Source organism: Salvia hispanica, chromosome 4 (genome assembly GCF_029641045.1).
Source record: "Salvia hispanica isolate PSC_SH4W2 chromosome 4, Shi_PSC_v1, whole genome shotgun sequence".
NCBI classification, from domain to species: Eukaryota; Viridiplantae; Streptophyta; class Magnoliopsida; order Lamiales; family Lamiaceae; genus Salvia; species Salvia hispanica.
Genome location: NC_142695.1, coordinates 41,084,207 through 41,146,929, shown reverse-complemented (window position 1 = coordinate 41,146,929; position 62,723 = coordinate 41,084,207). Strand labels below are relative to the sequence as shown.

The window sequence follows — 62,723 nt, the reverse complement described above, 5'->3', positions numbered from 1 at the left end:
CGAAAAACCATCAAACTTGCTATCCAGAGTGACATTATTAAAAATGGAGGTTGTTATATAATTGAGAACATATTTTAGTTTCTAAGAATTTTTAACATTTAAAAAAATGCATCATATTTTCTATATAAGGTAAAAATATGAGCATAATTGAAAACCATAAATAGTAAAAATTATATTCAACTTAACATACTTTTATTGTGTAAAAAACAAATGAGAAAATAAATAACAAAATTATTATATAATCATACATTAGTTAAATACTATCACTAATCGGGGAGTGATCAATTCCTAACTAATTAGCAATCCCAAACTAAGACTAAATCTTAACCATTAGATTAGAAGATCTAGTGGTTGAAATAATGCCACACGGATTATATTTTTAATTAAGAAAATTAATAAATAAAATTAGAGGGTATTAATCTCAATTCCATCTCATTAAAATCATCTTAAAACTTTAAATTTACGTAACTCTCTCGATTTAAATTATTTTTTCACAAAAAATATATCAAATTAAAGATAATTTTATAAGGATTCCAACAAGATCTCAATTGCATATGTTCCGACGACGTTCGGATGATGAAATTTGATATTTTTTATTTTAGTTTTCATAAATGTTGATAACCAGATTTTTATCAACAAATACATCAATAAATCTCAATAAAACCCTGTAAAAATCTCAATAAAACCATGTAAAAATCTCAATAAATATGTGTTGATATTTTCTTGTACTAGTGTTGATATTCTTATGTCATATTGTTGATATTTGTAATACACTATGTTGATATAAAAAAACATTCACGAAAATTATTACTCCCTCTGTCCCATTAAAAATGCAACGTTTTCCTTTTTTGGTTGTCCCATTAAAAATGAAACGTTTCCTTAAATAGAAACAACTCTATCTCTACTTTTTCATTTCTCTTACTTTACTCTCTCTTCATTAACTCACAAAATAATACTACATAAAATCCCGTGCCGATTCTCAAATGTTGCATTTTAAGTGGGACGGAGGGAGTATATGATAACATAATGACAATATTACCCTTTTGTTGATATTTTGTCTATTATTTATTGAGATTCGTAAGATTTAATCTCATCCACTCATTTTAAAATCTAATGGTGAAAATTTGGTCTTAATCGCCATTAATTCAGCTTCGTTGCGGCCGCTCTTAGCAGTGCAGAGGTTGTTCTTGTATATGCCCGCGAATGCCTTGACGGCTATCGCAATCCTCCCCCACTTTTTGCGGATCTAATCCGGTTTACGCGGAGGGGTGTGCCTTGTCTTTAAGCCGTCATATGTTGCCAGGACACGGCGCCAGAAGCCTTAAACTGTCTAATCCGTGCCAACCACGACATCCGATGTGATGGCGCCCCAGGCCTTTTGCAATAGCAACAGACTCCGCCGTCGAGTAGTACCCGGACGGCCCTCCACTACCGTCGGCCTCGCTGCCGCCCTCGCCGCCGCCGCCCCCACTGTCGCTGCTGCCCCCGTCTCCCCACCACGGCTGTCGCTGCTGCCTCCTCTCCCACCGCCAACTCCACAGCCGGTTCCCACCGCCAGTCTCGTGGGAACTGGCACCTCCATGCGTCCCTGTATTGGGATGGGTGATGGGGTCTCCGGTGGGCCCGGACTCATACCCATGAGCTGCTCCCATGTGAATTTATCAAACTCCGATAGGGGAGATTGGGTGGTTTGGAGGTTGTTAGAAGGGGTATCAGGACGCGGATAATAGATCGCGTCTATGTTGGGTCGGTAATCCCCGAACGCCGATTGGGGACGACCTACGTTCCTCTGCGAGGAGGACCCACCCCGAAACTGGGGTGTATGTTGCCACGGCGAGGATGCCGGCGACCACGAATGGGATGGAGGAGGAGTGAGACTCGATCTCCACGGCTGGGTAAGAGGATAGTTTCCATATCCCGAGTTGGCACTGCCGGGAATCACTATCTCCACCTTGCATATTGAGACTAAAATAATATAGATAGTGAAAAAAGGGTGTAGATGTGTGTGAGGTGAATGAGAGTGAAATATTAAGTATATATAAAACATTTATAAAAAACACAAAAATTCCAAAAAAAAAAAAAAATACTCGGCGGCCGCTGCGGCTCGCCGGGCCTGCAATAGGCAGCCGAGGCCAGCGCCGCCTGCACCCCCTCCTCGTCCACCCCCACTCGCCCTCGTGCGCCCCGCACTGCCCCCGCGGTGGCTGCCTATTGTGGACACTCTTAAGGGGCATGAGGGTTCCATATGGGATCCCCAACATTTCATGTTTAAATTAAATAAAAAAATATTTAATATTTATTTAGGGCTATCAAAGATCCATAAGCAGAATCACAAATAAAAAATATACTGCTCTTTCTCCAATTTCTCTGCACAACGCCGAAATCCAACCTCTCTTCCTTTCTCCAATTCTCCTTGTTTGAAATATTTCTTTCTTAAGCAAGATATTCTTCAATTACAATATATTATTTTGACATTGCTTGCTTTTAATATACAAAATTGATCTATATAGAATTAAAAGTGAGAAATTCTGAAATTGTGACCTACCGCAAGAAAACGTGAGAGGAAATATGTGAGAAAAGTGAGGGAAATTGCTCCTTTTGAAGTTTGAGGCCATTCAAAAAATATTAAATATTAAAAAAATTTACAAATTATTTTTGGACCTCCCATCAATAAAATTCATGCATCCGCCACTACTGTGAGGTTGTATAAATTAATTTCATAATAAAATGGTACATACATGGCCCCATACTCGCAACATACATACATAAGAACATACACAAATGGAGGGCATCATCTTATTTTAGGGACTTAACGAGAGCAAAGTACTCAATCGCTAGTCCTTAATTATTCACATAGCAAACTTCACACATACTGGCTAATGTTGGCAGTTGGCTTTGGTATGGACAAGAGTTGGAGTGAAATACCAAGCTATGACGTCGAAGACGGCGCCACTGGATCCGGTGGAGGCGGAAAGTCTGACTTAAACCTGTTGAAGAAGAAGGGTGCTCAAGTCGTATACATAGCTCACCTCAAAAGTTTCCAAGCCTGCCGTCACGTGAACGCTGATCAATTTGGAAGCTTGCCCGTAGTTGACGCGGGTCTTAAAGATGGTAATCGAGAGAGTCGAGTTTCATAGGGCAATGCATATTGGAAAAGCTTTGAGAGTAGAAGATGGTTTATTGGATTTCTTGTATGTTTTACATTGTAAATCAACACCTCATTATATAGATGTGAGAATAGGCTATTTATGGAAAAACAATCAATTGTAATCAATCTATTTTGGGACATTAATATAATCAATTATTCTCCAATTATTCTCCAATCTTCTCTCCATTTGATATGCTTTGACACTCCCCTTCAAGTTGAGCAATGGTATCTCCAATGCTTAACTTGCCCAATATATCTTTGAAAACCTTTGGATGAACTGCTTTTGTCAATATGTCTGTAAGTTGTTCTTACGAACGGACAAAAGGGAATTCAATAATTCCTCCTTTTAGTTTTTCTTTGATAAAGTGCCGATCAACTTCCACATGCTTCGTTCTGTCGTGTTGTACTGGATTTTCTAATATACTAATGGCCGCCTTGTTGTCACAGAACAGTTGGCTCTTTCGGATAGGTGGGAAGCCAATTTCCGTGAGCAATCCTCTTAGCCATAGGATTTCCATGAGTCCACTTTTCACTCCTCGGAACTCAGCCTCGGCGCTAGATAGAGCAACAACTTTCTGTTTCTTACTCCTCCAAGTAACCAAGTTGCCCCCGATGAAAGTAAAGTATCCTCCTGTTGATTTTCTATCCACTGGATTGCTTGCCCAGTCAGCATCGGTGTATCCATAACTCTTCTCTCTTTGCTAGGAATACTCCATAACTTACAGTACCTTCCAAATATCGCACGATCCTCAATGCAGCCTCCATGTGATTAGCTCGAGGTCGGTGCATGAACTGACTCACAATGCCGACGGCATATGTGATGTCGGGTCTGGTATGTGAGAGTGATGCACTATTTTTTAGCACTAAATAAACCTGTAAGTATACAGAGTATATATAGTATAGCAAAAGGTCTGTACCGGATATCGAACATAGGGAAGACAAACACAAAGTGTCAATCTTCTACTAAGACTCAATTACTATCTGGAAGAACAAGAGAATTTTGGAAACTTTTGAAAACTAAAAACAATAGAAAGTAAATAACAACTAGATGCAATTAAAACACAGAGATAAACGATAGAGATAAGGGAATTCCAGGGATGTGCGTTCACAGTTATGGTTATACAAATTCCAAACTACAATACCCTAGCATAGTTATTACTTTGATAGGACGAGTCACCTAGCTTATGCTCATGCGATGCAAACATTGATTACAAAATTAGAGTTGTCAATCTTAACACGCAACTCCATAAAGCTCTTAAGACCCTTGAAAAGTCACCACTCTCAATTAACAGTGCCGTTGTGACGCCCCGAATTTTCGTGCGCTTATTTTGGATAGGAAAACTCAAGTTTAAGTGCTAATGTTATATAAGTGAAACAATATATGAAATTTACGTACACATAAATGTGTATTTGGGAATACACGCCTATGTGGTACATATCAAGACTTTTTACATCACATTGCAGAAAGAAAGTGCTACAGTTAATACTTTCTAAAGAGCTCAAGTATCAAGCATTTGCTTGCAATTATAAATGGAAATGAGGGATTCTCCTTTACAAAAGTTGTTTCACACTAGAGAACTAAAATGAGGAAAGCAACAAGTGAGTTGAACTCCAAATCCTCAAGGATCTTCTCCAGCTCGATTCTTGCTCCCCACTCCATAAAACACCAAGGTTTAGCCTAGCAATAATAGCTCTCTCTCACACCAAGGATCCTCCCTAGTTGTCCTTCACCTGCAATTGGATTTACAAAGATAAAGTGAGAAATACAATTTCTAAGGCAAATGGATAAGAGTGACTAAGCTGCCAGCTCGTATTTCATAAATTTGGAATAGAAACAAAGAGAGAGAGAGACTAAAGGAGCTCATCTCCTAAACCTAAAGAGTGAAAAGTCCTTTCTCATCACATGATCAATTAAGGAACTTGATCACCAAGTATAACACCTTCCAAGATTTTCACAAATTAGGCAAGGAAGCCTTTTTCAAGATTCAAAAAGAGAGATGAACAATTAGCTAAAAAGGGAATTTGGTGTCTTCCCCAACAAGCCAAGAGAATAGGCTATATAAACAACCATACCACACTCTACCCCTTCCTTCCTCCACACCCATCGATACTTAGAAAATCACAAATTTTGGAAGCACAACAAGGAGTGGAAGGGAGAGCAAGGAGTGGTGGGAAGAGAGCAGCCCAAGGATTCACCCAAGCTAAGGTAATCTCCACAACACCGCCTGTGCATCACTAGAACAAGTTAATAGATATCATGAGAACTTAGAACTTCAATAGGATTCTCACATCAATATCAAGAACAGTAGCAAACTCATCAAAATCTTTCCACAGTAAACATGCTATAAGAGTGAGGACTCTTTCCAGTAGGCATAATTATCACAAGATTAAAGCTTGATCCCAACATTAGTCGATGCCTTTAAATCACCTAGTTGTTGCCGGAAACTCAAACGTAGTAAGAGTCAAAGGAGAGAAACTTAGCTTGAGAGGAAGGAGCGCCGATTCGACAGAGGCGGCACCGGCAGCGGCTCTGCCCGCCGAAGCTGGTGGCGTGGGTGCGACGGCGGACCTCGAAGCTTCCACGCGCAAGGAAGAGAGCCGGAGAGAGTACGCAACGCTAGAAGCTCCCCGACACTTGTTCGGCGGCGGCGCTGCGGTCTCCAGAGGAAGAATCCCGGCGGAGAAAAGAAAACAGAGAGGGAGACGGAGAGAGAAAGGCGACGCCTTCGTCGGGCGAGAGGACTCGACGGAGAAAGTGGCGGAGGTGCTGCTGTTAAGATTTCCCCGATTCTCAGATTTGGGATTTAAGAGTTAAATTGGATGAGAAAAATTAAAGAAAAAGAAAGAGGAGGTGAGATATGGAACGGTGAAGAAGGGAGTATATGCCGGCGGAGTCCGCTGGAGAGGTGGAGACGGCGGTGCTGAGGCGAGCGGAGAGAGATGTAGCTGCTGCTGCTTCTTCTCTAAAGTAGGGATTTTGGTTTGGAAGTTAGAAGTTAGGAAAGGAATTGGGAGTATAGCCGATGGAGTAAAAGAGTATAAATGGATTGGGCCAAGAAACCTTATTTAAAGAAGGAAATATAATGGATCAATTGTACGATTTGGGCCAGAAGAGAAATGAAAGGGAATGGAGAGTGGGCCGATTTTAATTGGCAGTTGGGCCATTTAATTAGTGGAGGATTTGGACTGAAATTTAATTGAAGGGGCGTTCTGTACCAAGATTAGTAATTGGGCCCAGAATTATTTATGTTGGATTGGAATTTAATTTAAGGACTTGAGTTGGAGCTCAATCAATTAATGTCCGAATAATTTGCTAAGCTTCTGAAGATGGAAAATATTGAAGTTGGAGGAGCCAATGGGAGGCCTTAAGAAAATTCAAGAAAGGATTTAGAAAGGGATTTTTCATGAATTCGTACCCTTACTTACCTAAGTGATTATCTTCGAGAAAATAGAGTTTTCCCTGAAATTAGTAAAGTGAATAATCAAACCTTATGAAGTAGTGAAGCCCGAAGTAGGATTAAGAAAATCCTATAAGCCGAGACAAAGATATAGGTGCTATCCAATAGGATGCATGCATTGTTTTCTCAAGTGAAATGTTTCAAATACTAATTAGCGTGCTACGCTATTTATTTTCAAAGGATATTTCGCTCGAGAGCAAAGTGAGGCCAACACGAGAGTTGTTATTTGGAGATAAGCGTATCAGGTGGGCTTTCTTTTAATATCCAGCACTATAGTGTGGATATAAAGTAAATATTTGTGAAATTATGAAAAATCATCTTTTCTCAAAATGAAGCAGTGATTGTTTTAAAGTTGTTGTCATGCCATAAAATGTTTGTTTTGAGGCCTATCTGTTGGGGTAATAGCCCGCGGGTTTTGGCGATGCCAGCCCGAGTTTAACGAATTCGGTTCCCAATAGGACAGCAAATCCTGTTTGGAATAACATGCACGCGAGCCGTGAGCCATCAGCGATTGGCCGGCGATGTGTCCGCTGAAGGTGGCCACCTTCACGGTACACGATTCTCAGATAAGGCGAGGATCCAAAAGAACTTAGATTGATCAATCGAACTTTTAGCTTACAAAAAGAATTTAGTATGCTCGGGCCTTTTAAGAAAAACCCTCGTGTGATACTGTAGATGGATGACAACTATATATCGTATGTTTTGTTTTCGGCATGTGTCCACTGAGTACTCCTGTACTCAGCCCTGCATGTATTTATAAATGTGCAGATTAAGAAATGGGGCGGAGGCGTGATGATCAGAGTCGATGCTACTTAAGAAAATAAGTGTGGATCTCTCGACGCTTCGTGTCTTCATACGCGAAGTCGTTCTCTGGACTTTTTCCGCTGCAGTTTGTTAAGAGAGAATAGTAAACTCTCAACATCGTAACTCTGATTCATTTTGATGAAATGCTATTGTCATTTAAATCCTTGTATTTGAATACTTGGATCCTATCTTACGATATTGTTTGACTTTTCAATGTGCAAGTTCCATTTCCATTTCTTCCTAATTCCTTTAAATCCTTTTATTAGTCGCGATTTACCCGCTTTCGCTATCCTTAGCAAAATGCGGTCGTGACAGCCGTTTTAAGGGAAGCTAACTGTAGCGTCTACTAAGTGGACCTAACTCGCCAGAACTCTCTCACAGTTATGAAGCATGCTATATTAAATCATACACGATTGTGTCACTCAATCATGAAGCATCAAGATTAACTTAGGAAAGAAACAAAGTAAAAACAAAACGGATATTAAATAGACAAAAGAATTGTATAACCAAAGTCGTTACTAACACATCCCTAGAATCCTATGAGTTTAGTTACACATAATGGAATAAGCTAAACACATAGATTGAAGGGAAAATAATTTGAACATAAAACTAAAGCAAATAAAATCCGTAGGTTGAATCCTTGTCGTTCTTGATGTTCTTGAAATCCTTCTCCAACTCCTTGCACAATTGAAGTACTCTAGCTTTTGATCTTTGTGAATTATTTTGCAAGTAGAAGCTCTATAATGTGATGAAGCTTGAGGTCTTATTTATAGGGGAAAGCCAATCCTCATTGTAGAAGGAAAATATCTTCAAAATATGGTAAATCTTGGGGCAGATCTAGGGCAATTCGGATTCTCCGCCTTTCTCCGGCAGGCCACCGCACCTTGGCCGGCGGTCGTCGCGTTGGAGTCCAGAGTCTCTTTTCCTTCGGCGGCGGACCGCTGCACGACTTCCGGCGGTCACCGGGCGAGACTCTCTTCCAAGTGTAATTTTTCGAGGCGGACCGCTGCACTGCTCTGACCGCCAGGCGCCGGCGGTCGCCGTACAACTTCGCGGCGGTCGCCGGTCGCTGTCTGACTCCAGATTTTCAGACTTTGCGTTTTGGCTCCCTTTTTCGGCTCAATTATGCACATTTCTCACAAAACACGTCAAAATACCAAAATAGATAAAATATGCAAATAATGGACATGTAATGTGATTTTGACATAAAAACGGACCAAATAATGGCCTTAAAATAGTGCAAAATCCGAACGTATCAGAGAGATAGATTAGTTTTCCGACAAGCCGTTGGTACCTTTCCTTGTCTGCAAGATCGACTCCTTCTATTTTCAAGCCATGGTTGGGAATCATTGGAGTGTCTGCGGGCTTGCATTCGAGGAGACCTGTTTCTACCAATAAGTCTAGAACGTACTTCTTTTGCCTTAGGAATATCCCGTGTTTGGATCTCAACACTTCTATCGCCAAGAAGTATATCAGTGCTCCGAGGTCTTTCATCTCAAATTCTCTAAACAAGTTTTACTTCAAACTCTGGATTTCTTCCACATCATCTCCAGTAATGATCATGTCATCAACGTAAATGATCAGACACGTTACCTTGTTGCCTCTCCTTTTTGTGAAGAGTGTGTGATCGGAATGGCTTTGCTGAAATCCATGTTTGAACATTGCCTGGCAGAATCTTCCGAACCAGATCCGTGGAGACTGCTTCAAACCATACAAGGTCTTTCGAAGTCGGCAGACTTCTCCTCCTCCAAACTCTTCGGAGAACCCCGATGGAACTTCCATATACACTTCCTTGTTCTTTTCTAACTCTCTATGGAGGAAGGAGTTGGTCACATCGAACTAGTGTAGTTGTCAGTCTTTGCACACTGCTACAGATAGTAGGGCTCGAACAGTATCCATCTTCGCAACTGGGGAGAATGTTTCTTCATAATCTACTCCATACACTTGAGTGTACCCTTTTGCCACGAGTCTCGCCTAATATCTGTCGATTGAACCATCTGCTCTTCTTTTTATGGTGAATATCAATTGACATCCAACTGGCTTCTTTACTTTTGGCAGCATGCATTTCTCCCATGTGCCATTTTTTACTAGGGAAACTATCTCATTCTTCATGGCTTCTCTCCAATGTTTATGTTTGCTAGCCTCTTCAAATGACCGTGGAATGTCTTCCTCCTCATATAAGACAACTTCGAAGGCCTGGGCTATTTCTGAAAGGTGACTTTGAGCTATATTGGATATTGCGTACTTTGTCTTTCTCCCTTTCCAGTCTGGTGAGTATCGTTGAGGAGGGATTCCCCTTGTAATCCTTTGGGGCAACTGTATGGTTCTCCTGTATCTCCACTCCCTTCACTGGCTCCACATTCCTCATTATTGCCCCTATCAAGATTAGTGCATTCTGAAGATATACTATCAAAATCTGAACTGTTTACCTCAGGAATCGAAGGCGGGGTTGATGGTTGAACAATGTCACTTTGTTCTTCGTTTTGTATTACATGACTTGACGGCCCGACGATGCCACTAACTTTTTTAGGTGGACCAACGTCTGTGACAGGGCTTGGCTGTGGCTCTCTCTCTATCTAGTGTTCCCCTGGATGTGGCTCTCCCCCTAAGTGGTGGTTTTCAATATTTGGTAGCCAATCTAGGAGGTCGTTGTTCGGACTATTGTCTGAAGGTCGTGTTTCTCCATGACTACTAGATTGGCTGTAGAAGTATTCCCCATCCACAAAATTACAATTCATGGTGGTGTGCATCCAACGGGTTGTTGGGTCATAGCACCTGTAACCTTTTTGATTTTTTCAATAGCCAAGAGACACATTTGAGGGCGTAGGGATCAAATTTGGAACGTTCGTGTGTGGACGAAGACCGAACATCCGAATACTCTAGGCTCAAGAGATAAGGATGAAGGAATTTTGAAGTGGTATGAAAAGGTATCCAAGGGAGTTTTAAAGCTAAGTATTCCGGTGGGTAAGCGATTTATGAGATATACTGCGGTAGTTATGGCTTCGGGCCAAAAGGATTTTGGTATTTTGGATTCAACTAGGAGGGCTCGGGTTATTTCAAGGATGTATCGGTTTTTCTGTTCGGCTATCCCATTTTGCTCCGGAGTGTATGCACACGAGGTTTGGTGGACTAATCCATTTATCTTAAAAAAGTCCTGCATCTTTTTATTGACAAATTTCCCCACCATTGTCGGATCTAAGGATTGGATTTTGTGATTATACTGAGTTTGAATAAGGTTAGAGAACTCTACGAACTTATCAAACACTTCATGTTTATTTTTCAAAAAATAGATCCAAGTCAAGCGGGAGTAGTCATCAATAAAAAGTACAAAGTAACGAAAACCCTGCCCCCAGTCAGGGGTGGAGGGAGGGTGGGGCCGGGGGGGCCCATGGTCCCCCCACTAATTTTTAAAAAAACCTAGGGGTATTTTAGTAATTTCATATTAATTATAATTTATAATATGTATCTAATATTAAAGATAGATTTCAGTAAAATTATACTCCATAAATCGTTTCCTCTTAGTTAGATTTCTCCTTCTGCCGCGGTTCTACTCCTTCTGCAGCGTAATCTGAAATCTGATTATCTAAAACTAGGTACTCCCTCCGTCCCACAAAAGATGTCACACTTGTGGGACGACACGGGATTTTAGGAGGTTTTATTTTGTGTGTTAAATGAAGATAGAATATATAATTTTTATATTCATGTGAGAGAGAACTTTTTCCAAAAAGTGAAATGTGACATCTTTTGTGGGACAAACTAAAAAGGAAAGTGTGACATCTCTTGTGGGACGGATGAAGTATATTTTAAAACTCAAATAAAATTCAATTGATTTTTCTATATATGTTATTTTTTTGTTTGGCTGCAATAGTTATGTGAATTGAGACCTAAATAATCATATTCAAGCTCTAAATTGGTACACATAAAATTCAAATGTGGAGAAAGAAGATAGCTTATGTAATTCCATGGCTATGGCGATTCTGTGTTGGAATTCTTTAACTCCTATTCCTAATTTGATGTGTATGTATTAATAGTTTTACACTATATTTGATGTGTATGTATTAATAGTTTTACACTATTTGATTTGTGACAGCAACATTTTAGATTTGAGCATATTGTATATTTTGTTTACTCTTTATTCTTTTAGCTGTGAAGCATAAGATGAACTTTATCCTTTTTTGTGTATGATTTATATTTTGCAAACTTAGTCAGTGTTGACTATTTTTGTATGTATATGGATCGTTTTTTCAAGAAACATTCTTCCGTTGATTCTTCATCAGTTGAATGATTGCTTAGTTCCTTATATGGAAAAGGATGTGTTTGTTAAAGTTACCAATGAAACCATTATGCAGCGATTTCATAAGATGAAGAATAGAAGACAAATGTTATGATGTGATTGCATTTAACTTTTACATTTTGAACCTTATAATTTAATTTATATAATTTTTTTAAAGTTTAAATTTGGACCCCCCATGATGAAATTTCTGGCTCCGCCACTGCCCCCAGTGATAGGAGCAGGACCCCAAACATCAGAATGTACCAAAGCAAACGGAGTTTTCATTCTCGTATCACAATGAAAAGAGTTCATAGAAGTAACTAATTCCGGAAAAAGTAGGCGAAAATATCCTAAAAATGGGTGCCTTAACCGACGATGCCAAAGCCAAGCCTGTCTGTCTGTTGGTCTGGGAGTCAGCATCATTGCAACACTCTGTTGGGTTATCTCGTCCACATAGTACAATCCGCATCGCTCAGTGCCACGCCCAACTATCGTCCCCGTCTTGATATCATGCAGCATGCAAAATTGAGGCTGCATTAGTAATTTACAGTTCAACTCTTTAGTCACATGAGTAATGGATAGGAGCTTGTGTGATAATGACAGGACATAAAGACAATTAGAACGACATAGAGTAGGCGAAATATTTATTGTGCCTGCGCCCATGACTTTTAATAGGTCCCCACGGGCAGTTTGGACATAGGATTTTTTGGAAGTGGAGATAGATACAAAATCTGAGGCTTCAAACGAAATTGTATCGGTCGCCCCACAATTAAAGATCCAGTGAGGGTCTTTCGGGCCTGATGTGGATGTAGAGGAACATGCTAGGGCATCGAAGGAGTTTTGACAGGGTATAGAGGGCTGGTATTTGTTATTTCCGGAAGGCTGGGGCGTAATTTGCAATATTTTTGCAAAGTGGGATTCGTTCTGGTATATTATAGGAGTGTGGGGTGGGTTTTGGGAGTTTAGTATCAGGCGGGGGTTAGATTCGAATTTAGGGGAATTTAGGGGTGGAATATGGGAAGGGATTTGCTGGTGGGGTGGTTTTTGAGATTTGGGAATAAGTGTGGGGTGGGTTTGGTGTTTCGTATATTTGGGAGTATTTAGGGGTTTTTTTCGTAGAACCCTAGCCACCATTGCTTCAACCCTTCCGCCTGTGGTGCATCCGACGCTGCTTAGCCGCTGCCACGTGTGTTGCTGCTTCTGCCGTTGACACCGATGCCGACGCCTACGTTGCTGTATGTGACGCCGACGCTGCTGTCTGCAGACTGATCGCCAATTACAGCAGACATCCACCCTCCTTGTTTTCTCCGGCGTCGGTGACAGGTGCTACTGCCACCAGTGGCGCTAAACCACCGCATACCCCTTCTCTGCCGTCGACGAGGGCATTTGCATATGTCTTCTTCGTTGAGGATATCTCTCCTTGTTCTCTGGCAGCGGTGCGTGGCCATTCTCCGGCCAAATCTTTTCGCTGCATAGATATGGCGATTCGCCAGATCCGTCTGATACGTTACTTCTTTGGTTGTTTGCCTGTGTCGTTGTTGCAGCAGTGCACTTGGAGCCTATGCCGAGGTTCTTCGTCAGTAAGGAATTTTGGCTTTGGTTTGTGTTGAATATGTACAAATCAATTAGACTTGAGATTGTCTCGATCAATAGGTCGAGAGTGTGTATTTGGCTGACCTCCAATAGAGGCTTTTTGTTGATTTCCTGCTCTGATACTATCTTAAAGATGGTAATCGAGAGAGCCTAGTTTCATAGGGCAATGCATATTGGAAAAGCTTTGAGAGTAGAAGATGGATTATTGTATTTCTTTTATGTTTTACAATGTAAATCAACACCTCATTATATAGGTGTGAGAATATGCTATCTATGGAAAAACAATCAATTGTAATCAATCTATTTTGGAATATTAATACAATCAATTATTCTCCAATCTTCTCTCCATTTGATATGCTTTGACAGCAGTCACCTCCTGCCCCAAAATTGCGTTGCCAACGTCGGTTGTGTTTTTGGAAACTTGTGATCCAATGTCTATCCCAACATGACGATAACTCGGATCCACTCTACCGTTAACAAAGATGTCGAATTCCACCGCAAAGACGGACGCATTTTTACCAAAATCATCGAAGATTCCAAAGCTGCCACCGGCGGGCTCCGACTGGGGAGCCAACAGGCTGGATAAAGAAAGTGATGCCATCGCCTGGGTTTGAGTCGCCGCTTTTGGGATTGATAATGAATTTAACGGTTGTTTTGAGGTCGACCTGCGCTCCGGCTTCCCAAAATTGGATTGGATTGGAATACACGGCTCGGCCAACCCGGGACCCTAATGGATTGCCAGAATTGTCGGTTTTGGTGAGACGGAGGAAGGTGGAGTCGGATGAGAAGCGGGCGTCGCCTTGGTAGATTAGGTCAGTTGGCTTCGGGCCGCCGTAGAAACCATAGGTGAAGGAGGTCGTCTGTCGACCATGCCGTGTTGGCGGTGGCAAGGAGCAAGGCTATGGGGGAAAGGACTGGAATTAAGGTTCGGAGAAGCTTTGCCATGGTTTACTTCGGTTGCTGTTTTGGGTTTTGTGTTGGATGTGGTGGATGCTTGGAGAACCGATATATTTCAAAAATATTAAAATTCATACCCTTGAAAATATCTTTCAAACATTTGTTAAAATTCATACCAATGAAAATAACACCAAATATTCTTTCCACCACCATTTAATAATTTAAGTATGTATTTTTCATTTTGATTTGTTAACAAAAATTAGTCATTTTTCATTTTTTCATTAATAATTTTGCAAACAATAACTTTAAAGTCATATTATTTCGATGATCAAAACCGACTTTACAAATATGAAAAGAATTCATCACCATATAGCAACAATACATTTTGATGTTACTATATCATTAGGATAACAAAGTCCTTGGCCAAAACTATACGAGAGAATCATTTTTGGAAAGCAATACAATACAAAAAGTTGTCCTCGGCTAAATTTTAAAAACAAAATTAAAATCTCCTTTTTTTTTTTTACCATCAGTACTATTTGGGAAATCATGGCCCTTGCTATTCAAGTATGTGCATATCTTACCTATATTACGAGAGAAAAACTTTCGAACCCTTGCTATTCAAGTATGTGCATATCTTTTTCTCTCTACTTACTCCACCTAATAACTTCTCCTAAAATCTTGTGCTATTCAAGTACGTGCATATCTTAAGTCGGATGGAAGGAATACTATTTGTGTTTAAAAGCAATTGAACTTACCGATATTATGAGAGAAAAATTTTCATACTACCTCCGCCCATCAATATTTGTCCCACTTTGACCCGGCACGGATTTTAAGAAATGTAATGGAAAGTGAGTTGAAAAAGTTAGTGGATTGTGAGTCCTACTTTTATATATTATTTTTATAATAAAATGTGAGTAGGAATGAGTTAGTGGAATATGAGGTCCACTACAGAAAATGGTAAAAGTGAAATGGGATAAATTTAGGGGGACAGACGGAAATGAAAAAATGATACAAATTTTGGTGAACGAAGGTAGTATTAGAAAATCATGGCCTGCCCAATGTCTGGTTCACATACAGTGGCAAAAATGTTGGGTTAAAAGTTAGTAGTAGCACATATATAATCAACTGACACCAACACAGTTTGAATATCTACAGGGACCATATCTAAAGGAACGAAAGGTAATCCACCCATATTGACATATATTAGAGCCAAGGACCACATAATTTGAGGTTATATACTCCCTCCATCCGATAATTAATGTCACACTTTCCTTTTTAGTTTATTCCATAAAAGATGTCTCATTTCTATTTTTAGAAAAAGTTCATTCTCACATTAATATAAAAATGATATTTTATTTTTCTATTTAACAAACAAAACAAAACCTCCTAAAATCACATACTGTCTCACAAGTTTGACATTTTTTATGGGACGGAGGGAGTATTTGGGTTTGGAAAAGCTTGGCCATGGAGTGGTTCGATACGTATACCGTACTTTGAGTGTCATACCGTATACCATACCGAAAGTTACGGTATGACAAAACACCATACCGATACCGTACTGAATTTTCCGGTATACCGGAAATTCGGTATGGTAGTTTTTGATACCGTTACCATACCGTATTTTCGGTATACCGTACCACATTCCGGTATACCATAATTTTGCGGTATACCAAACTTCGGTACGACTTACCGTTATACCGGAAAAATAATATATTATGCCTAAAATATTTAAAAAACAATTCTATTGTTCAACTACTTCAAAAATATAAAACGATTAAACTCCATATAGTCATTCTAATATTCAAATTTATAAAACTTTGACAACCAAATCAAAAATAAATTATAAAATCATGAGCAACATTATCTTCATTTCTTGGAACCTTGTTGGTGAATTTGACAAAAGAAATTACTTGTAGATGAAACTGAAAATGGAGGATCCAACCTGCTATAAATACAAGGGTTTTATATATATAATAATAGTCCTACAAAAATAACATAAATATTATGTGTATATATATTTAATAATCAACGGTATATCGAAGCGTCGGTATATACCGAAGATTCGGTATACTACGGTATACTGCGGTATACGAAATCTAATACCGTTACCGTACCGAAAGATTCGGTACGGTATCATACCGTACCGTAAACTACGGTATACCGAAAAATATGATATTTTCGGTATTTTTTTGGTACGATAAGTCCGGTATTATGGTATTTCGGTATAATTACCCACCCCTAGCCATGGTTTACTTCAGTGGTTGTATTTGGGTTTTGCTTTAGATGAGGTGGATCAGTGGATGCTTGAACATTTGGACCAGTGAGTATGATTAAAATTTTTGGCCTAGGGAATTTGTTTAGCTGGGCCAGATTAAATAGAAGCTTGAATTAGTAGCCTAATTCGTATTATATAAATTAGAGTGCATGTTGAAATGATTAATTTTGAATAGATTAATTAATAAAGTACATAAAATATGAATTTTTTGTGTATAATTAATATAAGAAATATAAAAAACATAAAAAAATAGGTAAAAAAAACAATTGAAAATGGTAAAAAGAGAAATGAGCTTGATGAAATTCGAACTAGGGTTGGGGAGATGCTAGGCAAGGGAACTTACACCTAAGCTAAGCTATCATATTATACCTACGAATATAAAACACATACTAATATTGTAATTATTGGGGGTTCCAAGGGACCCCCAAACCTCTATGTAGGTCGGCTATTGGATTGAGCAGTGATGACAATATGCAGTGTTGAGCATAGACGATGAAGATCCTTTGACTTAATAGTACTTGGATGCGTTGTGTCTCCATACACGATGTCATTCGCTCTTGATCATTCCGCTGTAATGTAAAAGTCGAGCTTATAATCTCTTGTATCATGCACTCTGATTTATATCATACGAATTATTTCAGTTCATATTCAATTTTGCCACAACTTTTCCTTTTCTTATTCCCCGCTTCTTTCATCATCTCCTAGTCGCGATTAATCACACTTTCTATCCTTAGAAAATGCGATTGTGATGTGTGTGGCTCATACACAGTGGCAAACACCGTAATGTAAAAAGTTAGTAGCACATATATAATCAACCGACACCATACAAAGGTAACACATTTTGAATAGTTTTTTATAGCTATGCTTGTAGTGTAACTATCTATCTACAGGACCATACAATTGTAATCAATAGTACAATTTTGCATTTATCACAAAAGTTGCACGTTTCGAATTCTTGTTGCTAGTTGTGCATTTAGCAATCAGTTCATATTGGATCCACGGACCACATAATCTGAGGCTATATATTTGGTCCGTTCGAGCTAAATCTTATCGTATTTTGATTTTTCTTTTGAGGTGATATTTTGAAGTTATCGCAGAAACTTTATTATTTCAATAGGGTAGTAATAAAATGCAAACTTATATACTGTACAAACTCAAAACTTCTCAACACAGTTTCAATACAATATCAACACAGTGTAAAATTTCAAAATTTTAATGTCAACATAGTATCAACACAACATCAATCATTGACTACCGTTGAAATTCTGTTGACATTTTTTTTTTTATGTTTTTTTTGTGATTTGTTGACATTTCTTTTGATTACGTCCCTATTTCAATAATTCTCTCAGAATATGAGATTAATTAAATATTGAATCTATTATCATTTTCTAAAAGCTACAAGATAAAATTTCAATTTTTAAGGAAATAATTAATTACTATAAATGGAGATTTAATTTTTTCTTCCGCTAACAGTTCTCACGTAAAAAACTCAATAAAGATAAACTCTATTGACTTAAGAAAATGGTGAGCTGATCCATCGGTACCACCTCTATATTTTTCATCCAATAAATATACTTTGTGCACTTGTTGGAATTCAACTTAATTAAACTGAGAATCAATAAAATATATGTCCATCAAAGCATTTATTTTTGTCATTATTGGAATTATATGCTTTTGATTATAAATAAATAAATAATTGCATATTGCATATTCTTCAACTTATACTAAAAAGCAAGTCTAGTTGAACGTCGCGCCATAAGGATTCTTAGTGAAATGATTTTTTTAAAAATGTTTTCCTGTAATACAATCTTGGCCACCTCTACATATGTTTGTATTATCTATTGGACGATACTGTTATGCCATGTAAAATAATATATTACGGCATTAAGCAGAAAAGTAACATGTTTTGAATTCTTGTTAATTGCCAGTTGTGCATATAGCAATCAATTCATATTGGGTTCAAAACTATCCATGGGCCACTGAATTTGTGGTTATATACTGTATTAATTTGGACTGTACATTGCTTTCATATTAAAAGCATAGTAGCTATACCTAGTATTTTGATTTTTTTTTTGAGGTAGTATGCGGAGCCACTAGCTTAATTATCACTAAGTGGGGCGCAAATGCCTCGTCAATTATCTTGATATAGTATACTACTTTAATTTTTTATTTTGCAAAATTTTGCAAAATTTTCTTATATTTGCACTCTCTCAAATTCCAAAATTTCCTCACATACTCCCTATATCTCATTAAAATATAGACAATTAAAATGACATGAGAATTAGTATTCGATTGGTAAAGTAGATAGCGAGACTAGTATCAGTAGATGGTGAGACTTACATTATTATTATTAGTGTTTAATTAGTTAGTAATGTGACATAGTGGTATAATTAAGTTGTAAATAAATCAATGTATATGAGTAATGAGTTAGGAAAAACTTTCCTAAATTGAATGCCCATATTTTTATTTTATGTGATGGACGGAAAAATAAAAAGTGTACATATTTTTATAGATAACGATATAATTTTATCCCCCCCTTCATTTATATTTCTAGCTTCATGGTAATTTAAAATTGTCGCAGAAACTTAATTATTTTAATAAATATCTCAGAAAATGATGTACACCAAATATTGAATATATTAGTATCATTTTCTAAAGCATCTAGAACATAGTATTTTAATTTTTTTAATGGTAAAAGCTAGAATAATAATAAATTGAGATTTACTCTCTTTGTTTGGACTTGTATTTTATTTTGGTTTATCCCATATTTATATCATTTTTTTTCTAACACAATATCTAATCTCTCTTACTTTATTATTTCTTCTTTCTTTTATAATTATTCTATCTCATACTCTATTCGCCCAATCATAAGTGATCAATTTTTCATTTTGGATTGTCCCACTATAAGTGATTAAATTTTTTTAAGCAAAAAACAAAATATATACCTCCTCTTACTTTATTTCATCTATACCTGTTTTTCCATCTCTTTTACATTATTCTTTCTTATCTCTCATACTTTTTCTCTCTTGTACTTTATTCATTCCACTCTAATTTAACTCAGTACGTATCATTTCTTTTTCTGTGCCCAAAAATGGTGAAACAGATGGATTATTATATTTTATCTACATTTAATTCAATAAATATAATTTTCTTAAATCTTATTATTTTGAAAAAAAATGTCTTAAATAATATGAGATTGAAGTAGTAATTGTTTCTTAAATAATAGTATGAGATTGAAGTAGTAATTGTTTCTACCGCCAACAATTCTCACATAAAAAACCTGGGTGATCCCTCCGCCACTTCCCGATAAACATACACTTTATTGACTTAAGAAATTGGCGAGCTGATCCATTGTTCACCTTAATTAAACTCATCCTATAGATACATTCTGTGACTTTGTTGGAATTACACTGAGACTCAAATTAATATATGCTTATATGCTTTCAGTGATAAATAAATACTCTAAATAATTGCATATTCTTCAAACCTATACTAAAACCATGTTTAGCTAGGTCTTTCATGATTCATGAATTTGACTCTAATCACGTTCATATGAAGGTTGAACGTCGTGCCGTAAGGACTCTTACTGGAATGATTTTTATGTTTTTCTCTAGTGTGGAAACTTCTGAGCCAAACGACTTTCCTCGCAACAAAAATTGCTTGCAGCTAGCTTCCAATGCATGATGCATCCATCATCAATGTGTTGGTTTCTAGATTACAAGAGAACTAAACCGGGTGTACGATAACCCAAAAGACGGAATATAGAAGAGAATAACAGCCGAACATTACAAACCGTTTCAGGAGCTGGAGACGCTGATCCTGGAAGGACGTATCTAGACATGCAGCGCGTCTAGGTTCGTTCACGACGTAGAGTTCATCACATGTCAGCCAATCCTGGACGGATGTATCTTGACAAGCTGTGCGTCTAGGTTCGCTCACGACGTAGACTTCATCACGTGTCAGCGTATCTGATGTAGAGTTCATCATGTTTCATTCATTCATGGACGGATGTATCTGGACACGCATCGCGTCTAGGTACGCTCACGACATAGACTTCATCACGTGTCAGCCACGTTGGCTTTACCGCGTCACACTGACGGGCCCAAAGACCAACTGCCAAGTCCAAGTCCAAGAACTCGGGCATGGGCTCGAGGCGGCGCGTGCGTGCGGCGGTGTCGGTTCTACAATCCATCTTAGTCGACTATAATTATTACATGTAATAATTCTTTTTATTAAATATTAGTTTAATAAGGTTGTCACTTCCAATGTGGATAATTAACTCCCTTAATTAATCTCACGACTTCTCTCTTAGCTCATTTAATTATATCGTAGTTTTGCTCCAACTTTAATCCATTATTTCTCTCACCGGGATCGGATTTGAGAAAATGAATATACCACAGTCATCTAATCTGAAAATAGATTGACACTTTATCGTTTAATTCACAAAATAATGTCTCATTGAATTTATTCTCGGTCAAAACCCTTTGACCTGGCACACAATTCCAACACAATACACTAGTGTTAGAATTCATAGTGGAGTGTGTAAATTGCAATGGTGGAGTTTATACTATGATCGTATAGTCAAAGAAGTAATTATGTGAAAAGTTCGACCAAGATTAATAAAAACTGACATTAATTTCATAAAACCCGTGGTACATACATACATGACATACAGAATAACATACACACACAAATGGATGAGTCCATCATCTTATTGTAATTAGGGACTCAACGAGAGAAAACTCAATCGCTAGTCCTTATTCACATAGCATACTTCACACAATAACATCACACTTACTGGCGAATGTTGGTATGCACAAGAGTGGAAGTGAAATACCACGATATGAGGTCGTGAATGGCGGCGTGGCCTCCAGTGGATGCGGATATCCCGACCTCAACCTGCTGAGGGAGAATGGTGCTCAAGTCGTACACATAGCTCACCTCATAAGTTTTTGAGCCCGCCGTCACGTGAACGCTGATGACTTTGGTAGCTTCCTCGTAGTCGATGCGGGCAGTCACCTCCTGCCCCAAAATTGCGTCACCGACGTCGGTTGTGTTTTTGGAAACATTTGATCCAATGTCAATCCCAACATGACGATGTTTTGGCTCATTAGGGTTGCTGTAGATGTCGAATTCCACGGCAAAGACGGACGGATTTTTACCAGAATTGTCGAAGATTCCAAAGCTAGCGCGTGCGGTTCCGACTGGGTATCCAACAGGCTGGATGAAGAAGGTGAGGCCATCGGCGGGGTTTGAGTCGCCGCTTTTGGGGTTGATGATGAATTTTACGGTGGTTTCAAAGTCCACCTGGCCTTCATCGTCCCAAAATTGGATGGGCTTGGAATACACGGCTCGGCCAACGCGGTACGTCAACGGGTTGCCTGAGTCGTCGGTGTTGGTCAAGCGGAGGTAGGTGGAGTCGGATGGGAAGTGGGCGTCGCCTTGGTAGAGTAGGTCAGTTGGCTTCGGGCCGCCGTAGAAATCATAGGTGAAGGAGGTCGTCTGCGACCGTGCCGTGTTGGCGATGGCAAGGAGCAAGGCTATGGAGGAAAGCACTGGAATTAGGGTTTGGAAAAGCTTGGCCATGGTTAATTACTTGGGTTTTGTTTTGGATGTGGTGGATGCTTGAGGCCTTACTAGCTTATTTATAGTAGTCTACTTGTTATTTATCTTCATAATTTTTGTATAGATTTTTTTATAGGTTTTAAATTTTATAGGTTTATTTATGGTGCAATTAAATTCGAAATCTTTACTGTCAGGCTACACATTATATCATAAGGCCAACTGATACACATCCACGCATGATACAAATTCTTTTTATTTAAAACTTACACATTTCCAACCCTAAATCATTTTATTAACTGACTTGTATTTAGAAATTGTCTATAAAGTAAATCATTTTACCGACTGCATTTAGTGATATTAATATATGAGTATTCGATTATGCCATGATACCAATATAAAGACTAGGTGTAACATCATTATACATGGACTAAAGAGTCGTAATACAATTCTCCCTGCATTCACACTGTTATAGTAGTCCCATTTTTTGGCTGCACGAAAAAAATTGGATAAAAAAAAGTTTATATAATATGGGTTTCACTTGTTTATATTAGTTTAAATGAAATATGAGTAAAATGGGTTAGTAGAATGTGAGACCTTATTATTATTTATAATGGAGTACTAAAAAAAGAACCGAGACTCCTAATCGCGGACAAACTAAAATGAAAAAACTGGACTCTTATTCATGGACGAAAAAGTTGTATTTAAAATTATGTTTATATTTTCAATATGTAGTATACTGAAAATTCATATGATGATTTTTTGATATCGTTATCATACCGTTAGTGCAGTATAGTGCTACACCGCAATAACAGTACAATATACCGTTATATTTGTTTTATAAGCATGGAAAGTCCAGTTGATCGTGACTAAGGAGGATGAAAGAAGCAGAGAGGAAAGAGGAAACATTGACACATCTAATGTGATGTGTGAAGGAATCATATTCTATAAAATATAATCTTTCACTAAATTCATGGATCCGTCTTTTAGTATAGACCGTTGTAAAATTATAGTTTTTTATTTTAATTTAAAAATTGATTTTTTAATGAAAAGAATTTTTTTATAATTAAAATATAGTTGAAAATTGATTTTTTGTCGTCCAGACCGGTCGTCCGTGGGCCTGGAATGGGTGGATGATGCACGGGCGATGCGTCGTCCTCGCCTGAAAGTTCGTCCGTTGCGATCGTCCGCGCGCCCGTCCGTCGGCTTGCAGTGGTCTGTTGAGGGATCGCGCGGACAAAAAATCCACCATTGTGTATGCTCTTAGGGTTAATTAAATTTATTGGGAAATGAAATAATTAACTTGGGAGTTGAAGTTTTATAGAATGACTTTCGATTTTAAATCTTTTGGAAGTTGATGTGTAGGATATTTAAAGGAGACTTTGATATAACATCTAATCAACGGATTTCTCACCTCATAGAGGATGGGGGAGGGGGGAGGGGGGAATCATGACCCTTGCCCAATGTGTGGTTCATACACATTGGCAAACATCGTTTTGAATAGTGTTTGATAGCTATGCTTGTAATGTAACAATCTATTCTACAGGACCATACAATTGTAAACAATAGTACATTTTTGCATGTATCACAAAATTAACACGTTTTGAATTCTAGTTGCAAGTTGTGCACCCTGATTGTATTCTTAAATATTTAAAATTAGTCCATAACTTAACTTTTATATAATGATAAATTATGTACTTAATATTTACAAATATTCAAATTCATACCCAAAACCCAAAATATGTACAATTTAGGCCAAAACTCACCTTTTATATACATTTATATTAATGACGCATTTAACTAAAAAAGATATTGATTTTTGTTTATAGAATACATTTCTTCTTTTGAGAAGGTAAATAGATGATATATCTTTTTATGTATCTTCCTTATTGAAGATGCTATAAAACCAACCTACAAGATAGAATTTCAATTTTTAAGGGAATAATTAATTATAAATTGAGATTTATTTTTTTCTACCGCTAACAGTTCTCACAAAACCCTAAAGATACACACGTTTGACTTATAAAATTGGTGAGCTGATCTTTTGTTCCCCTTTATTCAATTCATCCAATAAATTTAATTTGTTCTTTTGTTGGAATTCAACTTAATTAAATTAAGAATCAGTACAATATATCCCCTCAAAGTATTTATTTATGTCATTATTGGAATTATATGATTTCGATGATAAATAAATAAAAAATAATTGCATATTCTTCAACTCATACTAAAAGTAAGTTTAGGTCCTTTAAGCATCTAACTATCATCACGTTAATATGATGGTTGAACGTCGCGCCATTAGTGAAATGATTCTATTTATGTTTTCCTCTAATGCAATCTTGGTCACCTCTACATTTCGTATTTCATTATGTTTCGTACGGTATGATCGCATGATACTTTCTCTTTATGTGTTTATTGATCTTAATGGGCTTGTGGTTTCCCAAAGTTAGCTACAGACTCTTACGTATGCTCAGAATCATATCAGTATTAAGCGACTAATTTTCTCGCAAAAAACAATCCTTTCACCTTCCAAGTTCCAATTATGCATCCATGTATTTGGCTTCATAGAAGAGTTTGCTAATGGAGTCCATACTACTATAATCGTATAGTCAAAGGAATTAGTCATGTGAAAGGTTCCACCAAGATTAATAAAAACAAATTTCATAAAACAATGATGGCACCGTCTTCTTTTAGGGACTCAAATTTCCTTGGACAAGAAAGCGCTGACGACTTTGCAATTTTGCAAATCTCAAAACTAAAGGGCCATTTATATCCTTTGCTAGTAGGAGTATTATTTAAATTTCTTCCAAAATATTCCCTCCGTCCCCGATTAATTGTCACTCTTTGACCAAGCATGAGTTTTAAGAATTGTAAAAAAAAGTTGGTTGAAAAAGTAGTGGAATGTGAGACCCACTTTTTTTATTGGCTTTATAATAAAATGTGAGTGAAGTGAGTTAGTGGAACGTGAGACCTACTTACCATTTATAGTAAAAGTGAATTGTGACAATTATTGAGGGACAGATCGAAATGGAAAAGAGTGGCAATTAATCGGGGACGGAGGGAGTAGTAATTATCTTTAAAGGGTCATATTCTAATGCTTATAGCATCCTAATCCAAAATTAAGACCAAATCTCCACCCTTAAATTTTAAAATGAATGGATGAGATTAAATCTTACGAATCTCAACAAATAGTAGACAAAATATCAACAAAAGGGTAATATCGTCATTATGTTATCATATGATAATTTTCGTGAATATTTTTTTTATATCAACATAGTGTATTACAAATATCAACAATATGACATAAGAATATCAACACTAGTACAAAAAAATATCAACCCACATTTATTGAGATTTTTACATGGTTTTATTGAGATTTTTTGATATATTTGTTGATAAAAATCTGGTTATCAACATTTACGAAAACTAAAATAAAAAAATATCAAATTTCATCATCCGAACGTCGTCGGAACATATGCAATTGAGATCTCGTTGGAATCCTTATAAAATTATCTTTAATTTGATATATTTTTTGCGAAAAAGTAATTTAAATCGAGAGATTTACGTAAATTTAAAGTTTTAAGATGATTTTAATGAGATGGAATTGACATTAATACCCTCTAATTTTATTTATTAATTTTCTTAATTAAAAAAATAATCCATGTGACATTATTTCAACCACTAGATTTTCTAATCTAATGGCTAAGATTTAGTCTTAATTTGGGATTGCTAATTAGTTAGCAATTGATCACTCTGCTATCTTTAAATATGCAAATCCCAAAATTCAAGGACTAGGGATGTAATCAATTGCTAACTAATTACCAATCCCAAATTGAGACCAATTTTCAACTATTAGATTAGAAGATCTTGTGGTTAATATAATGCCAAGTGTAATATATTTTAAATTTAAATAATTATTAATTAAATTAAAAGGGTATTAATGTCAAATCCTATATGTAGTAATTATAACTAACTACTTTCTCTCTCCTCAAAATCATCTCAAATCTTTAAATTTACGTAACTCTCTCAATTTAAATTATTTTTTCGCAAAAAATATATTAAATTAAAGATAATTTAATAAGGATTCCAACGAGATCTCAATTGCATATGTTCCGACGATGTTCGGGTGATGAAATTTGATAAATTATATTTTAATTTTCGTACATGTTGATAAGCAGCTATTTTCAACAAATGCAACAAAAAATCTCAATATATTGTAGGCAAAATCTCAATATTATGCATGTCCAATCTCAATAAAAATGTGTTGATATTTTCTTGTCCTTGTGTTGATATTCTAATGTCATATTGTTGATATTTGTAATACACAATGTTGATATAAAAAAACACTCACGAAAATTATCATATGATAACATAATGACGATATTACCCTTTTGTTGATATTTTGTCTACTATTTATTGAGATTTTGTGAGCTTTAATCTCATCTACTCATTTTAAAATCCAAGATGGAGATTTAGTCTTAATTTTGGATTAGGGTGCTATAAGCATTAGAATAGGACCCTTCAAGGACTATATATATAATTTACTTTTAAAATATATTCATCACTAAAAAAGGAGAACGAAGGAAAAAAGGAATAAGAACAAAGAAAATTAGAAATAAATAGAATAATGTAGATGATGGTTCATGGAGAGAAGATGACAAAAACAATAAAGAAGAAATAAGAACAACATATAAAAATTAAATAGAATAATGTAGAAGATGGTCCAAAATTTTAGGTTTATTAATTAGTGTCCACGTTTTATTTTTTTAGTGGTTGTGAATAAAAAATACGAAATTTGTCAATTATACATTAAATATATGAAAATATACAAATCATATCATTATGCATACACAAATGAAAATACTCAATGATGGACGCATAAATAAATTATATCAGGGGATTTACCGTTGCACATAACTTTTCTATAGTTATCATACACTCTTTTCAACACGACAAGTGAAATGAAATGATAAAGTACGAAAATACATATATAAACTAGTTGACATAGTGTTGTCGATTTAAAATTCGCACCGTACTAATAAAAGTGAACTGCATAAATAGTACATGATCTATCACTTTTGCAAAATAAAATGGTATCTTTTCTCTGTGTACTTCACGATAAAAGTAACTCTATGTGATAAACATGTGATTTTTGGACCATAGATGGTATCTTTGGAAATTTTAATTAAATAGTAAGTACCAAATACTCACTATATGATTTCTTTTACATGTAAAATTGGTTTTGACATCAACTAAAATGAGACACTTTCTTTTTTAATATGTCCAAATAAGATGACATATTTTTAATTTCGGTGAAGCGGCAGATTGGCGAAGCAGGGATGATGTGACCAACAGTCAATATTGGTGATATATATTCACACATAATTGAAAAAGTAAGTGTATACTCTCTCCGTCCTCAAAGAACATGGACATTTGGTTCAATACAAGTTTTAATGCATAAATGAAAAAGTAAGACCTCAAAGAACATGGACATTTGGTTCAACACAAGTTTTAATGCATAACTGAAAAAGTAAGAGAAAGATAGAAATAAAAAGTAATTAAAGTATTGTTAATGGAGAATGAGTCCCACGTCTTTAGAGAGAAAAAACTTTCTAAAATAAAAAAATTCATATTTTTCAGAGACGGGCTAAAAAGAAAATACGTAGTTCATACTTTTCAGCGACGGAAGGAGTATTTTATAATTCGTTTATGTATTCATTACTAATTTATTTCTATTGTACTCAAATAATATTGATAAATTCACTTTCCATATAATTACATGAGTGTTATTATTTGTTTAAAATAAAGTTATAAGTAAACGCACCAATGCAGTTTATGTCCATTTTTTAATAAGATTAGTTTTTAAGAATTACGTACGAAAACGGTGATTTTATAATAAATGCAGCAACAGGATGGTGTATGTTTGTGATGACATTTATATAAAGTTTCAGAAGTTAAATGTAACAATAGCACATTTTTTCTAGTAGTGTGTTTTTCGTTGAATTTATGAAAGTTGTTGGCCTTGAGCTCACATCATGTAAATGAAGTCTTTCCGCTTAAGAGCATCCGCAGCGCTTCTCGTCGCTGTCTCGATCTCGTCTCTCTAAAACGAGACGGAATCGAGACAGCGATGCATCTCCTGTCTCGTCTCTATCTCGTCTCTTAGCTCGTCCGAAAGAGGAAGCTGGCGAGCTGTCTCGCCATATGCCTTGGCGACGTGGCATGCTCCGGTTCGTTCGGGCCGGCGAGTGGGCATCGTTTATATGCGTTGAAAATGTTTTTTTTTTTAAATTCAGTAAAAATTCAAAAATTAAAAAAAATCACAAAAATCACAAAAATGTACTAGCCATTTATAGCCCTTTTTTTCAAAATTTTAACTTTTTTTTTCCTATTTTTTTAAGCCTCCAATCACTTCTATAAATATCAAATCATTCCCACAAATTATGCACCATAAAAAAACTCTCTATTCTCACTCAAACACTCTATATTATTCATCTCAAAACATTATTCTTCTCCCAAATTTATTTTTTTAGGATTTTAATTATGTGTTTTTTTATTTTTTTAAGATTATAGATTGTAATTTTATTTTATTTAATGAATTGTGTTTTTATTAATTGAATTTGTTGGAAATGAAAAAAAAAAGAAATTGAATGAAAAGTTAAAGGATGAGATGGTTAAAAGATGGAAGGATGCAGATGTTGTCTCTTATTTAAGAGATGAAGTGAAAAGTACAGTGAGGCCATGAATAGTGAACAGATGAGATGGTTAAGAGATGAATAAGAGATAGGAATATGAATGGCCTAAAAAGTGGCCCTTGTGTGAAAAATAGGATATTGCAAATTTAGTACTATCTCTATTAATAGAATATCATGGTAGTGGACGATACAAATATCAATTCAAAACTGATAAATTAGTTTATTCAAGTTTATTCAATACATGTGTAACTTAACAAAATAACAAAATGACTCCACTACTATTGGAGTACTTTTGAAGGACGGAAGGAGTATTTTATAATTCGTTATGTATTATCATTACTAATTTATTTCTATTGTGCCGAATAATTATACGAGTGTTATTATTTGTTTAAAATAAAGTAAAAGCACCAATGCCGTTAAGGTCCATTTTTTTAATAAGATTAGTGTTTAAGAGTTACTTACGAAAATGGCAATTTTATAATAAATGCAGCAACAGGATGGTGCATGTTTGTGATGACATCTTTTTATAAATTTCACAAGTTAAATGTAATAATAGCACATTTTTCTAGTAGTCTTTCCGCTTAAAAAGTGGTCCTTGTGTGAAAAATAGGATATTGCATATTTAGTACGACCTCCGTAAAAATGATAATCTTGATAATAGAGTACACAAATATTAATCCAAAATTGATAAATTAGTTTATTCAAGTTTATTCAATAAAGCAATATATATGAGTAATGAGTTAGGAATAACTTTCCTAAATTGGAAATGCCCATATTTTTATTTTATATTATGGATGAAAAAATAAAAAGTGTACATATTTTTAGGGATAAAGATATAATTTTATCCCCCCCTTCATTTATATTTCTAGCTCCATGGTAATTTAAAGTTGTCGCATAAACTTCATTATTTTAATAAATATCTCATAAAATGATGTACACCAGATATTGAATATATTAGTATCATTTTCTAAAGCATCTAGTACATAGTATTTTAATTTTTTTAATGGAATAAAAGCCAGAATAATATTAAATTGAGATTTACTCTCTTTGTTCAAGTTATTGGACTTGTATTTTATTTTGGGTTATCCCATATTTGTATCATTTTTCTTTTAAGACACTATCTATTCTCGCTTAGTTTATTATTTCTTCTTTTTTTTTTATAATTATTCTATCTCATACTCTATTCGCTCAATCATAAGTGATCAATTTTCCATTTTGGATTGTCCCACTATAAGTGATTAAATTTTTTAAGCAAAAAACAAAATATTTCCCCCCTCTTACTTTATTTCATCTATACCTGTTTTTCCATCTTTCTTACATTATTCTCTCTTTATCTCTCGTACTTTTTTCTCTCTTGTACTTTATTCATTCCACTTTAATTTAACTCAATACATATCATTTCTTTTTCTGTGCCCAAAAAAAATTCATCACTTATGGTGAAACAGAGGGATTATTATATTTTATCTATATTTAATCCAATAAATATAATTTTCTTAAATCTTATTATTTTGAAAAAAATGTCTTAAATAATACTCTCTCTGTCCCATTAAAAATGAAACGTTTTCCTTTTTTAGTTGTCCCATTAAAAATGAAACGTTTACTAAAATGGAAACAACTCTATCTCTAATTTTTCATCTCTCTTACTTTACTCTCTGTTCATTAATTCACAAAACAACACTAAATAAAATCTCGTGCCAATTCCCAAATGTTTCATCTCAAGTGGGATGGAGGGAGTATGAGATTGAAGGAGTAATTGTTTCTACCGCCAACAATTATCACATAAAAAACCTGGGTGATCCCTCCGCCACTTCCCGATAAACATACACTTTATTGACTTAAGAAATTGGCGAGCTGATCCATTGTTCACCTTAATTAAACTCATCCAATAGATACATTCTGTGTCTTTGTTGGAATTACACTGAGACTCAAATTAATATATGCTCTGATTATATGCTTTCAGTTATAAATAAATACTCTAAATAATTGCATATTCTTCAAACTCATACTAAAACCATGTCTAGGTCTTTCATGATTCATGAATTTGACTCTCATTACGTTCATATGAAAGTTGAACGTCGTGCCATAAGGGCTCTTACTGAAATGATTTTTATGTTTTTCTCTAGTGTGGAAACTTCTGAGCCAAACGACTTTCCTCGCAACAAAAATTGCTTGCGGCTAGCTTCCAATGCATCCATCATCCATGTGTTGGTTTCTGGTAGGGATTGTCAATCGGGCCAGTCCGCCGGGTTCCGGGCCAACCCTATTCGGGTTGCAGGTCAATCGGGTGAGGCTAATCGGGCTGTGATTTTTTCGGGTTATAAAAGTTCAACACTAACCCTGTAATTTGGCGGGCTATTCGAGCCGGCCCACGGGTTGCGGGCTACATTGACATCCCTAGTTTCTGGATTACAAGAGAACTAAACCGGGCGTACGACAACCCAAAAGACGGAATACAGAAGAGAATAACCGCCGAACATTACAAACCTTTTCAGGAGCTGGAGAGGCTGATCCTGTAAGGACGTATCTGGACACGATGCGCGTCTAGGTTCTTTCACGACGTAGATTTCATCACTTGTCAGCCAATCCTGAACGAATGTATCTGGACAAGCTGTGCGTCTAGGTTCGCTCACGACGTAGACTTCATCACGTGTCAGCGTATCTGATGTAGAGTTCATCACGTGTCATTCAATCCTGGACGGATGTATCTGGACACACGTCGTGTCTAGGTTCACTCACGACATAGACTTCATCACGTGTCAGCCACGTTGGCTTTACTGCGTCACACTGACGGGCCCAAAGACCAACTGCCAAGTCCAAGTCCAAGAACTCGGGCATGGGATCTAGGCGGTGCGTGCGTGCGCCGGTGTGGTTTCTACAATCCATCTTAGTCGACTATAATTATTACATGTAATAATTATTTTTTATTAAATATTAGTTTAATAAGGTTGTCACTTCCAATGTGGATAATTAACTCCCTTAATTAATCTCATGACTTCTCTCTTAGCTCATTTAATTATATCGTAGTTTTGCCCAACTTTAATCCATTATTTCTCTCACCGGGATCGGATTTGAGAAAATGAATATATCACAGTCATCTAATCTGAAAATAGATTAACGCTATATGGTTTAATTCACAAAATTAATTGTCTCATTGAATTTATTCTTGGTCAACACCCTTTGACCTGGCACACAATTCCAACACAATACACTAGTGTTAGAATTCATAGTGGAGTGTGTAAATTGCAATGGTGGAGTTTATACTATGATCGTATAGTCAAAGAAGTAATTATGTGAAAAGTTCGACCAAGATTAATAAAAACTGACATTAATTTCATAAAACCCGTGGTACATACATACATGACATACAGAATAACATACACACACAAATGGATGAGTCCATCATCTTATTGTAATTAGGGACTCAACGAGAGAAAACTCAATCGCTAGTCCTTATTCACATAGCATACTTCACACAATCTGGCGAATTTTGGCGTCGCCGTTGTCTTTGGTATGCACAAGAGTGGAAGTGAAATACCACGATATGAGGTCGTGAATGGCGGCGCGTGATCCAGTAGAGGCGGAGATTCCAACCTCAACCTGCTGAGGGAGAATGGTGCTCAAGTCGTACACATAGCTCACCTCATAAGTTTTTGAGCCCGCCGTCACGTGAACGCTGATGACTTTGGTAGCTTCCTCGTAGTCGATGCGGGCAGTCACCTCCTGCCCCAAAATTGCGTCGCCGACGTCGGTTGTGTTTTTGGAAACATTTGATTCAATGTCAATCCCAACATGACGATAATTTGGATCATTAGGGTTGCCGTAGTAGATGTCGAATTCCACGGCAAAGACGGACGGATTTTTACCAGAATTGTCAAAGATTCCAAAGCTAGCGCGTGCGGTTGCGACTGGGGATCCGACAGGCTGGATGAAGAAGGTGAGGCCATCGGCGGGGTTTGTGTCGCCGCTTTTGGGGTTGATGATGAATTTTACGGTGGTTTCAAAGTCCACCTGGCCTTCATCATCCCAAAATTGGATGGGCTTGGAATACACGGCTCGGCCAACGCGGTACGTTAACGGATTGCCTGAGTCGTCGGTGTTGGTCAAGCGGAGGTAGGTGGAGTCGGATGGGAAGTGGGCGTCGCCTTGGTAGAGTAGGTCAGTTGGCTTCGGGCCGCCGTAGAAATCATAGGTGAAGGAGGTCGTCTGCGACCGTGCCGTGTTGGCGATGGCAAGGAGCAAGGCTATGGAGGAAAGCACTGGAATTAGGGTTTGGAAAAGCTTGGCCATGGTTAATTACTTGGGTTTTGCTTTGGATGTGATGGATGCTTGAGGCCTCACTAGCTTATTTATAGTAGTCTACTGGTTATTTATCTCATAATTTTTGTATAGATTTTTTTATAGGTTATGATTTTTATAGGTTTATTTATGGTGCAATCAAATTCAAAATCTTTACTGTCAGACTACACATTATCATAAGGCCAAATCATACACATCCACGCATGATACAAATTCCTTTTATTTAAAACTTATACATTTTCAACCCTAAATCATTTTATTAACTGTATTTAAAGTAAATCATTTTACTGACTGCATTTAGTGATATTAATGTATGAGTATTCGATTATGCCATGATACCAATATAAAGACTAGGTGTAACATCACTATACATGCACTAAAGAGTCGTAATATAATTCTCCCTGCATTCACTATTATAGTAGTCCCATTTTTTGGCCGCACGAAAAAAAGTGGATAAAAAAAAGTTCGTGGAATATGAGTTTCACTTGTTTATATTAGTTTTAAATGAAACATGAGTAGAATGAGTTAGTAGAATGTGAGACCTTTTTATCATTTATAATGGAGTATTAAAAAAAGAACCGAGTCTCCTAATCGCGGACAGACTAAAATGAAAATAACGGGACTCCTATTCACGGACAGAGGAAGTTATATTTAAAATTATGTTTATATTTTCAATATGTAGTATACTAAAAATTAATATGATGAATTTTCGATATCGTTACCATACATTATTGCAGTATAGTGGTATACCGCAATAATAGTACAATATACCGTTATATTTGTTTTATAAGCATGGAAAGTCCAGTTGATCGTGACTAAGGAGGATGAAAGAAGCGAGGATGAAAGAGGAAACATTGGCACATCTAGTGTGAATGAATCATATTCTACAAAATATAATCTTTCACTAAATTCATGGATCTGTCTTTTAGTATAGATCGCTGTAAAAATATAGTTTTTTATTTTAATTTAAAAATTGATTGTTAATGAAAATCATTTTTTATAATTAAAATATAGTTGAAAATTGATTTTTTTTCTTCCAGACCTATCATCCGTGGGCCTGCAATGGGCGGATGATGCACGGGCGACGGGTCGTCCTCGCCCGAAAGTTCGTCCGTGGTGATCATCCGCGCGCCCGTCCGTCGACATCCAGTGGCGGATGAGGGATCGCCAAGACAAAAAACCACCATTGTGGATGCTCTTAGGGTTAATTAAATTAATTGGGAAATGAAATAATTAACTTGGGAGTTGAAGTTTTATGGAAGGACTTTCGATTTTTAAATCTTTTGGGAGTTAGATGTGTTGGGTATTTAAAGGAGATTTTGATATAACATCTAATCAATGGAATTCTCACCTCATAAGAGGGGTGATTTAATCTATTTAAGTGACCGATCCCATAACTCTTATTAGGAAATCATGGCCCCTGCCCAATGTGTGGCTCATACACAGTGGCAAACATCGTTATGTAAAAGTTAGTAGCACATATATAATCAACCGACACCATATAAAGGTAACACGTTTTGAATAGTTTTTGATAGCTATGCTTGTAATGTAACAATCTATCTACAGGACCATCCATACAATTGTACTATGATAGTAATACAATATGGCATTTATCACAAAAAGTAGCACGTTTGGAAATCTTGTTGCAAGTTGTGCATAAAGCAATCAGTTCATATTGAAGCCATGGACCACATTATTTGAGGTTATATATTTGGGCCGTACGAGGTAAAACTTATCGTATTTTGATTTCTTTTGAGGTAATATTTTGAAGTTGTCGCAGAAACTTCATTGTTTTAATAATTCTCTCGGAATATGAGATTAATCAAATATTGAATCTATTATCATTTCTAAAACATACAAGGTAAAATTTCAATTTTTAATGGAATAATTAATTACTATAAATCGAGATTTATTTTTTCTACCGCTAACAGTTCTCACATAAAAAACCACAATACAGAAAAAACTCTATTCATTTAAGAAATTGGTGAGCTGATCTATTGGTCACCTTTGTATTTTTCTTTCAATAAATATACTTTGTGCTTTTGTAGGAATTCAACTTAATTTAACTGAGAATAAATGTAATATGTGCCCATCAAAGTATTTATTTATGCCATTATTGGAATTATATGCTTTTGATTATAAATAAATAAATAATTGCATATTCTTCAACTTATACTAAAAAGCAAGTCTAGGTCCTTTAAGCATCTAACAATCATCACGACCATATGGTTTAACGTCGCGCCATAAGGATTCTTAGTGAAATGATTTTTTTTTTAATGTTTTCAACTAATACAAGTTTCGTCACCTCTACGTATATACACATATATTATCTACATGACGATACTGTTATGCCTTGTAAGTTGTAAAACAATATATTATGGCATTAAGCAGAAAAGTAACACGTTTTGGATTCTTGTTAATTGCCAGTTGTGCATATAGCAATCAATTCATATTGGGGTTCAAAAACTATCCATGGACCACCAAATTTGTGGTAATAAAGTAACACGTTTTGGATTCTTGTTAATTGCCAGTTGTGCATATAGCAATCAATTCATATTGGGGTTCAAAAACTATCCATGGACCACCAAATTTGCATTTATACTGTATTAAGCGGAGGTAGGTGGAGTCGGATGGGAAGTGGGCGTCCTCCTTCGGGCTGCCGTAGAAATTCCCTTGGCTTCGGGACGACCTCCTTCACATATGTTTTGGATGTGGTGGATCAGTGGATGCTTGAACATTTGGACATTAAAATCTTAGGCCTAGGGAATTTGTTTAGCTGGGCCAGTTTAATTAGAAGCTTGGGTTAAGAGCCAAATTAAATACATGGGCTGCGTTTAATTTAATTTAGTGGGAATGAGAAGTGAATTTGGGCGGGAATAATTGATTTTTGGACCAAAATAAGTCAAACAGTGAGAAGAGCAGTTTGACCAGATTGAATTAATTTTTAAGGAAGTTTGGGCTGCAATATGATTTGGTTTAGTGTTGGAATTCTAATTATGTTCTTGGATTATGATTAAATAGGGGCATGAATTCTAATTAAAGTATAAGATTTTTTCGATTCTTATTATCACGTTGATTGTTTTCAAAAAGGCTATTTCCGCAAGTTAAGGGCGGAGTGAGGAATATTCAAGTTAATGAGTTTAAGCGAACGAGGTGGGCTTTATTTTAAAACTCAAAAAATAACTTTGAAGTATGCTTACAGTTATTTACATTTATAGTATATTTTGTCTTGCCATATTTTATTTTGAGCTTTACCTATCTGCTTTTCTAGCAAGAGCGATGTCCTTATTTAGACCAGATTAGTTTAATCGAATTCGAGTCTGAGAGTGGGCAGCGTCCCAACACAGACTAGTGTACACCAGGAACCGTGAGCCAATTGTTGAGTTGGCCAGTTATTATGATCGTGGAATGTGGCCACATTCGCAGTTCACCAGGAGTTAGTTCAGATATGGTATATCTTCTAGGAAAATGGACAGGCCTATCACTTTTACTAAGAAAATGCTTTTAGTGTTCTCAGATCTTTTAAGTAAAACCCCGAGTTCACTCAGGAGTGGTTGACAAAACCAGTTTTTATGAAAACGTATTTCAGCACGTGTCCACTGAGTATACCAAGTACTCAGCCCTGCATATGTTTTTAAAATGTGCAAGTTGAGCCAGTGGGGGACGCATGATTTTAAAGTTGGGGGGTCCAATTCTCCGATAACAATCGTAAGGCATTATTTGATGTCGTCGTAGCCGGAAGATGAGATATTATTACGATGCGATTGAAATGAGTAATGAGATAGATTTAATTAGATGATATAGAAACTATATATATATATATATATATATATATATATATATATATTAACTATGAATAAATTTTGAAATAAATTAAGTAATGAGGTTTATAACATTAAATTTTTTTAGTAATAGTCGTAGAAAATAAGAAAAAAAACATCACAAAAAATACTAGCTAAAAGTAAATTTGAAATGATTAATTTTGAATAGATTAATTAATGAAGTACATAAAATATGAATTTTTTGTGTATAATTAATATAAGAAATTTATAAAACAAAAAAATAAGTAAAAAAACAATTGAAAATGGTAAAAAGACAATTTTTTGTGTATAATTAATATAAGAAATATAAAAAACATAAAAAAATAAGTATAAAAACAATTGAAAATGGTAAAAAGAGAAATGAGATTCGAACTAGGGTTGGGGAGATGCTAGGCAAGGGAACTTACCACCTAAGCTAACCTAGCATATTATACCTATGAATATAAAAGATGTACTAATATTGTAACTATTGGGGGTTCTATGGGACCCCCAAAACCCCATGTAGGTCGGCCATTGGATTGAGCAGTGATGACAACATGCGGTGTTGAACATAGACGAAGAAGATCATTTGAATTAATAGTACTTGGATGTGTTGTGTCCTCATACACGATGTCATTCTCTCTTGATCCTTCAGCTGCAATGTAAAAGTCGAGCTTATATTCTCTTGTATCATACACTCTGATTTATATCATAAGAATTATTTCTGTTCATATTCAGTTATGCCACAATTTTCCTTTTTTTTTCTTTTCCACTTCTCTCATCCTCCCCTAGTCGCGATTAATTACGCTTTTTATCCTTATAAATTGCGATCTTGACATGTGTGGCTCATATATAGTGGCAAACACCGTAATGTAAAAAGTTAGTAGCACATATATAATTAACCGACACCATATAAAGGTAACACGTTTTGAATAGTTTTTGATAGCTATGCTTGTAGTGTAACTATCTATCTACAGGACCATGCAATTGTAAACAATAGTAAGTACAATTTTGCATTTATCACAAAAGTTGCACGTTTCGAATTCTTGTTGCTAGCTGTGCATATAGCAATCAGTTCATAATGGATCCACGGACCACATAATTTGAGGTTATATATTTGGTCCGTACGAGCTAAATCTTATCGTATTTTGATTTTTCTTTTGAGGTGATATTTTGAAGTTGTCTCAGAAACTTCATTATTTCAATAATTCTCTCAGAATATGGGATTAATCAAATATTGAATCTATTATCATTTTCTAAAAGCTACAAGATAAAATTTCAATTTTTAAGGAAATAATTAATTACTATAAATGGAGATTTAATTTTTCTACCGCTAACAGTTCTCACATAAAAAACTCAATAAAGATAAACTCTATGGACTTAAGAAATTGGTGAGCTGATCCATCGGTACCACCTCTATATTTTTCATCCAATAAATATACTTTGTGCTCTTGTTGGAATTCAACTTAGTGAAGCCGAGAATCAATCAAATATATGTTAATCAAAGTATTTATTTATGTCATTATTGGAATTATATGCTTTTGATTATAAATAAATAAATAATTGCATATTCTTCAACTTATACTAAAAAGCAAGTCTAGTTGAACGTCGCGCCATAAGGATTCTAAGTGAAATGATTTTTTTAAAAATGTTTTCCTGTAATACAATCTTGGCCACCTCTACATATGTGTGTATTATCTATAGGACGATACTGTTATGCCATGCAAAATAATATATTATGGCATTAAGCAGAAAAGTAACGTGTTTGAATTCTTGTTATTATAGCAATCAATTCATATTTGGTTCAAAACTATTCATGGACCACCGAATTTGTGGTTATATACTGTATTAATTTTGACTGTACATTGCTTTCATATTAAAAGCATAGTAGCTATACCTAGTATTTTGATTTTTTTTGAGGTAGTATGCGGAGCCACTAGTTTAATTATCACCAAGTGGGGGCGCTAATGCCTCTTCAATTATCTAGATATAGTATACTACTTTAATTTTTTATTTTGCAAAATTTTCAAAATTTTCTTATATTTGCACTCTCTCGAATTCCAAATTTTCCTCGCATACTCCCTCTATCTCATTAAAATATAGACAATTAAAATGACATGAGAATTAGTATACAATTGGTAAAGTAGATAGTGAGACTAGTATCAGTAGATGGTGAGACTCACATTATTATTTGTAGGGATCAGATCACTCGGGATTAACTAATTACCGGGACCTCTTTTATTGATTGAGCTCTGAGATAGCTAATCTCAGAAGTTACAAGCCAATTACAACAAATAGATCAAGATTACAAGTAATCTACACCACAGAGATTAGATCAAGATTACAAGTAATCATCCTTTCAGCAACTCCATTTTGCTGAGGGGTATAAGGAGTAGTCTTGTGTTTTTTAATTCCAAACTTGGAGCACAAAGCATCCATCTGGGAATTACAAAACTCAAGACCATTATCTGTTCTAATCACTTTAATGGTTTTTCCAGTTTGATTTTCAACAAGATTTTTCCGTGTCAAAAACTTTTCAAAGACTTCAGACTTCTGTTTCATTAAAAAACGCCAAACTTTTCTGGAAAAATCATCAATTATAGACAGAAAGTACACAGATCTTGAATGAGAAGAAACAGAGGCTGGACCCCACACATCCATGTGGAGGTACTCAATAACATTCTGACTGACATTGTCAGTCATAGGTAGGGCTGGGGAAAAATATCGAAAAAATGATATATCGCTCGTATCGTATTGAAAAATATCGAAAAATTATCGAATTTTCGATATATCGTAATTTTCGATACGATACGATATCGTATCGTAAGTTTTCGATACGATAACGATATGAATTTCCTTATATAGCGATATATCGTTTTATATCGAAAATACAATATATATCGAAAATTTCGATATATATCGATATATATCGAAATTTTCGATATATATCGATATTTAACGATATATCGAATTTCGGTACGATATATCGAAATATCGATACGATAACGATATGAAATTTTTTTATATCGAAAGTTCGATATATCGAAATTCGATATATCGAAACTTTCGATACGATAACGATATGAAATTCTTTCATATCGATATTTTCGATACGATACACGATACAACGTTTTCGATACGATATATCGTATCGATCCACCCCTAGTCATAGGTGTAGGGAAGGTAACTCTGTGTGGTTTGTCACAAAAGGAAAGGCTATTTTGAAAATCATTTTCAGACAACAACTCATTTTTCTTCAAAATATTGAGACCCTTTTCACTCATATGACCAAGTTTATTATGCCACAACATGGCTTTGTCAAACCTAACCACATTAGCAAGATTACTCACACAGGCCACAGATTGAGCAGAACACACATAGAGATTACACTTTTTCTCAGCTTTAAACAAACACATAGCACCCTTACAGATTTTCATAACACCCTGCCCTCACTTACCCTCAAGACCATCTTGCTCTAAACAGGTACGAGGAAGCAGGTTGTAATACAAATCAGGCACATATCTCACATTCTTCAAATTAAGCACATAGCCATTACTGAATTTCAAACACATATTCCCAATGCCAAGAATCTGACACTTTTTGTCGTTTGCCATAGAAACAAAGGTAATTTCCACAGGTTTGAAATCAGAAAACACATTTTTGAAAGGAGAGATATGATAGGTGCATCCAGAATTAATTAGCCAGTCATTAATGGAAAAAGAACAACCAAGAGTAGAGTTAACAAAAAGAATATCATGAGTCATGAAGCAAACACCTTCAGAATCACCATTCTTAGCCAAGTTAGCCATGGAATCCAGTTGATTATTATTTTTATGCTTTTTAGGATTAGGACACTCCTTTTTATAGTGGCCAACCTCACCACAGTTAAAACATTTTCTATTAGCCTTAAGATTCCTGCTCTTTGACTTGGACCTACTCTTGCCCTTCTTTTTACCATTGCCATTAGAGCGACTGTCCTCATTACCCCCTCTATTTTTAGATCTGCCCCTAACATTTAAATCCTTTGACTGAGCAGATTTAAAAGCCCGATTTTCCTTAAGCTCAATTTCTGTGGATTTTAAAGAACTAATGATCAAATCACTGCCATACCTAATAGCAGCTTTAACATCATTGTAAGAATCAGGGATACCATTCATCATGGCAATGCTAGTGTACTCATCAATAGTTTTGTCACTAGACCTTTCAATATTTTGAACAAGTTTTTGAAAAACATCAATGTTATCCTCAATGTCCTTTGAAAGATCAAGTTTAAATTTAAAGAGCTTTTCCAGCAAATACATTCTTGATGACATTGAGGTTTCAGTATACAAAGTATCTAGCTTTTCCCATAGCTCAGAGGCAAACTCAATGGAACCAACCTTTCTAATCACAGAATCAGAGAGGTTGAGTATTATAGTAGACCTAGCTAATTCATTCATTTCTGCAGCCTTATCTGCAGACTCAGTATCAGGGACTTTACCCTCAACAGATTTGAAAACCTTTTGCTGAATTAAAAACACTTCATTTTCTATTTCCAAATCACAAAATCATTTTTCCCATTGAAGGGGATAATGCCAACTGGCTGGGACATTATGAGAAAGATTTTAACACACACAAAAGTACCAGCAACCCAGAGAGCACAACAAGCAGCCCTGCTATCACATAGAGTGGTCTTAAACACAACAGTCAAGGAGACCACTTAGAACAGATATGCATGGATTTCTCATGCAAGAAACACAGATGCACACTTACAACAAAGGCACACACGCACATGAGACACCTCAAAGTGATCCCAGACTCAAGAATCAAGTCCAGAAGGAGTTCCTCCCTATCTGTCACGTGTACCCCGATAAGAGGATTTCCCTGTTCACAATCACCCAATGTATGGGGGCGCAGGGGGTCACTCAAGGCGGTTAAGACACATGGTGGATAGGTAATTCAGTCAAGAACACAGTGTCAAGCTTTGAGATACACACTTTGAGATTAAAGAAACACTCAGAAAGCAGCAACGGAAGCAAGAAAGCTGTAAAGAGCACCAAGAATCATGCAACATATAAGAGCACAGAAGTCCTATAGCCATGGCCAGTGGCAACTACTAGAAACAACTGCCCACACCTAAAACTAGAAAGCAGTAAAAGTTTTAGGGATCAAGCCAGTTTACCAGAGCGGAAACCCTTCGTTAAGGAGAATCCGTCTTACCTCACAGCCTGTCCCGGAGGCCGAGCCTTACTCTGACGAGCCCACCTCCATTTAATTTGCGACCCGGCGTGCCCAAGTGATCCCCCTGTGGCTCTGATACCACTGTAGGGATCAGATCACTCGGGATTCACTAATTACCGGGACCTCTTTTATTGATTGAGCTCTGAGATGGCTAAACTCAGAAGTTACAAGCCAATTACAACAAATAGATCAAGATTACAAGTAATCTACACCACGGAGATGTCTAACTATTACAGATTATAACCCTAATTGGAACCCTAACTCTTTCTAGATTCTTGACCAATCTGGAATCCAAGTCCTTGCTTGGTTAGAACATGCACATTAAGATAGACAAATCAGTAAACCAACACAAGACCCTTTCGGATCTAAGTAACAACAACTAAGACATAACAGTAAAGATATGGCTCAGGTCACAACAGTGACTACACTAGACCAAGGACTGAAGGGGTTGGCAGCGGAAGCGCTCATATAAATCAATTACATAATAATTTCGATCTATTTAGCGGATTATTTAGACAAATTCTATTCGCGTAATTATCACATGTATCATGCTCAAAACTTAAATAAAACATGCTTTAAATTAATTGAAACCTAAAACATGCTTTTCTACGGTTTAACAATTATACCTTGAAGATTCTCCAAAGAATCGAAGATGGCTAGCGCCTTCTCCATGTGAAGATCTTTAGTACAAAACCACGGATCTTCTGTCTGGTTCCCGTACTGTAAACTGATATTAGGGTGGGCTGATCTCACCAGTGTACTAGGACTTAAATAAAGAAGACAGAAATCCTTTCCCACGGAGGAGAAGAAAATTCGACCACTCCTAGAAAGAGAGGGGGCGAAAATTTTGAGTAAAAATCAAGTGCATTTTCTGTCTCCTTTATTCTCCTATTTATAATAAGTCTATGGAAGGCTTTGGATATGGGCTCCTCTAATTAGCTTTTTTCTAATTAAATTAAACCCAATTTAATATAAGCTTATAATTGGAATATTATGAGCAGCCACTACAGAAGTAATATTGCACTCCCCATCCAAATCCGAAACTATAATTACTTCGGTTTCCATTATTTGATATTTATTTCCCGCGCTTAAGATAGAAACATCCATTAATTAATTATTGTCTGCTATGGACTTAATTAATTAATATCTTATTTATTCCAAGAGAGGACTCAACAAGAAAATCTTATTTATTATTCATAGAGTAATTAAACTCCAACTAGCTAGGTTCCGAATAATAAAACCTTATTTCAAGCTTCTCTTGAGGATGTTATCAAACGAGACTCACCTCGCGTACGATTCAACATAATAGCAATCCTATCACTGCTAGATATTAATCACCACTACCCAATATACCAGGCTTATTGGGTTGCGAATAACCCGCACCATTTGGTAAGTCAAAGTAGTGCATAATCAATACCGTATGCTCAATGCTAACGTACATTGATTAAGAAATAACAATTTACAAGACCTCGTCTTTCAGTAGATAGCATAAAGACTGTCTCGCTGTTAGATCCATTCAGTGCTATACCACACCAATGTCATCTTATTTCAGTAAGGCTTAGAAATAATCGGACTGACATTGCAACCTTTCACGATAGGTAGTCTAAGCCTATCTAGGTTGTGAAATTATTTGTTTAGAACTAACCGTGTTACCTTAAAGTGAACGACGCCCACAACCGGTCTACTAAAACAAAGACTTAGACTTTGTTAAGTTACTTATACATTTAAACATGTAATAAACATCTATTAAATGTAAAACATAACAACATTATGACAAAAATAATCTGTTTATTCCTTTGGAAAATAAAATAAGAGTTTTAATAGTATTCAATCACTCGAAAGGTGATTTCTAGTATACAAACTCTAACAATCTCCCACTTATACGCAAAACATCTTTCGAGTATACAAAATAAAATGCGCACTACGTCTAATTCTCCCACTTATACTGAAAGCGAGTTGAGGTCTCGAGCGCGTCAAACTCCCATTCCTTCTACATGGCGCGCGAAAGGTTTGACCGCCAATGCCTTAGTAAAAGGATCTGCCAGGTTGTTCTCTGACGCAATCTTGACCACTGGTACGTCTCCTCTATGCACTATATCTCTGATGATATGATACTTCTTCTCAATGTGTTTGCTCGCTTTGTGAGCTCTTAGTTCCTTCGAATTTTCCACAGCACCAGAATTGTCAAAGTAAATGGTGATGCACTTGGGTAGATTCGTAACCACACCTAAGTGTTGGGACTACCGCAGCGGAAGACACGGAAACTAAACAGGTCCTAGAACGGATCTATTTAGGTGATTATGCTTTCGACTCCAATTTCATGCAATTTACATAGATCTATAGATATAACATCAAATAAACACATAATCATGCAATTTGATGTTGATTCGATTGTTACCTCATTTTGATCCATCATAGGATCGAAGTTGCTAGCTGCACCACCCGGAGATCCTTGGTTTATCGACCGTGAATCTTCCAACCTATTCCCTAGTCCTTGGTTATTCATCCGTGTGGGCGGATCTTGAACAATCAATAATAGTCTTGAAGAGATCTAGGGAAACCCAATCACAAACTCAATATTGTGTTGATCTAATCCTATGAATTAGGATAGAACAAGAACAAAATAAAACCCTAATTCTCCCACGTGCCAAGGCACGAAAATCGAGGCAAGGGGAGAGAGAGAGAGCCGGCGACGGCTACTAGGGTTTAGGGGAGTAGTGTTATGAATAATGGTGTGTTAGGGTTTCCACATCTCATCACTATTTATAATGGACTTGTTGGGCTAGGTTGGGGATCCATGGAATGACTTAAGTGTTGGGCTCACCCATTGGATAAATTACTAATTAAATCAAATGACCCATGATTTAATATATTATCAATGGAATATTATTTTATTCCACTAAAGAATAATATTGCACTCCCACTTAAATCACCAAATTACAAATAACTTGGGTCTATTTTATTTTATAATATTTCCCGCGTTTAAGATTATCTTGATCCGTCAATTTAATTCTTTTGTCTGCTATGTGACTAGAATTAAATTAATTCTCCAAAGAGTTTTTCTAGTTTGAAACTTTATTTATTATTCGTGCAATAAATTCCAACTGCGCAGTTTTCTGAATAATAAATTCCTTTTTCAAACACCTCTTGGGGATCACCCCTTAGGGATTTAATCATACCACACTGGGCACGCGAATTCTATGAAATAATATTCCAATACATTCATCTTATTCAATTACTACCACCCAAGATATCATGAACTTGAGTTACGTACAAACTCTCAAATATTGATAAGTCAAAGTGGCGTTTGATTGAATAAACAATATTGATATTAATATCATAGACTAGAAAATACTAAACTTTCTGAAATATATTCTTTCAGTAGATAGCAATAAAGAATACATTTCGGATTAGATCCTTTCAGTGCTTTACCACGCCGGTGTTACTAATCTCATCTTAGGTAAGAGAGAATTATCACAAACACCGCAACCATTCCAATAGGTAGCCAAAGCCTATCTAGGTTGTGAATACGTTTTTCTTCTTACTAGATCTGGCCAAGTCCCCTACTGGAAAACTCATGAGGAGATTTATCGAATTTCCCTACTTGACCTTCTTAGTAGAAAGCCTTAGACTTGTTTATCATATTTCAATAATAAACCATTTATATTATATTATTTATTCTCATAAATAGGTAAACAAGTGGATGTGGCGTTTCTCGTATACATGCACAAGCTGACTGTACAAAGGCATGTACGCTCGAAGCATCTTTTAGTATACAAACCCCAACAATCTCCCACTTATACTCAAAGGATGCTTTCGAGTATACCAACCGCTTTATTGGCCTTGTGCTACACATTCACACACATTTTCTCCCACTTATACTCAAAGCAGGCTTTGGCCACTATGTACTCAAAACTATAATTCTTTAAAAGAATCTACCAACATAGTTTTCTAGAGTACATAAAACGAAAATATACTTGTAATTTATAACCTTAATTCTTGCTAAGGAGCACGATAATTTGATCAAAATATTTCTAGGCCCTTTGATCCAGTGGAATAATTTTATGTGCCTTTCTCAAGTGCACTTATACATTTTCCTCTATCAAAATCCACTATTTTGATCCCTCTGAATTTCTACTAATTAAAGTAGAATACTTATAGCAAATATATAAAGTTTTAATCATGTCGAATATGATTCCCAAAACTTTAGTTATATAATACCAATCTTAGTATTATCCTTGCTATATAATTTGTGATGTAAATTTATGTATGAACATAATTACCTCATCACAATAACAAAATAAAACCGAATGATTGCATTCTTTGTTTTATAGTCATAAATTCCAAGAGTTCATTTATTTAACCATTTGTTGTGATCTTTAGAAATACTTTCTTTGGAAATCCAAAAGCAATTCTAATTTTAATAGCTAACTTGGAAACGTCTTTTAATGTTATTAGAGTCTTAGAAAGTGTGCAATTCATCACTTCTTTCATTCTAGGGTGTGAACCCTTTTGACTCTATCAAACATTACCTTAATTCCATTTATGAATATTCTATGAGACAAAATTTAGCTCCCACTTTTAAAAGTAGAAAAATACTAGTCTCAATATTCTTTAAGGCTATTAAAACAATTTAAATAGTGCTTGGAGTTAAATTCATCCTAGTTTAATAAAATGAGCTATGAAGCTCTTATTAAACACTTAGAATTTAATCATTCATTTAAGAAAAGCTCCCACTATTTTAATTATCACTTTCACAACAAAATAAATAAAACAATAAGTAGTCAAATAGTCAACTCTAGGCTTGGAACATTAAAATAAATTTAATGTGCATACTATATTTACTACACAAGAATTTCTAGTATTTATAATAAATACTTATCTTGTTTCTAGTTGAATTTAATTTACTTGTCTTGTAATCAATTATTGTGATTATTTTTCTCACACCTTTATTTGAACAAACGCGATCATAATATTATTTTATTTTGTATTGAATCCATGTCGAACATTAATGTTCTATTGACTCATCAACAAAATAATGGTTCAAAAGACTTAAGGATTAAAGAAACTTAATAATCAATATTTCTAGAAGAAAACTTCATAATAATTGAATCAAATTTAATTACAAGTAAACATTTTGATATTAACCATGTTACATTTGATGTCATAAATAATTGGATAATCAAAATTTCATTTATCTAATAATGCAAGCATTATAAAATGACATCGATAATCCAAAAACACAATTGATAAACTAGGAATAAAATTCCATATCAATAATCCAATATCAAAAAATCTTAAAATTCAACAATGTAAATAAAGCAAAATAAGACTTTCATTGTTCAAAACATAAATGTCATAGCTAGATCAAGATCATGTCTTCCTCCTAATCACATTGGGTTGGCTCGAACTCTCTGCCATGTCAGACTTGCGTCTTAGGTCAGTGGAGTTATTGACCATCCCACCCTCCATCTTCCTTATCTGGACTTGTGCCTCAATGAGCTTGCTAGAGAGTACTAGAAGAGATGTTGGCCAAAGCTTGTCCATTATCTCTTTCTTTACTTTCTCATAGCTCTTTGGAAGTCCATCGAGAATCATGAGTTGTTGGGTTTCTGGGCCTATTTTCCCACCCAACTCCTCGAGCCTATCAAAACCATCAACCATTTCCACGACATAGTCGTTAATGTTTTGGTTCTCCTTCAAGACCGTTCTCCTCAAAATGTTCACCACCGATCTCATGAGACACTTGGTGGACATTTCATCAAACCATTTAGGTTCTTCAATCAATGACCTGTCGGGCTTGTCAACCTTGCCAAGAGCATTGCCGACCGAGGCCAACAAAAACTTCTTGACATGACCGCTCGCGGTATCCCATCGATCACAAGCATCCTTTTCCTTGTTTGATATGTAATAAGCAGAGGGGCGATCCTTAGTGAGGACCAACCTCAAATCACTAGCCAACTGATCAATGTCAAGTCTCCTTTTCCAATCCAAATAAGAATCAGAATCGCATTCCCTCGATTTAAGGATCGCACTATAAACTTCCCAAGTAGTAAACATCTTTCGTTCAAACTGAGAATAAATACCAACAATATAAACATGTAAAATTTCAAGGAATTGCAAATAACCACAAAACAATTCATCAATTTTACATCCACAAAAATCAAGCACAAACGTTCTTCTACGAGGAAGCCGAGTCTTATTCATGCAAGAAATTCACTATTTTTACTGGCCACAATGTCGACAGATAGTCCAGAGACCATAAGAATGGCATGGCTGACTAACAATGCTAAAGCGTATAACCATAAAATTAAGCACTAAGGATTCTTTACTTGTGCGTGAACTCCTCTAAAGAAAGGTCGAACCGGACAAGCACCTCCTCCTATAGCTCCCTCTAAGCATTATTAAAATACAATCCTTATAATTTCGCAGCAATATTGCTCCGGTAAAGACCAGTCGCGATATTACTGAAAAACTAATTTTACGATTTTAGTAACCTTTATCTAGAGAAGTCAAAACTTACGAACTGGTAATGTTCCTCCCGTAAAGACAGGCCGGTCACTACTTCGCACTAAGACCAATTTTATGGAGGCCATATACAAACGTGTTGTAATTATCGCTTCATATTTTCTTGTTGGTGGTTTTAATAGTTTAATTATCACTTAAGCAGATAAGGCAGGTATCCACATTCAAAGAATAATTAAACATGTACTAGCTATGCATGCAAGACAATAAGTACATAGGCGATGCACGAGTTAAACTAGATTTTAACAAATAAAATCATAACTCAAATTAAATATCCATCATTCATCAATAAAACATGTAAACATATTTATATAAGGTTCACATAAACATAATGACGAAACTTGATTATTTAATTAAGCATCTAAAATAAATAGATAGAATTAAAATTCCATCTTCACATAAACAAGATTATCTAGACATTAAGTCCAATCTTAAACAATCATACATTATTAGTTAAAATAACGTATCTTGATTATTAGAATCACCTTTTAATACTATTAGGATTTACTTAGATAGAATTAATCCATCATTATCCTAAAATTAATGTCTAGGTGTATATCATAAAAGATTAGCTAAGTCTCAATTTAAAATGCCCACTTGGATATATAAATCCACATTTATCCAATTAAGACTAAATCCATTTAAAACACACCAATTAAATTTGAGAACTAAAATTTCTCATAGCGTTCATAAAATCACATGACAAGAAGAATCTTATTACATCTTTAATTCAAAATGATGTTTTCTAGATGAAATAAAATTCACCTTCATCAAAATTAAAGACAAAATTCAACTTAATAAATAATTAAGGATTTTAATAGCAAAATTAATGCTCTATGAATTTTCATACCTTTAAATCTCATTTGATGTTATCTAGATGAAACAAATTCACCTTCATCAAAATTAAAGATAAAATTCAAATTAAACTAGGAATTGAATTCCAATTAAAATCCAATTAATCATTTAACACTTTAATAATTTAGGATTTAAGTAGCATGTTAATGCCAAATGAATTTTTCACTTCTTTAATTAAACCGATGTTATCTAGATGAAATAAAATCCACCTACATCATATTAAAGACAAAATTCAAACTAGGAATAGGATTCCAATTAAAATCCATCCAATTATTATATATGTAATTTTCGAAAATTTTGAAGGTTTAATACAATTGAAAAACTCATGTCTTTTCCTTAGGTATATATCTAGGAAATAATTCCATAACACACCAAATAAAATAAAGACTATTTCAATTAAACCTTTAAAATAAAACATGAAAGCATATAGTGAGAATATTCTTTAAAATTCCATTCTATTATGGAAAAGCCAAAATTTAGATCAATCAAAAATTGAATTCCCTTATGTTAATTATCATGATATTATCTAGATGGAAAGAATCCATCAAAATCAACTAATTAACAAATTAAATCAATTTATTTGACCTAATTATTCCAATTGGCAAATTTTTAAAGAATACAATTATTCTCTTTTAAATTAGAATCTTGATTTAATGACAAAATCATTCTAATTTACACAAGATATTTTAATTATTCTAGGTTTAGGATTTTAAACCGCAATTATAAATAGCTTGTGCCTTAAGAAATGAAAACACGAAAAACGAAGAACGAGACGACGCGACCAAAACCCTAATTAGGGTTTGGGCCGCCACCGGGCCTCGCAGCAGCCGCTGCTGCCGCGTCTAGCTACTGCCACCTCCCGCGTCTGCCGGCGCTGCTGCCACTGCAGCGTCGCCGCTGCCGTGCTCCCACTGGACCAGCCGCCGCTGTCCAGCAACGAGGAATCCGGCGTTGCAGAAGCCGCTGCCATTGCAGCGTCACTGCTGCCCGGAGAAGAAGCTGTTGTCCGACGAGGACAACTCCTCCGCCGTCGCCCGAAGGCGACGCAGCTGCTGCTGCTGCCTGGAGTCGCTGCCGCTGCCGGAGCTGCTGCCCGGAGCAAGAGTTGCTGTCACTGCAGCGCTGCCGCTGTGACGCTCCCACTGGAGTAGCCGCCCGCTCTCCGTCGCTTGGAACAGTGCGGCTGCGGCCCCAACAGAAGTCAGGGCCGCCGCTGTCCAACGGAGTTGCTTCGCTGCCACTCCTGCTTTCCGACGTCCCAGCCGCCAAGCTACTGATCGGATCTGCAACCGCGAGGGCTGCCCGAAGACGACGCAGATCGCCGCTGCCTCGCTCAGCCGGATCTGGATCGACGATCCCCGAATAAGCAAGATCCGCAGCCCGGTGTTCGAACACACCTAGGGTTTAACCCTTGTATTCCTTTGTTCGTTTTCAACTTTAATTAACTTGATTTATCGCGGTCGCTTCGCTTGACCGCGATCTTAAATCTTAATTAATCGTTTCTTAATATGTAACAATCTTTTATGTTCATATCACATATGCATATTTAAACATCTAGCTTTTTAGCCATTTAAAATATTCTTGCATATTAAACATCTAGCTTTTTAGCCATTTAAAACTATAGATCTATGAATACTTGCTTAGATCTAGAATATTCTTGTGAAAAACTTGAATAAAATCCAAGATTCATAATATTCCTTCATCGATCCAAGTATTCAATCATGGACCACTTTATTTCTTGATTCAAAAACATATATTCACTTAAACACATACATATATGTAATCAACAAACATATAATCTAGTACATATTACTTAGAATATATAGATCTAATGATGTTCATCATAGATCTAGAATATTTTTGTGAAAAACTTGAATAAAATTCAAGATTCATAATATTCTTTCATCGATCTAGAACATCATATCATAGATCCAAAACATATTGCATTATTTTTTAAAATCCCAAGTTTTAACACTATAATTTTTGAAAAATTCAATTAATCAAATACATAATCAGAGCCTAAAAATTGGCTCTGATACCAGTTGTTGGGACTACCGCAGCGGAAGACACGGAAACAAAACAGGTCCTAGAACGGATCTATTTAGGTGATTATGCATTCGACTCCAATTTCATGCAATTTACATAGATCTATATATATAACATCAAATAAACACATAATCATGCAATTTGATGTAGATTCGATTGTTACCTCATTTTGATCCATCATAGGATCGAAGTTGCTAGCTGCACCACCCGGAGATCCTTGGTTTATCGACCGTGAATCTTCCAACCTATTCCCTAGTCCTTGGTTATTCATCCGTTTTGGCGGATCTTGAACAATCAATAATAGTCTTGAAGAGATCTAGGGAAACCCAATCACAAACTCAATATTGTCTTGATCTAATCCTATGAATTAGGATAGAACAAGAACAAAACAAAACCCTAATTCTCCCACGTGCCAAGGCACGAAAATCGAGGCAAGGGGAGAGAGAGAGAGCCGGCGACGGCTACTAGGGTTTAGGGGAGGAGTGTTGCGAATAATGGTGTGTTAGGGTTTCCACATCTCATCACTATTTATAATGGACTTGTTGGGCTAGGTTGGGGATCCATGGAATGACTTAAGTGTTGGGCTCACCCATTGGATAAATTACTAATTAAATCAAATGACCCATGATTTAATATATTATCAATGGAATATTATTTTATTCCACTAAAGAATAATATTGCACTCCCACTTAAATCACCAAATTACAAATAACTTGGGTCCATTTTATTTTATAATATTTCCCGCGTTTAAGATTATCTTGATCCGTCAATTTAATTCTTTTGTCTGCTATGTGACTAGAATTAAATTAATTTTCCAAAGAGTTTTTCTAGTTTGAAACTTTATTTATTATTCGTTGAATAAATTCCAACTACGCAGTTTTCTGAATAATAAATTCCTTTTTCAAATATCAGGCCTTGTAGAAAAGCATAGCATACATAAGACTACCAACTACCGAAGCGTATGGTATCCTTCTCATTTCTGCTATCTCAGATGCTGTCTTAGGACACATCTCTTGAGATAAATGGATGCCATGTCTAAAAGGTAAGAAACCTTTCTTGGCATCTTGCATGCTAAATCGGCTAAGTACAATGTCGATGTAGGGCTCTTGGGATAAGCACAACATCCTTTTCTCACGGTCCCGTAGGACCTTGATGCCTAGAATGTGTCCCGCGTCTCCTATATCCTTCATCTCGAACTGGTTTGACAACCACGTTCGTACTGATGACAACATCTTTTTGTTGTTTCCAATTAGAAGAATGTCATCTACATATAAAACTAAGAACACCACATTCCCCTTTTCAACCTTCTTGTACACGCAGCTCTCGTTAGGGTATTTTTCGAATCCAAACTTTTGAACAGTCTGATCGAAACAATGATTCCATGATCTAGATGCTTGCTTGAGGCCATAAATGGCCTTCTTAAGCTTCCAAACCATGTGCTCTTTGCCCTTGACGGCATAACCCTCGGGTTGTTCCATGTAGATGGTCTCCTCAAGACTACCGTTCAAGAACGCAGTCTTAACGTCCATCTGCCACACATCCCAATCTATGTAAGCTGCTATAGACAATAGAATCCGGATCGATTTGAGTATGGCCACTGGGGAGAAGGTCTCGTCGTAATCGACACCTTCCTTTTGGGTGTACCCCTTATCCACTAGTTTTGCTTTAAAGACTTTAACTCGTCCATCGGGTCCACGTTTACGTTTGTATATCCACTTGCTCCCAATGACAGTACAACCTTCGGGTAGGACAGATAAATCGTAGACGTCTTTGTCTATCATAGATTGTAGTTCCGAATCAATTGCACATACCCATTGGCAATGATCGACATCCGCCTGCACCTCTGCAAAATTCCAGGGATCTAGTACATTGCTGTCCGAGGAGTGATCCATAGATTCTCCCAAACCAATGTACCTTTCGGGCTCATGAGATACCCTCCCACTGCGGCGCGGCACTACAACTGTAGGTGTAAAAGTTGAAGGTTCGAGAATTGGTTGTACTATTGGTACTTGTTATTGGTTAATGGAACTTGTGACTGAAGTGAGCTCTTCCAGAGCTACCTCACTGCTGGGTTTATGATTCACAACAAAGTCTTCCTCTAAGAACGTTGCGTGAGTACTCATAATGACTTTCTTGTCTCGGAGACTATAGAATTCATAAGCTTTCGATCCTTTGTGGTATCCTATAAACAAACATACCTCTGTCCTTGAGTCCAGCTTAGTTGGATCCTTTTCCAAAACATGAGCTGGACACCCCCATATCTTGAGATGCTCTAGATTGGGCTTGTGCCCAGTCCACAACTCATATGGAGTGGCAGGAATAGATTTTGACAGTAAATTGTCTAAAATATGGCTCGCAGAAAGCAAGGCATGTCCCCAAAACGAAATAGGCAGTCGTGCATAACTCATCATCGATCGGACCATGTTTAACAAGGTTCTGTTCCTTCTTTCAGCTACGCCATTCTGCTGGGGTGTGTCCGGCGCAGTCAGTTGGGATTCAATTCCCTCTACCGATAAGTAGTCCAAAAACTCGGCACTGAGGTATTCGTCTCCGCGATCAGATCGCATGCTTTTGATACGTTTTCCATGATGCGTCTCGGCATAAGCCTTAAACTCCTTGAACTTGTAAAAAGCTTCAGACTTAAAGCGCATCAAATAAACGTATCCAACTTTCGAGTAATCATCAATAAAAGTGTTGAAATAGCGAAAGCCGCCTCTTGCCTCGGTTGACATTGGTCCACACACATCAGTATGAACGAGTTCTAGTACTTCCTTGGCCCTATTACCTTTCACCCTAAAAGGTCTCTTAGTCATCTTGCCTTCCAAGCAGGATTCACACGTGGAAAATGATTCATTATCGAGTCCTTTAAGAAGGTCTTGATCCACGAGAATTTGAATCCTCCTTTGGTTGGCATGACCAAGTCTAAGGTGACATAAGTACGTTTCGTTCATTGAACTTGAAGGTTCCTTTCTTTTCTTTGAAATTTTCGATGCATTATTGAGTTCTAATTTGCGATTATTAAATTGTGTAGATATGATTGTGTACAGATTGTTTTCCATGATACCACGACAGATATAAGAACCATCTTTCTTAATAACACAATTGTCATTAAAAGAAATCGAATATCCATCAAAAACTAATTTAGAAACTGAAATTAAATTTCTTCTAAAAGAAGGTATCAACAAAACATTCTTCATAACCAAAAATCTATCACTACTAAAACGCAAATAAACGTCTCCCACTGCAACGGCCGCCACTTTAGTAGCGTCGCCCAGCTGGACTTCGATCTCTCCATCATATAGCCGTCTTGTCACCTGCATTAAGTCAGGATCAAAACAAATATGATCAGTAGCTCCAGGGTCTATAACCCAAGTATGTGATGAAGTCGAAGCCAAACATGACTCAACAACTAGAGCTTGGTGTATACATGTAGCCTTGCCCTTTTTAGGGCAGTCTGGCTTCCAATGCCCCTTCTCTCCAACTTGAAACACTTTCCGGTTTGCTTCTTTCCCGACCTCCTCTTTTTCTTTCCCTTAGCTTCCTTAGGTGCGACCTGATTTGTCACTTTCTTCTTCCCTGCGCCAGGCCTACGGCCAGAGGAACGATGTGATGAACTAACCATCGCAGCCTTAGCTTGGTTCATGAGATCCTCTGCTGACTGAAGTTCAGTCAACAGCTCAACCAAGGTGTAATTTCTCTTGTTCATCTCAAAATTGAGCTTGAACTGCTGAAAGCTAGGGGGCAGACTCTGAAGGATGATAGTAACTTGGGACTCGGCATCAATGACACCTCCCAAAACCTCAATTTGATTGAGGTGGCTCATCATCTCGAGGACATGGTCCCGCACAGACGAGCCTTCCTTCATAGTCTTGCACATGATACTCCGAAAGGCTTGAGACTTAGCCGTTCGATTCTGAGTACCAAAGAGATTTGTGAGATTTTCCATGATCTCGGTGGCAGTCACCATGGCGGCATGCTGATGTCTAAGCACCGTTGACATGGAGGCCAACATATAAGACTTAGCCATCTCATTCGCCTTATGCCACCGTCTATGGGAATCTCGCACTGACGGTGGCATAAGGCGAATGAGATGGCTAAGTCTTATATGTTGGCCTCCATGTCAACGGTGCTTAGACATCAGCATGCCGCCATGGTGACTGCCACCGAGATTTTCCATGATCTCGGTGGCAGTCACCATGGCGGCATGCTGATGTCTAAGCACCGTTGACATGGAGGCCAACATATAAGACTTAGCCATCTCATTCGCCTTATGCCACCGTCTATGGGAATCTCGCACTGCTTGCGCGGCGTTAGCCGCCGACACTGGGGGCCGTGGAGTAGTGAGCACAAACTTGTACTCATCGGCCGTGAGAACGATGTCCAAATTTTGTTTCCATTCTATGTAATTTTGGCCCTCGAGTTTGTTTTCTTTAAGAATTGCAGAAAGAGGATTGAGTGACATGTTGACGATTTAGATTGCACTGCAAAACAGAATATTTACTATTTGTCATAAACTTATGTGATGAAATTGAGTAGATTAACCATAAAACTTTTCAAATACTCACAACTGTAAAATTAAAAATTTGTACCCTCAAGCAGAGATCAATACGCATTAAAATTTCAACATTTTTATTGGTCACAACACCGACGAATAGTCTAGAGACCGCTGCACGGCATGGCCGCCAAATGTTGCCTAAGCACGACCATCAGATTTAGCATTACAGTATCTCGTTTCTACAACACACTCCCATAACAATGCTCATGCGTTGATAACAAGACCAAGCTATCTCGTAAATTCTGTTTGGACTTCTGAAACTTTTAATTTCTTAGGATTATTGTCCCCACAGCATGTGTGGCGATAATATTGGAAACTACTTTCTAGTCCATACTATTTATAATTGAGAAGTCCACCTATATGAACTCGCTATTTCTTAGGATTATTGTCCCCACAGCATGGGTGGCGATAAGATTCAGAAATTAGCTTCATAAGTTGTGGACCAATCGATGGAGATCATATAAAAACTTAGTTCGTAATTATCGCTTAGATATTTAAGTTATGGTTTTTCATTAATTATCCTTAGCCTTAGTGCAGATTAAAGGCTTAATTAAATTCTGTTGGTATTTAATTGACTGGATAATTAAATCTTTTATAATCTTTTAAACATCTTATTAAAGGATAAAATATTAATTTCTAAAGTTTAATTCATATTCATGTCTTCTATAAGATTTATCTAAAATAATTAATTATTTATATCTTTGACGGACATGAATAAATAAACTTAAATTAATTCCTTATTAAGATTGGAAAGAGAATAATATTTTATTATTTAATGAAATCCTACATATCTATCCTTATTAGGATTCTAGATATATATAATATAATTAGGAAACTATTACATTATTCTCGTCCACATCATCTAGGATTAATAGATATCCCTAGATATGGTCAATAATCTAAATATTCCTAAAATCTAGGGAAATCTTCCCAAAATATTTTATTTCCATTAAATAACAATATTTTAATGATATCTTTTAATTTAGGAATCAAATAATCATTAAAATAATATTTCATCGTTATCTCGTGATCGAGGTTCGCACGATCAACGACGACAAAGAGATCTGCCGGAGTTCGACTGCCGGACTGGCGAATTCGCCGTCTAGCCACCTCCGGCAGTCCGCGCGATGGCGGCTGCTTCCTTTCTCCCACTACGGCGCAAAAAAGGCCGCTACTCCCTCCGTCGACGTTCGCAATTGCACGGCTAGCGTCGCGCTTTTCCGGCGGACTCCCTCCGTCGCATACGACGAGCTGGCTGAATCCAGAGGCCACCGCTCAGGTCAACGCCGCTCCGGACCGCCGTCGCGCGACCTGGGTTCAACTAGAGCTAGGGTAGGGTTAGGGTTAGGGTTAGGGTTCTTGCGGTGGAACTGTCGCCGCTCTCGGAGGAGCAGCGACTTCCGGTCACCACCACCATCGTCGATCGCCGTGGAGTTGAGGAGGATCGGCGCTGCGGTCTGGCCGGCGGCGTGGACGAGCCCTCGCTCGTTTTCACGTCGCCGCTTGATCGCTGCGATGCTCCAACTATCCGGCCGCGATTTCCGAAGCATTCCGGGATCGGCGGTCTCGCCGGCGACGCGCACGACTCCTCCCTCGTCTGCGAGGCGCCGGTCGATTGCCTCCCTCATTCCCACTCGCTCAACAACCCTAATTGGATTGCCTGTAGCGCGATTCGTCTCGGCGCAAGCGCCGACGAATCGCACGTCTCGTGCGTTTCTTTGTTTTGATAGTTCTTGAGTTCATCATGCATATAATTATAACATATAAAAACAAGAACATGCTTCGAAAACAAAAACGCATGCATACATGAATTTCGCGAAATTTAAATCCAAATAATCAGAGCCAAAGACTGGCTTTGATACCAATTGAAGGGGTTGGCAGCGGAAGCGCTCATATAAATCCATTACATAATAATTCTGATCTATTTAGCGGATTATTTACACAAATTCTATTAAAGTAATTATCACATGTATCATGCTCAAAACTCAAATAAAACATTCTTTAAATTAATTGAAACCTAAAACATGCTTTTCTACGGTTTAGCCATTATACCTTGAAGATTCTCCAAAGAATCGAAGATGGTTAGCGCCTTCTCCACGTGAAGATCTTTAGTACAAAACCACGGATCTTATGTCTGGTTTCCGGACTGTAAACTGATATCAGGGGGGGCTGATCTCACCACTTTACTAGGACTTAAATAAAGAAGACAGAAATCCTTTCCCATGGAGGAGAAGAAAATTCGACCACTCCTAGAAAGAGAGGGGGCGAAAATTTTGAGTAAAAATCAAGTGTATTTTCTGTCTACTTTATTCTCCTATTTATAATAAGTCACATATTGGGCCCAGACAGGGATCTATGGAAGGCTTTGGATATAGGCTCCTCCAATTAGCTTTTTACTAATTAAATTAAACCCAATTTAATATAAGCTTATAATTGAAATATTACGAGCAGCCACTGCAGAAGTAATATTGCACTCCCCATCCAAATCCGAAATTATAAGTACTTCGGGTTCCCATTACTTGATATTTATTTCCCGCGCTTAAGATATAAACATCCATTAATTAATTATTGTCTGCTATGGACTTAATTAATTAATATCTTATTTATTCCAAGAGAGGACTCAGCAAGAAAAACTTATTTATTATTCATAGAGTAATTAAACTCCAACTAGCTAGGTTCCGAATAATAAAACCTTATTTCAAGCTCCTCTTGAGGATGTTATCAAACGAGACTCACCTCGCGCACGATTCAACATAATAGCAATCCTAGCACCGCTAGATATTAATCACCACTACCCAATATACCAGGCTTATTGGGTTGCGAAAAACCCGCACCATTTGGTAAGTCAAAGTAGTGCATAATCAATACCGTATGCTCAATGCTAACGTACATTGATTGAGAAATAATTTACGAGACCTCGTCTTTCAGTAGATAGCATAAAGACTGTCTCGCTGTTAGATCCATTCAGTGCTATACCACACCAATGTCATCTTATTTCAGTAAGGCTTAGAAATAATCGGACTGACATTGCAACCTTTCACGATAGGTAGCCTAAGCCTATCTAGGTTGTGAAATTATTCTTTTTCTTTGTTTAGAACTGACCGTGTTACCTTAAAGTGAACGACGCCCACAACCGGTTTACTAAAACAAAGACTTAGACTTTGTTAAGTTACTTATACATTTAAACATGTAATAAACATCTATTAAATGTAAAACATAACAACATTATGACAAAAATAATCTGTTTATTTCTTTGGAAAATAAAATAAGAGTTTTAACAGTATTTAATCACTCGAAAGGTGATTTCTAGTATACAAACTCTAACAATCTCCCACTTATACGCAAAACATCTTTCGAGTATATAAAATAAAATGTGCACTACGTCTAATTCTCCCACTTATACTGAAAGCGAGTTGAGGTCTCGAGCGAGTCAAACTCCCATTCCTTCTACATGGTGCGCGAACGGTTTGACCGCCAATGCCTTAGTAAAAGGATCTGCCAGGTTGTTCTCTGACGCAATCTTGACCACTTGTACGTCTCCTCTCTGCACTATATCTCTGATGATATGATACTTCTTCTCAATGTGTTTGCTCGCTTTGTGAGCTCTTAGTTCCTTCGAATTTTCCACAGCACCAGAATTGTCACAGTAAATGGTGATGCACTTGGGTAGATTCGTAACCACACCTAAGTGCATAAGAAAGTTCTTGAGCCATACAACCTCCTTTGCAGCCTCCGAAGCGGCCACATATTCAGCATCCATGGTAGAGTCTGCAATGCATTTCTGCTTTACACTCTTCCAAATTACGGCTCCACCTCCTAAGGTAAACACATAACCAGAAGTAGATTTCCTCGAGTCCTGATCAGCTTGAAAGTCTGAATCAGTATATCCTAAAGGACATAGCTCGCCTGCTTTTTAAACTAGAACATAGTCCTTAGTCCGTTTAAGGTACTTGAGTATGTTCTTTACTGCAGTCCAATGTCCTTGGCCCGGATTTGACTGATATCTTGCTACCATGCCAGCAACAAAGCAAATATCAGGCCTTGTACAAAGCATAGCATACATGAGACTACCAACTGCCGAAGCGTATGGTATCCTTCTCATCTCTGCTATCTCAGATGCAGTCTTCGTATGTACCGCTCTAGCTCGCGGTTCATGTAGGCCTCCATAGCCTCGTTCATCTGCCGTTCGTACTCCTCAGTATCCCCACCACTACCACCACTGCTACCACCCGCGTTACTCATCGCTCGATGTTGCTCTTGTACAAAAATTAAGAGAGAGAGAAAACTCGTTAAAACAAGTGGTGCAAATGAAAATGAAACTAAAATCACGTGTATATAGGTTTTCATAAAAAATTTTTAAAATAAAAGGAAAATTGGCGCTGGCCGATCGGCACGCCACTATGGCGGCCAGCGCATCGGCCAGCGCATGCGAATCGGCTAGCCCACGCCGATTCTCGGCTGGTCGGTTGCAATAGTTCGGCTAGCCGACCGGCTAGCGACGCGAATCGGCTAGCCGGTCGGCTAGCCTCTATTGTGGATGCTCTAAATAACACCAAAACATGTACTCCTCTATCTCAGCCAAAACCAGGTATAGTGGTTGTGGAGTTTCTCAAATCTCTTGAAAACATAAGTCTTTTCCGTAATTGCCCTCCTGATTGTGAAATTTTGTTTGCATATGCTGAAGAAATACCTATTTTTTCGCAAATAGAAGAGCTTTGGTCTTTGGGTTTGGAATAAAGAAAGGATTTTTCCTTATTTATGTCTACGAACTTGCGAGCTTAGGTATCTAAAACATGAGAAACCTTGCTTCAACGACAATTTGGTGCGTTGCTTCTTATTCCTCTTCTCTCTATCCCTCTGTGATTTTGGGAATAGGTTTGGGTTTCTGTAACAGCACGCCCTCATAGGGTACAATAAATGCGGCGACTGCTACCAAAACTGACTTAAAAGAGTTTAACATAGGCTAGGGTTCCATTTAAAGAGGCTTGACCTAAGTATAAAACGGACTATCAGAGTCGCAAGTCAAAGGTTTAATCAAGAGAAATAAATGAATGATAAGTACTATAAAGTATGATTAAAACTGAAGGGTTCAATAAATCCCAATGATATCACAAGATGTCTCAAGATTCTAAAACGAAAAGAACAAGTGCAAAATATCCAAATAATACTAAAGTGTTTCAAAGAAAATTCAGCGGAAATGACCAAGAGAAAGTGCAGCTATGTATGGAGACACAACTACGCTTGAAGTTCAAAACACCCATCTTAATTAGTTAATATGCTCAACACCCGCCACCGCTCGTCGTCGTTCAACCTGCACATAAGGAAAACACATGCAGGGCTGAGTATTTTAAAATACTCAGTGAACTCGTTGCCAAAACATTTTATAAGTTATGCCACCCTTACCATAGTGAACTCGAGGTTTTACACTTTACAAGATAAATATTCAACGAGTATCACAAAAATATTTCCATAGATTGGCCAATCAAACAACTCCCCAATTTCCTCATCACTTTCCACAATCTCATCATTTCCATAGTGCGACGAAAGTATGGCCACACTTTTTGCCCACGAGACCGGCCGACTAGCAAGGACGGCTCCCGATCCCACCGTGTACACAGCCTGGTAGGGTTTGCGGCCCGTACTCAGACCCGAATCCGTTTAAACGTATCCATAGCCACTGTAGCCTAATGGAGCGTACTCACAAACTAGGCATTAGGCACACAATATCATCACAAAAGAGTTTAGGAATAAAGCCCACCTCGACTGCTTAGATTTCAAGTATGTTCTTTCCTTTGTTATCTTGCTTCGCAACCGAGGTTTCACCTTTTAATCACATAGGCATATATCACAAATCAGATTCAACACAAACTCCTAACTCATGCATGTCTCAAGGCTTTTCCCTTTTCCCATCGATTTATCTTAACGTCATCAATCAAGGCCATGTTCATCACATAAGTTCCATTTGCATCTCAACTCTAGATCTAACATCAACATATGTCACACAAGAGTATTTTGCCAACATACACACAACACACACGCACACACACTCGCCACACCCACACGCACACACACCACACACATGCATACATATTTCCATATCCCCTTTATCCCACTTTCACTCAACAAGATGCACGAGGGTTCAAGAATACCGATTAATCGGTTAGAAAGAAGAGGAATCGAGTAGAAAGAAGAAGATTAATATGAGAATACTTTTTTGAGAATAACGAACGGTAGAAACGAAGTAAAGACTTGGTTCTTCAAAAATCTTGAGGCTCAAACTCTAATTCTTCTCAAAGGATGAAAGTTATTGGAGTAAAGTAGAAGAAAATTGAGACAGAAGGAAAAGAGGGAGGGGGCGAAAATTGTGATGGCTAGGGTTAGAGGTTTCTCTTATTTATAGTGCTCAATAAGATCTGTAGGTAAATACTATAGAATATTTGGCAAGATTTGATTCTCTATACTTAATTAAAAACAAATATTGTGGAGTAGGGAGGAAGAAAAAGATCTAGGGTTCAAGCATGGGGATTTTCGAAATATATGACTTTTAATTAGCCAAGATTTTGTTTTGTATATTTTACGGAGTAGAATAAAATATCATGAAGCAAAATAAAAATAAAAATCCTCCCCATTGGTAAAAGAAATAGGCGTGTATTTGCTCCTTTAAATAAGGAATGGATCTTTAATGGCAAGATCTCCTTGAGGTATGAAAAGATTTGGTAGA

The 62,723-nt window shown here is 36.7% G+C and overlaps 3 protein-coding genes, 1 long non-coding RNA gene and 1 pseudogene across 4 annotated transcripts; all 5 read right to left on the bottom strand.

The window, feature by feature from the left end:
- Positions 1-4,579: 4,579 nt before the first annotated feature.
- On the bottom strand, positions 4,580-6,131 carry LOC148928663 (uncharacterized). Its single transcript, XR_016137755.1, has 2 exons — positions 5,222-6,131; positions 4,580-4,879 (listed from the first exon to the last, which is right to left on the bottom strand). It is a non-coding gene; the product is annotated as an uncharacterized LOC148928663 (long non-coding RNA).
- A 7,225-nt stretch (positions 6,132-13,356) lies between these two features.
- Positions 13,357-14,282, bottom strand: LOC125192288 (agglutinin-2-like; annotated as a pseudogene).
- A 6,785-nt stretch (positions 14,283-21,067) lies between these two features.
- Positions 21,068-22,079, bottom strand: LOC125193727 (agglutinin-2-like). Its single transcript, XM_048091592.2, has one exon. The coding sequence runs from the start codon at positions 22,035-22,037 to the stop codon at positions 21,246-21,248; it is 792 nt and encodes a 263-aa protein (XP_047947549.1). The 5' UTR covers positions 22,038-22,079; the 3' UTR covers positions 21,068-21,245.
- A 9,935-nt stretch (positions 22,080-32,014) lies between these two features.
- On the bottom strand, positions 32,015-33,033 carry LOC125193726 (agglutinin-2-like). The gene has a single exon (XM_048091591.2). The coding sequence runs from the start codon at positions 32,990-32,992 to the stop codon at positions 32,174-32,176; it is 819 nt and encodes a 272-aa protein (XP_047947548.1). The 5' UTR covers positions 32,993-33,033; the 3' UTR covers positions 32,015-32,173.
- A 14,361-nt stretch (positions 33,034-47,394) lies between these two features.
- LOC148928662 (uncharacterized) lies at positions 47,395-48,081 on the bottom strand. Its single transcript, XM_089056746.1, has one exon. The coding sequence runs from the start codon at positions 48,079-48,081 to the stop codon at positions 47,395-47,397; it is 687 nt and encodes a 228-aa protein (XP_088912872.1).
- Between the last annotated feature and the right edge of the window lie 14,642 nt (positions 48,082-62,723).

Coding starts and splice junctions, on each gene's coding strand:
- LOC148928662 (XM_089056746.1), bottom strand. CDS start 48,081: ATGTTTACTACTTGGGAAGTTTATAGTGCGATCCTTAAATCGAGGGAA.
- LOC125193727 (XM_048091592.2), bottom strand. CDS start 22,037: ATGGCCAAGCTTTTCCAAACCCTAATTCCAGTGCTTTCCTCCATAGCC.
- LOC125193726 (XM_048091591.2), bottom strand. CDS start 32,992: ATGGCCAAGCTTTTCCAAACCCTAATTCCAGTGCTTTCCTCCATAGCC.